Genomic DNA, 69,483 nt, shown 5'->3' on the forward strand with positions numbered 1-69,483 from the left:
GAACATTTACTGTTGGCCAACGGAGCCGCTGTGAAAAAGGCCCTATCTTCCTTGCAGGCTTTTAACCAGAGGTTGCGCGACCATCGGTCGAGGGGGCCAAGGTTGCGCGTCCTGGATGGCGGGGCTTGGGCTAGATGACGGTCGGAACCCCTTCCCACCCCCGGAAGGCGCAGGGGGGACCCGGGCTTCTCCTGCCTGCTCGCTCCGCGAAAAGTCCCCCTCCCCACCGGGAGCGGCTCGCTCCTGCTCCTGCTCGCCGCCGCTTTGTCCCGGAGCCCCTCCGTCCAACGCGGGCGGGGAGCACGAGGAGCCGCCCTCCTTCCGCCGCCCCCCGGACCCGCAAGGCGGGCGGGCAGGCAGGCAGGCGGGCGCCCTCCTTTGCCCCGGCCTCGCTCACCTCGCAGCTCCGCCATCCCCGCGATGCTGCTCTGCCTCGCTGTGCCCCGCCTCTTCCAGGCGCCGGCCGGCTGGCCGGGGACGCCGGGAAAAGTAGTCCGCCGCTCCGCATCAGGTGGCTGGGAAGGGAGAGCGAGAGCGCCTGCTGTCAGCCTCAGCCGTGGCCAGGCTGCTGCGTCCTGGAGCTGCAAGCAGGAATCGCACCGGTGCAGTGCAGCAGGTGTGCCCCGAGGCCGCCCCTGAAGCGCTCCGCACGCAGCGTCGCAAAAGGGGCCACTCAACTTTATTAAAGCGGTTAGATTCGAACCCGGATCCGAGTCTCCTCCCGCACTCTCAACTGATCCACGCCGAGGGGCGTGTTATAGATGAGGGGTTGGTGGTTTCCCCCCCTGGAGCGAGTGAAAAATAAATCTCTCTTGTGTTCCAGGAAACGTGGATGGTGCAGCCAGGCTAGGCGCTATATTACGCACGAGTTGCAGGAAATGTATTAATGCAATTAATTAATCAAGCTATTGCAACGTTTAGGTCTGGCAAGTATTGAGCCGTTCCGTTTGGTACGGCAGAAGACTCTTAATCTCAGGCTCATTTCGCAAAAGATTCCTGCATTGCCGGGGTTGGACTAGATGATCCTCATGGTCCCTTCCAGTTCTACAATTATATCATTTTATGCCTTGAGTGGGACTTTCTTCCAAGAGAGTGTGCATCACATCCAAAAATGCACCACAGGTGGGGCTGCCTTTGCACACAGGATTAGGAAAGGCAGAGGCCAGGTCCCAGGGGGGCCAACAGTTCCTGCAGGGCAGTTGCAGGCTATGCTTGTTGCACCCCCACTTCCTCTTGTTCTTCCACAGCTGAATCACTTCCTATGAAACATATCAAAGCAACATCACAATGCAAAGCATAGAGAACAATCATATAATGACTGTTCAAACGACGACATGTACAGAAACAATTTCAAATTCAATACAAATATTGACCAGGACAAAAATCTCAACTTAGAAGTTAGGCTTGTTGGAAGAAGGTGCTGATCAATCATTCAGTGGTTTCAGTTTCAAAGTACTGGTTTTGGCCAGTAAAACCCCAAATTGGGTGCGCAGAGTTCCAGCATCTGGGACTTGTTTTGCTTTTATGAGGATGCTGGAGTCCATCACTTGCATTCAGCTGCTGCAGAGTCAGGTACAAAATAGTGTATCTAGGAGGGGAGCCAATTACCTGCTGCAGGTATCTCACATGCAGTGCAATGGGATGGCCCCCACATATTCAAATGCAAATCTGTTATTCTTATTCTCTATATTTCCTATTTTTATATCCCACTTTTCCAGCAGGGAGCTTGAGACAATGTAAATGGATCCCCCCTTTTTTTCCTCCATAACAGCTCTGTGAGGTGCATCTACTACAACTAAGGCTAAACCTGCCATCCTAACCCTGGGAGTGCACCCCATGGAACTGCATAGGACTTCCTTCTGAATCGATATGGCTAAGACTGCCCTGCATGTTACTACAGATCAGAGATTCTAGCAGCCTATATTTTTAAAGTAGGTGGCTAGAATATTGCAGTATATATTTGCTGATTTCTGTGAGTTGCCTTGTGTGGTTTTTAAGAAAGGCTGCTAAAGCATTTGATGACGAGTATGACAACCCTAGGGAGTCTTCTCTTCTCTTCTTTCTAGGGAGTCTTCTCTTCTCATGAGGTGGCCAAAGTACTGGAGCCTCAACTTCAGGATCTGTCCTTCTAGTGCTCACTAGAAGGACAGATCCTGAAGTTGAGGCTCCAGTACTTTGGCCACCTCATGAGAAGAGAAGACTCCCTAGAAAAGACCCTGATGTTGGGAAAGATGGAGGGCACAAGGAGAAGGGGACGACAGAGGATGAGATGGTTGGACAGTGTTCTCGAAGCTACCAACATGAGTTTGGCCAAACTGAGAGAGGCAGTGAAGGATAGGCATGCCTGGCGTGCTGTGGTCCATGGGGTCACGAAGAGTCGGACACGACTGAACGACTGAACAACAACAAATGACAACCCTTGTTGTTGTTGCTATTGACAGGGAGGGTGAAGTCAAAAACACTTTTGAGCCTACTGCAAATTGTTCAGCAACCTGCAAACTGACCTTGGTTCCCCTTTTCTTGCTTACGATTCCCCCAAAAGGCCTTGGGCTGGGGGATCTGAAGGAGCGTCTCCTTGTGGGTGAGCCTGCCTGCCTGGAAGGTCCCTGGGCCACCTTTGGGGGTTCTGCATGTGATCACAGGGGACAGGGCCTTTTCTGTGGTGGTGCCCTGATTTTCATGTTCATCACTGTTATTACCGGTAATTAAAGTCCAAGGAATAGCCTCAAGCAAGCTTGCCTGGCCCCTTCTTTAATACATTTCAGGCATGAAGTAAAGAAGCTACTCAGAGGAAATGGGGGAGATATAAATGTAATTCAATTCATATACAGTAGTGTGTTGCTGTTAGTATTTTGGCTGCAATTCTACATTCACGCTTACCGAGTTAAACAGACTGCTGCGCACTACGCGGTACACTACGGTACCTTGAGCGCTCTCGCCGTTCAGTGCGCATGCGCAGAAGTCAACTTCCGCTTCATCTTGAGATCTTTCTATATCTTCTTCTCCATCTCCGGAGTGACAGAGCGAGAGCGCGAAAAAGTGCGCGTTCTGCATTTGCGCGTGCGCCCTGGTACCTCCACGAGCCCTTTCCTTTGTGGCTCGATGAGGTCACAAAGGAGAGAGAGAGAGAAAGAAGCGTCTTTGTCACGTGGCGAAGGAGTGCGCCTGCGTCTTGCGGGTCGCTCTGCGCAGGCGCGTAAGGGAAGAGGCGGGGGAGCGGGGAGGAGACCCCTGGTCCCGGAAGTGTGCCGTTTCCAGGGAGCGGACCGGGTTGAGAACCGGTGCGGCGGAGCTGAGTCTCGGAGAGCTGCGGCGGCGGCGGCGGCGGCAGCAGCCATGTCGGCCTTCGACACCAACCCCTTCGCCGACCCCGTCGACGTCAACCCCTTCCAGGTGAGCGGTGTGTGTGTGTGTGTGTGAAGGGAACACCTGTGGCCCCGGAGGGCGGGAGGCCACAGGCCACGCCCCGAAGGGAGGGAGACCCACGGCCCCCCCTCGACTCCGGCCCCCTGGAATGCAAAAGAGCCCCGGGGTGGGGGGTGGGGTCTCCGTGTGGGCTGGAGGGCGGCAAACCCCCTTCCCGCTCCTTGTGGCCTCTAGAGGTGGCAGGGCCTGAAGCGAGCCGGACTGAAGTAAGCACGCTCCGTGTAGTCTCCTAGCCACTTTGGGGGATCTTGGCCCTCGAACCAAGAAGCCCTTTTTTCTCAATCACCCCTTATGGCAGGCTTCCTCAAACTCGGCCCTCCAGCTGTTTCGGTACCACAACTCCCATCATCCTAGCTAACAAGACCAGTGGTCAGGGATGATGGGAATTGTATTCCCGAAACATCTGGAGGGCCAGGTTTGGCCGTGCCTGATCTAGGAGTTTTGGGATTTGAGCTCCTTGGTGGAAGACTGGAATGAAAATGCAATGAATGAGGGAATTGATAAATAAAATAAAAGAGGTCACGTGTCTCTTCATTGCCCAGTGAACATAACAAGCCCTCCAGAAGCAGGTGTTCTTTCACAATGAACTGCAGGAATGGGGAAGGGAAGTTATGGATTTAAGCCCAAGGTAAGTTACAGGGGGGATTTCCAGTCTGGCCTGAGACAAGATTTGGGGCTTCGTCAGTTATGAATGGATGTGGCTTGAAACCCTATTTCTAACAGAAAATCAAAGCCTATGCTTTCAAGATTATCCATCTCATAGACTGTTGTTTCTTAACACACGAGATCATCTGAGGATGGGGTGGGGGCATGTCCATCCTTAAAGACAAATTTTGTCTTGGCAAACAGGTTTTTCCTTTGAGAACCAAGTGGCAGGGAGGCAGAACTGTATCGTCATTGTTGAGGAAAAGGAGTTTTTGCTTACTGTCACTTTTGAGGAGCTGTAATTTTTGTACACTCTGGAGTTTGTAGCAATTTTCTTAATTCTTTGACTTGTACCAGGCAGAGCTTGCTGCTGCTCCATTTCTGCTCTCTGCTCCTTCTCATGACAGAATCATGAGCAATGCTCTGTAGTGGTGTTGCAGTTTCCTTTCCTGAGCTACTCTGTCAAAAATTAACACCAGGTTTTTGATGCTACACCGTATTATCTCTTGAAAGGGGCAGAGTTGCATGTGTGCAAAATGTTAACAGTTCTACAGTACTTGAAAAGTACACATTTTAAACTTTAGATTATAAGCCTGTAGGTAGGAATTTCTAGGTCTGAATTCATGCCCAGTGCCCAGTATCCTTTAGGCACTTTTACAGTTATTATATGACAACTTAAACATGCATCATGTACAGTGCATAGTGTGCTTTAGGCACTTAAGCAAATAATAAATGACAACTTACCAACACGTCTATTGCAAATGTCAGTTGCTTCTGTCAAGCAGGGGTGAAGGACCTGTTGCCCTCACTAAATTGTTGGACTCCCACCTCCCATCTGCCTCAGCCAGCATGGCCAGTGATCAGTATCAATGAAAGTTTCCCAGCAACATCTGGAGACTGCCAGCTTGGCTACCTGTTGCAGAGCTGTCTGGCTGCCAGGCATCCAGCTTCATTGATCTGAACACCTCTTTGTGTGATGGGGTGAAATTGAGTACTAATTCTACTGTTGCTGTGGGAAATCGTAATCCTTTTGGCTTGTTTATAACAGCTTCAACTCTTCTTCAACTTCTCCAGTATTGCTTTTTCTGTTAGCTCATCACTGCCATATTGCTACTTTGCTTTGACTCTGCCCTCCTACATCTGACACTTCTCAGGTGTACATGAGATGGGCGGAATGAGAACATTACTGCCCACTATGAAAGCTCATAATGTAGTTCTCATTCTTTTAGGACACTGAATTTGCAGTCCTAAACATATTTGCTAGGTAGTCAGCCCTACTGAATGCAGTTGGACTGACTTCTGATTGAACACACATAGGACTGCGCAGAGAAGCTGCACTGCTCTCCTCTCTGTATCTGGTCAATTCATTCTGATGTGCCTGGGTTTAAAGGAGCATAATTAATGGCTTAAGTTGGTTCTTCAGGATTAAGCCGCAAAACTTGCCTTTGATTACAGAGTTCCTTTTTTAAATCCATCTTTATCAACATTTATGACTTTAAGCATGTCTTAAGAATCATAAATTAAAATGCATACACATGCAGAACAGATTATATATTTTACAACCATGTCTTTTGGGTGTTTACTTGGAAATAAGGCCAACTAAATTCAGTGGTAATTTCAAAGAAATGTACCGGTGCATAGGATTGCACTCTTTCTCTAGCACAAGGGTGGTGAACCCGTAAACCTCCAGAGCTTAGATTCCCAGCCAGCATAGCCAATGGGAGTTGTAGTCCAGCAATAGAGTCCTGCAGGTTCCCTGCTCCTACTTCAGTATAGCCAGGTTGTGTAACTGGGAGATCTTGCGAGAGCCTGTGGTGAGGAAAAGGCACTATACCTGACACACTTTAAGCTCAGCCCTACAATGCGGTGAGGCAGCACATAGTAAATGCAGGTGGCATGACTTTTGTTTTTTGAAGGCCTGATCTTACATGCACAAATTGTATGAGCTGTAGTGAGAACCCCTGGAACCAAGGGTGTGTGGGTGTGCTTCTGACAAAGAGCTTGTTGTTTGGAGTAGCCCCTGTGTGGTCGTGTCTTCAAGAAGTTTCCGCACTGCTGAAGGCATGTATTAATCTGGCCTAACAAATGCCTCCAAGTTAGCAAGTCAGACATGCTTGCCAGGGAAGGGCTTATTCTTTCCCGGCCAGGATCCTCAGTTGTTGAAGGCCCCAGATAGGAAGGGCTGGGCCGCTGGGATGAAGCAGTTGTTGCAATTGTGTCAGGTGGCACTGGTGCAAAACAACCTTGTCTTGAATAAGCTGGTTTTATAGCCAGTGCAGCAAACCTGTGGTTCTCCAGGTGTTCTGGACTCCCAACTCCCACCAGTCACAGCCAGCATGGCCAAATGGTCAGGGATGATGGGAATTGTAGTCTAGCATGCTTGGACACCTGCAGGTCCCCCATTCCTGCTCAAGTGATGCATTCTCCCGCGGCACTACAGTGTTTTTAAATTTTCCTTGTCGAAACTTTGGGTTCAGAGGTAGATATATGAAACTCATGGGCATTGCCCTCTCTTTTCAGCTTTCATGGGAATGAATCTCCCTAGGAGCTTTTCTATTCCCAGAGCGTCACTCATATTTTACTAAACAACATTGGCAGTGCTGGCCATCTCTGAAACATGCCTTTGTTTATCAAGGGAGTTGGCAGGTGGCTCCCGATTCAGGGTTTTAATCTTGGAGACCTGGGTGTGGGTGTGCAGAGCAGTGTGCAGATCAAGCTATTCAGGAAGCTGCAGTTCTGAACTTCCATGTGGGAACCAAGCTTGCTTTGCGGCAATCAGCTGTTGAAGCCTTCCAGTTTAAAGGGCCGGCAAACTGCAACCAAGCTAACAATAGCATAGAGACCTTTCCTGTTGTTCTAGTTACTAAAAGGTGTTTTTCAACATTCTTTTCCTTGGACTGTGTATGGTGTTGAGCCTTTTATACTTAAGTTGTGTGTGTGTGTGTGCTTTCTAAGGCTGTAATTTTTAATTGATTAAAACCATTTCAATTTAGTAAAAAGGCAATTGATCAACATATTTTCAATAAATGTATTTAGTACTGCACTTTTGTTTAAAGTAAAAACCACAGATAGGTGGCAGGGTTTTGGAAGAGGCACTTCCCACTTCATTGCCTCTTCTAGGATGTACAGTACCTGCGTTCACCACGGAAAACAAAGACTGTATGTGATTCTCCTCTTCAAAATGTTTTAATAATATGGACAGTTGCACAGATTTTATCCAATTAAATTGCATAGATGCTGAGCTAGCACTGATCTAGTGAAACATGATTATTTGCCTTTCTCTCCTTTGATCAATACTCCCCCCCCCACCAAGTCCCCCCCTTTTTTCTTCTGGAGTTGTATCTGTTTTCATTATAAATACTTGTCATTTTAAAAAGAGGGGAAAAAATGAATGCTCATCATCACCATGTGACAACCCTGGGGTCTTTTCTTTTCTTTTTCTTGATTTACACATAAATCTGAGAACAAATGAAAATTATGCAAAAAATAAAATAAAATAAGATGGGGCAAGGGGATAAAATGCTATAGATATTACCGTATTTTCCGGCGTATAAGACGACTGGGCGTATAAGACGACCCCCAACTTTTCCAGTTAAAATAAAGAGTTTGAGATATACTCGACTGCAGATTCTCCACCCGGCGTATAAGACGACCCCCGACTTTTGAGAAGATTTTGCTGGATTAAAAAGTAGTCTTGTATGCCAGAATATACAGTAGTTCTATTTGTTTTATTGTAATTTAAGTTATATTATGCCATGTTATATCTGCAGTTTAGTGCGACTTATGTACTCTGCTGTTCGTATTCGGCATTGTTTGTTTTTGTTGGTTGGGTTTCTGCTATGGCTAAACGCTAATGCAATAAAGAATTTGACTCTGACTCTGATAAAAAATAAAAGAGCTGGGATGGTTTTTCCATAGTACCACCTATGATCTGAGCAGTCTGGAATTGGTGAGTGATGCCCCAGTTTAACTGTGTGTCTTTGTGAAGGCGGACCAGGTGTCCTGGTCTGGGTGCTGGTGTTTTACATAGCACTACTTTGTGTGTGAAAACAGCTGATAGGCTTTTCTACCCAGGAGTCGTCCCATGGTACTACTGCGCTTCCTTTTGATTCTACTTTTTGAGAACAAGTCCTTCTGCCATGAGGGCAACTCACAGGAAGCATTCAAGGGTCAGCATCTGCCTTCCCATGGTGGTGCTTAGGAGATTTTCCCAACCCTAAATTGCCAGAAAGGGGTCACCACTAGAAAGCTTCCTTTCGCTCTGTTTCTTGGTATTTCATTGGATCAGCTCTTCTTCCCTTCCTGTAATTGCTATCAACGAAGAATAAATCTGAACTCAAATGAAACCCATGTTTTCATGTTATCTTGGAATTAGATCCTTTTTAAAGTCTAGCAGTGAGTCTTGCACAGGCTTCCTCAACCTCGGCCCTCCAGATGTTTTTGGTCTACAACTCCCATGATCCCTAGCTAGCAGGACCAGTGGTCAGGGATGCTGGGAATTGTAGTCTCAAAACATCTGGAGGGCTGAGGAAGCCTGCTCTTGCATAACGAAATTGGAAGCTTCTGTAGTAACCCACTTACTGCTTTTAACAGAAGCACTGTTACCTCACTTTCCTGAAGGTGGTTATGTTAGCCTCTTGCAGGGAAGACAACAAAAGGTCTTGTGATGCCTTAAAGCAGGGGTAGGCAACCTAAGGCCCCGGGGCTGGATGCGGCCCAATTGCCTTCTCAATCTGGCTTGCGGACGGTCTGGGAATCAGTGTGTTTTTACATGAGTAGAATGAATGTGTGCTTTTATTTAAAATGCATCTCTGGGTTATTTGTGGGGCATAGGAATTTGTTCATTGTTTGTTTTTCCCCCAAAATATAGTCCGGCCCACCACATGGTCTGAGGGATGGTGGACCGGCCCACAAGTGAAAAAGGTTGCTGCTGACCCCTGCCTTAAAGGCTAACAATATCTACGCAGTGTTCCAGGGACATTGATTACCCTTTGCTTCTGCTTTGATGCCATTGTTTTTCTCCCCCTCCAAAAAGCAAATCATTTGTCATTTACCGGTAGCTTAGAGAAACACAATCAAAAGAATTTTTTTAACAAAAACCTGTTTTTGGATACTCTGTGGTAGCTAATTGACTGAATTGGTCTTAAATTGAGCTGTTTACTCCCCTGCTTTTTTTTACTCCCGTAGACTAGCCATCTGGAGTCAACTTTTTGAGCCCTGAGGATTCATCTCTACTTTCTAGCCAGCCTGCCTGTATCGCCTATTCTTGCATGTTGGCATCAAAGAGACTCACATTAAGCTAAAATCTGCTATGGCTTATGAGCTGTGATTGTGGGCTTCCCTACCTTGATTGTGATATTGTTGTTGTTGTTGTTGTTCAGTCGTTCAGGCGTGTCCGACTCTTCATGACTCCATGGACCAGAGCACGCCAGGCACACCTATCTTCCACTGCCTCTCGCAGTTTGGCCAAACTCATGCCAGTTGCTTCGAGAACACTGTCCAACCATCTCATCCTCTGTCATCCCCTTCTCCTTGTGCCCTCCATCTTTCCCAACATCAGGGTCTTTTCTAAGGAGTCTTCTCTTCTCATGAGGTGACCAAAGTACTGGAGCCTCAACACCTGTCCTTCCAGTGAGCACTCAGGACTGATTTCTTTAAGGACGGATAAGTTTGATCTTTTTGCAGTCCATAGGACTCTCAAGAGTCTCCTCCAGCACCATAATTCAAAAGCATCAATTCTTCGGCGATCAGTCTTCTTTATGGTCCAGCTCTCACTTCCTGATTGTGATATACCATGTGCAAATCATTTTAGTGAGCAGAAGGCAATGTGGTCTTTTCCTGATTTTGTTTCTGCAACCGGGGGGGATGGGGGACGGGTGTATGGTTTGCTTAAAGGTGAGAAAGATCAGTGTCTGTGCATGCCTACCTTCTTAAATCTGTCTTCTCACATCTCTTGTACTTCTTGCAAATTCTAAAGAATAATTTCTATCTAGCCTGAAAACCACTTCTATGATGACCCCTGCTCCTGATTTCCAGATATGTCTCTGCTCTGTGTCTATAATCTTTACACTGCCATAACTTCGCAGGGAGATCGTGTGACTTTTAAATGGATACTTACTTGTATTTTGCTTCACTTTTAATATCTAAAAGTCTAGATTAAGACAAGCAGTGAGCTCACAACTGCTTCACAAGAACACAGTTATCTAGAGGGAAGATATCACTAGAAGTAGGAAGAATTGGGGTGGGGAGATTTCTAAATGCAAGCAAGAGGCCGTATTTTTAGTGGTTGTGTGCATTATATATGGAAGATCCAGCTTAAATTCACTTGGTGTGGGTGGGAAAGTCCTCAGTCTGAGGCCTTCAGTGGCCCCTGTGAGTCAGGTTGGAGAAGACTGAGTTGGGGGAACCAGTGGCCTGAGTCTGAAAAAAAGCAGCTTCTTATGTTCCACACTAGGCAAGATTTGGAAAGCTAAACTGCTGGTGACACCAGTGACGCTGCAGCTTCCAAAGCAGAATAGACTTGAAGTTCTGCAACAGGAAATACTACCATCCATTTTGCATCACAGCCAGAGTTTTGAACGTCTGTCTTCGTCTTCTTTCCATCAAGCTCTGCAGCCAAAGTCTCCCCTCTGCCTGGTGTTGTGCTCTGGCATCGGTGCAGCTTGATCACTCAAAAATATTTGTAATGGCTGTAGCCCGCCTTGCTGCTCTCTCAGCTCCCATCAGTCTCAGGAGTGCCACCTAGCAACCAAGTTGATATTTCTAGTCAAGTGGTTTGCAAATCATATCTCAGCAGGAGAGCGGAGGGCAGCTTCTGTTCCCTTTCAGGAAGGCTTTTGATGTGCTGGGAAGAGGAAAACTTTCCATTGTTGTACAATTATCACGAGTAAGCAAACTGGGAAGAAGCTCTTTAACACAGTTGCAGGAGGGGAGATCTGGCTGATTTTACCCCCCCCCCCTTTCAGTCTTCTGCTAAGACATGCTGTGGTTTGCAAACAAGCAAGCAAGCTGCAAATACTTAATGGATTGCTTCTCTCTTTTGGAGGGGGGGAGCAGGAGGGCTGGCTGATTATTAAGAGATCTCTCTTGGTGATCTTGCTTCTCAAAAGTGAAATGGTTCTAGCAGTAAAGCAGTGCTTCCTTTCTTGCTTTGCCTTACATTTCTTCTCCTAATAATATTTTTGCTGGCTGGCTTGGAAGAATAAAGTTTACCCCCTTTATTTGGATTCTACTGCATTTTATTTCTAGGAATGTAGGTTGAGCATGGGGGTGGAGAGAGCACGCTGGAAATTATGACAAAAAGGAGTATTTTTGGGGGGCGGGGTGTCTCTTCCTGTGTACCTGGCCACTCTGAAGTTTGTTTTTGTGCATCTGATGGCATGTTTGGTATGGAGGGAGGAGTGTAAGTAGAATAAATATTATTATATCTTGAAATATATAAGAAAATCATTCTGATCTAGTTCTTGTTTCCAGTTCTGCATATTTGTCACCGCCTGTGAGATTTACTGGATGTGTGTTGTCTGCTTTTTTAACCTGTCTGCACCACAAGACAAGAGCATCTTTCTAGCCCTTCCTGGAGTTGAGTTAGCAAAGTTGGCTGATGACACCAGTTCTTCAGCGTAGTTTTTAACTACAAGTGGATGTGAGGTGCTCCAAAAGGATCTTTCTGAACTGGGTGAATGAGCATTAAAATGATAAATCTGATTCAGTGTGAGCAAGTTTAAATGATGCATGCTGGGGCAAAATATCCTAGCATTGCATATATGCTGTTGAGGTCTGAGATGGCAGGACTGAACAAGAACTGAGATCTTAGGGTCATAGTGGATAACTCAGTCAAGATGTTGACCCAGGTTGTGGCAGTGGTAAAAAGAGGGTAACTATATTTTAGGGATCATTAGGAAAAGGATTGAAAGTAGAGCTGGAAATATAATGGCCTTATACAAGTCTATGGTGCAGCTCCATCCATCACAGAAGCTGTGACTTTGCAAACTGAAAGAAAAAGGTTCCCCTTAGTGAGAGCCAGTGCAGTCTAGTGGTTAGAGTGTCAGTAGGACTAGAACCTGGGAGACCAGGGTTCAAATCCCCACTCAGCCATGAAGTTCACTAGGTGTTACTGTCCTATACATGCCTAAATTTAAGTCCTACTGTTCTCTCGGTATGACCTGTTTTGCTATACAGGTTACAATTCTCCAAATACCACAAATCGCAAAAAGAACCAAATAAATTCTCTACGGAAAAGTAAATGGAAAGTGCTGCTGCATTTGTGGGAGGGAGGGGGAGAATAGCAACTAGCCACTTGGTTTTTGTGCCCTTAACCCAGGTTCCAGGAGCCATGTGGCAAATAGCTTTTCTATTCCAGTTTCTAACACTGGCTCTGGTTCATCATTTTTCTGATGTGATGGCTACCTCCTTAAGTAAGTGCAAAAACCTTACTGGGTTCCTTAGTTTTTCCCTCTTGAGTCTGCACCTATTAGCACGCAAGGCAAAGGAATGTGCAACCCAGCCCTGTGGATGTTTACTTAGGAGTAGAGGGAGCTCCTTATACCATTGGTCCATCTAGCTCTGCACTGCCTACACTGACTGGCAGCATCTTGTCAGTGTTTCAGGCAAGGGACATTCCCAGTCCTACCTGGAGATGTGGGGGATTGAACCTGGCATATTCTGCTTGCAAAACAGATGCTCTGCTATGTGTAGGTCCCCTCTGGCCAACAGGAGCTTCCTCCCTAGTACAGTTGTATCAGACCACAGCCTTCGTCACTGGTTGGCTTGCACCTGTTTCTTCTTCCTGGAGTGATTCATGAGGTTGTGCAACAACATGCTTACGCAAGGAGTGTCAGGGCTCAGGCTGTTTGCCTGCAGTTATTCATTAAACGAGAGCTTGCAGTGTGCAGGTGAAAGCTGAGATGAGACTAGATTTTTGCCCAGCACCATAGGCCTCCTCTCTCTAGACTGAATTGCAGCACAAGCTCTCCTCTCCCTTTGTTGCTTACGGTCTGATTCTCACTGCTTGGTCACGTCTGAGCAGTTCAATCTGATTCATTATTTGTTTGGAGGGAAGGCCAGCCACTTCTATTTTTGCATGTTTGGATTTATATGGCAGTTTCCAAAATATGCTCTGCAGCTGTAAACAAAGCAGTTGGGAGTGAACTTTCTCCTGGGGACTCAAGGGATGCTTCATCCGGGCGTTTGTGTGGAACTTTGTCTCTCAGTCTGCCCAGCCCACAAGGTGGAAAAATTAGTTGTGATCCCATGGCAAAAGGGGTCCTGCACCACTAAATGGAAAGGGACACCACTTTACCATCTTAGTCCTCTTTGGGCAAAAACTCTGCTCCAGGAATCCTGCATTTCCTCCCTCTCCAGATCCCTTCATTGGCTTTCCATTCTCTCCTGTATCCAGCATAAACCACTTTCAGAGTGAGTCAGAGGGTTTCTGCAACTTATCATTTGACCCTTGTTTCTTGTTCCGTTCCCATTTGTGACCTCTGCCCCTCAGTTGATCATCTCCTGCTTCCTGAAACAATGCTTTGCAGCTATAACCCCATGTCAATTTCTTCCTCGAAACCTTGGTTTACCTTAAACTCCATTCTCTGCCCAGTTAAGCTTTAAATTGGTGTAATGACAGTCAGCCACATTCTCCTATCTCTATTCTGGACAGTAAGCCCTTTGGGAGCAGTGGCCTGTCTGTTGCTTGTATAACTCTTGTAAAACCCTATGCATTTTAAATAAATAATAATGAAGTATGGCCAAGAGGGCATGTGGATTTCATGTTTTTCTTTCACATTAAGAGTCAGTGAAGCCACTGTAGCTGGCTGGGGAGGAGGGCAAATCCCACTGTGTTTGGGTTAGGAGTGAGCAAGGACAAAGGAAGTTCACAGGCAATTTTTACAAATAAGGTGTAGCATGCATGCATGCCCTGTGAACACCCGACTGCACATACTTATCAGGAGTTGCCATGTGTTAAATAGCATTTCCCCCTCTTCTCTTCCAGGATCCTTCAGTCACGCAACTGGCACACGCTAACCAGGGTGGCCTGGATGAATTCAACCCCTTCTCTGAGAGCTCCCGGCTGGTAAGTGCAGCATAGAGTCAGGCCCTGAGCCAGCTAGCAACGCTGCCTTCATGGAGGGATCTATTTCGAACTGCCAAGGATCAGCATGCTTCACGTTCTTTTTTTTCCTTTTTTTTTTAATAAAAATTTATTAGATTTTCCAATTAAGAAACCAATTAAAACCAATACATTATAATACATGGTTAAACACTCCAGGCTCCCCCCTCTCCCACCGAGGGGAGCAATACACCCCAAACCCCCCTCTCACAGAGGTAGCAACAATCATTTTACATTTAACCACATACTTTCCAAAGCACAGCATGCTGACCCTCCTCCCGGGTCAGTCAATTAAATTCCAATCTTTATTCCTTTACAATGACTTCCTCAATCCTCCTCTTACTGATTTCTAAATTATTACATAGTTGCAGCTTTATTTACCTTTAAACTCTAATTTAAAATCCATCTCATCATTTTACCTATTGAACATTTCTCTACCTCCGCCTCACAATACTTCTGTAATTTCTCATTATCTTAACCAAAATTTTTCATATTGCTCATGCACCTCCCTCCCTTATGGTCCCAGAATTTATCTTTCAAAGCATTGTCCGTTATCGCAGTGTCCATATCCAATTGTCATAACCGTAATAAAATACCATTTCGTTTTTAAATTCTGATATTTTACCCTATACCCTCCCTTTCAAAGAACCCGGCCCATGAAACATAAAAAAGATCCTGTAACATGTATGTGTAGCATGCTTCACGTTCTGGACCTTCAAAGCACCTCTGCCTTTCACAACTCCCTCCTTTCAGTGCCTCTTGGCACTGGGAGAGGCTCAGTTCAGCACCTGTTTTATTATTTCACATTGGCCACGTGCTGTCACAGAGATGCAGAAAATACAGCACAATGTAGATTAATAATGTATATTTGGAATTTTGTATGAATTGGTTTCTAATAGTAAGTTAACCAATGTTTGCTGTCATCACAGCGGTCTTGGGGACAGTTCACAAAGATTTCATACAAGCAGCACAAAACGGAGATAACGCTAAGGTGTAAGTTGCAGGCTTGAGTCATAATCCTTGGCTTCTGTTTGCCAGTAAGTCAGTCTTGCTGATAAAAGGTCCCCTAAGTTGACAGTAGCTTGGGAAAAGATTTGTTTCTGGTTCTCTTTGAAAAGGTAATACGTAGCATCCCTGGATTTTCCTGGGCCATGGAAACTTAGATGGGCATCATATGGAAGTCAGACAAATCTCCTTTCCAAAACAACTGTTGGCATCAGATTAAACCCAGCTTTCATTCAACAGCAGTGCACCTGGTAGCCCCTTCAGGCTACCACATGCAGGTGACTGAATGGGCTGGCAGAGGGGAGGTGGATTGCCCCGTCCCTCCTGCATGGAAACTAAGAAGGTTGGCAGAAGGGGGACAGAACACACTTCCCTTCCTCCAGCAGTACATTTGACAGAAGACAATTCTTTAGCCTGTGTATCATGGCTGGCATCAGAGCCAAGGGCTTCCCAGGCAGCATGACTAGCAGGCTAGTAAAACAACAGAAACAGTATGTTCATGGTAGCATCTTTTGTGGTCTTAGCAATAAGGTTGGACTCAACTTTGGAGTAGGGTAAGTGCCTTTCTAGGGCACATTTGCACTATACAAGCAGTATCATCCTACTTTAAATGATCATGGCATCCCTCAAGTAATCCTGGGGTGCTGAGATTTGTTAGGGGACCCCCACATTTCCTTGGGAAGAGGAGTGGGCTGTCTGCCCAGTGCTTCCACAGCAGTAAAGCCAGAAGCCCTTCCAGCTCGTCCCTCACAGCCTTCTGATGTTTTCCTTTCTCTTGACTCAGACGAACGTGGCTCAGACAGTTCCAGCTGCTCAGCCCACTGGGCCTTCGCAACCTGCTGTGCTGCAGCCTTCGGTGGAACCCACCCCGCAGGTAAAGACCTCCCACCACACCTGGGTGGTGCCCTGAGGGCTGATTTATCACTAGGAAAGGTATCGCTTCAGCTCTCCTCTTATTGGGGTGCACCCATCTCCCTCTTGGCAAGAACTGGGGTGGAGTGTGCTTTACAAACATGTTCCCTGTGACCCAAGTTCCAAATTCAAGACTTCCAAATTTCTATCAGCCTGTGACACCCTCTTGACTAGAATGGCCTAGACTTTAATGCTCCCCTGCTGCCCCAAGCTTTTCTGCTAGTGGCGCACTGATCAGGGTTTATGGGAGTTGTAGTCCAGATGAGCGCTAGGAGAGCCACAGGGTCACTAGCCCTGGCCCTTGTGACTTTTTGTGTGTGTGTGTTTGTGTCTTCGTTTGTGCATGTGTGAGAGAGTGCACACACGCCTTTCCTTCTGCCCCCATCCCACCTGTCTTTCCATTTTGTGTGTCTCATAATCTAACCTGTTAAAGAGCCTTAGTGTCTTAGTTCCAGTGAGTGATCAGGCCAGACCCACCCAGTGAGTTTAGACCCAGCCTAGTTATGTGTTGCAGCTGCTGCTTAGACAGGCCAGCAAGTACCTGACTCCTAAGTTCATCTCGGCAAGCTCAGAAGGCTCAGAGAGGCAGAGGTTGCTCGGAGAAGACGGCAGCTCTCAGGGTAACCATCAGGTAAAAAGGGAGGGCAGGGAAAGCCACAGGAAGGTGAGATGTCTCCCCAATATATTGATCCTTTTCTGATCACAGAGTCCACATCCACACATTTAAAGCACTTTAAAAGTCATGGGTTTCCCCTAAAGAATCCCAGGAACTAGTATTCTTTGGGTGAAGCCGTGTGCTTTACATGTGCACAGTGAGTGTGGCCAAAATCATACAGAGTTGGAAGAGACCTCAGGTGTCATCTAGTCCACCCCTCTGTGGAAGAAGGGAATGGTGTTTGATGTTGCTTGGAATGGTCTTTAAAATGTAGGAGGTCCGTTGCATGGAGAAGACGGAGAAATGCTATTGGGTGACAGAGAGAAGCCGGAACTGCTCAACACCTATTTGCCTCTGACTTCACCCAGAAGGAAAGCAGTGCCCAACCTGGTGATAACAGAATAAATGATGCAAGGAGGGAGCCCAATATAGAAAGAGGTAGTAAGGGAAAACCCAGCTACTTGAAACGAATTCAAATCTCTAGGGCTGAGCTAGGGTACTAAAGGTGTTGCAGATGTAATCTCAGAGCCTCTGTGTAGAATCTTTGAGAATTCTTGGAGAACAGGTGAGGTCCCTGCAGTCTGGAGTCGGGCAAATGTCCCCATCTTCAAAGGGGGGGGGGAGAGAAAACCCAGGTAACTACTGACTTGGTGAGCTTGATGTTACCAGGAAAGGTCCTAAAACAGATAATTGAACAGTCAGTCTGTGAGCACTTAGAAAGGGTTGCTGTGATTACTAAGACATGGGTTTCTCAAGTTGTGTTAGACAAATCTCATTTCTTTTTTTGATAAAGTTACAAGCTTACTGGATCAGGGGAATGCTATGAATGTACTGTATCTTGATTTCAGACAGGCTTTTGACAAAGTGCCCTAGATTTCCTTGCGGAGAAGCTGGCAAAATATGGGCTGAACAAGCTAACTGTTAGGTGGCTTTGCAGCTGGTTGACTGACCAAACCCAAAGAGTGTTCACTAATGGTTCCTCACCCTCCTTGAAACAAGGGACAAGTGGGGTGCTACAGGGCTCTGTCCTGGGCCGGTTGTTACTCAACATCTTTATAAATGACTTGGGTGAAGGAATTGAGGGGATGCTCATCCATTTTGCAGATGACACCAAACTTGAGGGAGTAGCCAATGCTACAGAAGACAGAATTGTGATTCAAGATGACACCTGGGACACCTGGTTTGCCAGTAGTATGTGTGAAAAAGATCTAGGGGTCTTAGTAGACCACAAGCTGAAGATGAGTCAACAGGGCGATGCAGCAGGAAAAAAAGCTAATGCTGTTCTAGGCTGCATCAACAGCAGTCCAGTGTCCAGATGAAGAGAAGTAATAGTCGTGCTCTATTCTGCCTTAATTAGCCCATGCCTCTAATTCTGTGTCCAGTTCTGGACAGCACAATTTAAGAAGGATATTGACAAGCTAGAACATGTGCAGAGGACGGCAACCAAGATGATCAAGGGTTTGGAAACCAAGCCTTATGAGGAATGGTTGAGTGAGTTAGGTATGTTTAGCCTAGGAAAGAGGAGACTGAGAGGAGATATGAGAGCCATCTTCAGATATCTAAAGGGCTGTCACATGGATGATAGAGTAAACTTGATTTCTCCTGCTTTGGAGGGTGGGATTCAAACCAATGGCTTCAAGTTACAAGAAAGGAGATTCGGACTAAATATCAGGAAGAATTTTCTGACAGCAAGAGCTGTTCAACACCGGAACAGGCTCCCATGAGAGGGTGTGAACTCTCCTTCCTTGGAGGTTTTAAAGCAGAAGTTGGAGGGCCATCTGTCACGTATGTTTTAGTTATGATTCCTTTATCATGGGGTTAGCCTAGATGACCCTTGGGGTCCCTTCCAACTCTACAATTCTGTGAGTAAGCAGAAAAACATAATTAAGGGAGATATTTTGCAGGGCATGGGGAATGGCATGTTTTCCAACAGATGGTAAAATGTTGATGAAAGTTCCCATTTTTGCAGCTCTAATATGTTTTATTTTATCCATAAGCTGATGGTTCTTAGAAGGAACCTGGCTGCAGTGTCATCAAAAATCATGACATCCATCCTTGAATAAAACTCAGTGCACTCAGAGATAGTGAACTTTTCTCTTTAAGAGGAAAAAAACAGTTTCTAGACTTCATTGGTTTCTAGGAAAATTCAGAAAACCTATGATCAGAAAATTAAAAACCAGGAAGGGTTTAACTCTGCTACTTCAGAACACTCTGCAGAGTGAAAGTGCAGGATCTGCATAACCAGCCACTGTGCATGACTTTGGGGGGGGGGGCTGGTTTTTTTGGTCATAAAGTGAGACCTCCCAAGCATTGCTTACATTTCGTACGGCGCTCCCTCTCGATGTCAATGTATTTGGAGCCTCCGTTTTCTTTTTAGAGACTCTCACTGTCCTTGCTTTGAACCTTGTGTTCTTCATTTCCCCTGATGATTGTTACTATTCTTGTTTCCTTCCACACAGGCTGTGGCCTCAGCAGCTCAGGCTGGGCTCCTTCAGCAGCAGGAGGAGCTGGAGAGGAAAGCAGCAGAGTTGGACAGGAAGGAGCGTGAGCTGCAGAACAGTGCAGCAGGATTCAATCGTGAGTCTTCATTTAACATTTCCTTAAAACTTTTCTGTGCCTCCCTTCTGTTGTTGTTTCACCTGGAGTCAGAATTCTTCCAAGCAGTACATAGGTGCAAATCCAGCAGGCTGCCAAACAGCAGAGGCAGCTGCCTTATTCCAGGTCATAAGAACATAAGAGCTGGTTGGATCAGGTCTTTTCATGTCCACGTCTTGTTGTGTTTTGTAACCCACAGAGCTCATTGAAACAAGTCAAACATGTTGGAGTAACTGGACACCAGAAGGGGTTGATTTCCTTCATGAGTGTAAATTACTCTGTGGCTGAGCTAATCGTAGGTGCAGTGTCAGCCAAGCCAGTTGCTATGGCAATGGTCCAGTGCCCTGACTATATCTGTGATTAATGCATGTAGACTCCGTGGTGCATGTCTGTTAGTCTGCAGTTTGTCTGTCTGGTAGTCTGTTAACCAGTTGGTGTTACTTGTCCGGTCTTGAATTGCTGGACTTATTTAGAGTACCGGAGATACTTGGTATTTGTAGGTATCTGTATATATCTGTATTTGTAAAAGCCTCAAAGCTAATATATAGTACCTACGCCCAGAACTATTTTACCAAGCCTTATCTTCTGCAATAGTAAACTATCAGAACCTTTCTCTGCTTCCATGTGGTGACTGGTACTGGCAGCAAATTATACAGTGTGGGTATTTCACCTGAGATTCCCATCAAAATCTGAAATTCCTTTTTTAGAAATATTCCAAATAAGAAATAATCAATGCAAAATTAAGTTCGGTGTGTTTAGTGTTTGCTTTTCTTCTTTTCTTGGCAGCAGAATTAGCTCCCTGTAAAATCATATAATTGTGTTATTACAGGCGGCGACCATTTTGTGTGGGGGTTCCATTCCTTGGCAGAGTGCACATAAGCCCATTGCGCTCCCTCTTCCATGTCCGAAAGGACCCGTGCGTCAGCAGTTGCGCATCATTTGCACATGCTGTAAAATGGTTGCCTACATAATTTGAACCCTCCACTTCCCCATATCACCTCCCTCTGCCCTTGCAGCGAAACAGAACAACTGGCCTCCACTTCCCAAAAGCTGCCCGGTCAAGCCATGTTTCTACCAAGACTTCTCTGCAGATATCCCAGCCGACTACCAGCGGACTTGCAAGATGCTATATTACCTGTGGATGTGTGAGTAAAACTGGCGATGGCGGCTGGGAAGCTCTGCTCAGGAGAGTGGGTGATTGTCACAGCACAGCCTTTTGACTCTGGAAGTGCTACAGTAATTAGAATGGGTCCCAGTGCCCAGAATGGCACGTCCTTCTAAACTAGACATGATGTTGTTCCATGTCTTTAGTCATCTGTGGCTGTTGTGCTTTGTTTTTAAAACTGAAACAGTAACACTGTTTCCCAGTGTGGACGTAATGGAGAAACCTTGGTTATCTAAAGGTTTCCTGGCTTATCACAGCATGCAGAAGAGTGGAAAGGGGTTTTTGAAGGACAGAGCATGCCCAGAAGCGGTGGTGGGGATGGGAAACTGCATGTATGCGAAGCTAAGATTGGGTTGTCTGAACCAGACTCCAGGCTGTTGGAATGAGCAGTGCCAAGGAAGTGAATCAGTCTTGTTTGGCATAATGAGCGCCGAACTTGGAGGTTGGTGCAGTTGTTTTTGGTACAGGGTGAGCCCGCGCACACATACGCCATGTCCTGGATCTGCGTTCATAGACGCCCTCCTCTTTACAAAGGTCTCTTACTCACTGATCGACTTTGCTGTTGTTGTTTCATCCCGGACAGTCCACTCAGTTACACTGCTGCTGAACCTGCTGGCCTGCCTGGCGTGGTTCACAGACAGAAGCGAAAGAGGGGTAGACTTCGGCCTTTCCATCCTGTGGTTTGTCATATTCACCCCCTGCGCTTTCCTCTGTTGGTATCGGCCAGTCTACAAGGCTTTCAGGCAAGTACCACATCCCAGATTGGGAAATTGATCTTCAGTGTACATGGTTGATCATAATTTTCCTTGGGAGAATTTGCATGTTTGTAATTTTATTGATGAAAGTATTCCTATACTGCAGTATCAGGGTGGTGCATTCTGGAAGCTTAGGATCCGCTTCTGAATGTGTGTGTCAGACATGTTTCAATGCAAGTTGTCTTGAAAACTTTGGAATTATAAAACGTGTTGAACATTATATAGACTAAAGGTTGAGGAGAAATTTTAGTGGTCACATGCTTACCTGAGTTGTCTCTCACTCATTGGCCAAGGATTTCAGAGTATGGTCGTCCCTCAGCAGCAACAACCTTGTGAGGTTGGTTAGGGTAAGGCATCTTCCACAACCCGATTCCCTCCAGATGTTTTGGACTAGAACCAGAACTAGAACTGAGCCAAGCTGGCAAAGCCCTGGAGGCGGGTGTCCACCCCCTGCCTTAGTGGCACAGCTGGCCAGAGGCTTCTTCACTGGCACAGATAATGGGCAAGTTGCTTCCTTCCATCAATAAGCTTTGCGACACCATAAATCTATAGTCTTGATGAGTAAACTTGTATGTTGGGTGGGGCATGTCGAAAGGGAGGTGATGTTTGGCATGCATAAGAAGGGTTGGCCTCTTGCCCCAGTGTCTGGCTCTAGGTTGGCTGTGCTGGGACACTCACTCTCAATGCCAGCAGAAACAGCATCCTTCAGTGACAGGATCCCTGTGTCTCTTCCATTCACTATACAGGATCTGGAGGTTTGCAACAGCTCGGCTCAGCACCCTAGCAAGGAAACGCCCCATAGTTCCTCTTGTGCACCTCTGATGATATTTGGCTTGACATCGCCTGTTCTTTCTCTTTGCAGGTCTGACAGTTCCTTCAGTTTCTTTGTCTTCTTCTTCGTATTTTTTTGCCAGATTGCCATCTACATCATCCAGACCGTTGGCATTCCTAACTGGGGCGTCAGGTAGGTCTGAATTGCTGCCACCCTGGATGAGAGGCAGTCCTGGGCAGCAGATCCAGGCACACAGTTGCCTGTGAGGCCTCTGTAGCTGTGCTCTTCTAAAGCTTCTCTCTTCTATTCTGCGGCTTCCACAGATCCCAGCTGAAGCGCCTCTAACTCCAATGCTTCCTGCTCTTAAGTCCTTCGCCTGAAAGGCACGTATCTCCTCTAACCTTTCCTAACGCATCCTCGTCTTGCCGTCATTTCCCTTGCATGCTCTCCTGTGCCTGCCTGCCTTCAGCAGTCCTTTCCCCCTGTTTTCTTGCCTGGCAGAGACCTCTCTCCCCACCCTCCACCGCCTTGCCTGCTCTCACTTGTTCAGACCAGCACCACATTGGTGAGATGCAACAGCAGTATCAATCTCCTCAAGAGATGCAGAATCAAGAAGAACTCTGCTGGTGGGGAAGGAGAGAGAAAAGATGGGCATGTAGGCTCCGCAGGAGAGGAGGGGAACACACGTACCGTCCCAGATGTTGCCAAAGAGCAGCTCCCATCAGCCCCAGCCGCATGGCCTGGGACAGGGGTCTGCAACCTTTAAGACACAAAGAGCCACTTGGACCCGTTTCCAAAGGAAAAAAAAAAAACCTGGGAGCCGCAAAACCATTGCGACATTTAAAACAAATATAACGCTGCATATATTGTTTCTTACCTTAATGCAATAATAATAAATAACGTATAGGAGCCAATGCAAAGTATAATTAGTAAAAACAACAAGAATAAGTTCTTACTTTTTTGCATTGACTCAGGGGCGTACCCAGGATCAAAACTGGGGGGGGGGGGCAAGCCATGGTCCTTCAGGTTGTGACATTTCAGCACGGAAAGGCGAATGAAACCAAAATTTTAGGGAAATTATATATAATTATAGCAGTGCTTTATTACAGTAGTTATTACAATTATTTGCTTGGTTTTTTTAAATTTTTATTCTAGTTACATGTCTTATACCAGGGGTGGCCAACTCCCAAGAAACTGTGATCTACTTTCAGCAGTGATCTACCCCGGTTTTCTGGGGTTCAGCTCAAAGTTGTTTTGGGGGGGGGTGTGGTGGGTGGGAGAGAGGGCTTCCCCCTCTAAGATAGGTTGGCAAGCGAACTAAGAAAGAAAGAAAAAGGGGGGTGGGAATGGAAAAGTGGGGTGGAAAAATATAAATTGGGGGTGTGGTGGGTGGGAGAGAGGGCTTCCCCCTCTAAGATAGGTTGGCAAGCGAATTAATAAAGAAAGAAAAAGGGGGGTGGGAATGGAAAAGTGGGGTGGAAAAATATAAATTGGGGGTGTGGTGGGTGGGAGAGAGGGCTTCCCCCTCTAAGATAGGTTGGCAAGCGAACTAAGAAAGAAAGAAAAAGGGGGGTGGGAATGGAAAAGTGGGGTGGAAAAATATAAATTGGGGGTGGGGTGGGTGGGAGAGAGGGCTTCCCCCTCTAAGATAGGTTGGCAAGCGAATTAATAAAGAAAGAAAAAGGGGGGTGGGAATGGAAAAGTGGGGTGGAAAAATATAAATTGGGGGTGGGGTGGGGTGGGGAGAATATCTATTAAAAATATGTAGTAGTTTAAAAAATAAAAATAAAGGGGGGAAATCTTTTTCTTCTTTTTCCTTTTTTTGAAAACAAAAACAAAAGGGGAAGAGAAAAGAAAAAGGGGGGATAGAGGGAGAAAAGGGTAATAATAAAAATTCAAATAGAGTGGCTGCAGCAGCTGTGGGGGGTGTTTGTTTATTTTTCGTTTGTTTGTTTGTTTTAAAAATGGGATTTCTCCCCTTGGATTAAAAAAGGAGGGGAGGAAAAAAAAAGAGGGGGGGTGGGAGAGCAAGGCAAAAAGCAAAAAAGCAAAAAACAGGTTTTTTGGGGGGGGGAATCGCGCCAGGCTCTGCAGCGCGCCGGCCTCGGGGCTCCGGGCCCCCGAGCCGCCCTTGGGGCCATCGTTGAGCATGTACACCGCCCGCAGCGAGCGCTGGCGAAGCACCGGTTGGCGGAGGTTTCAGAAGCAGCCCGGACGTTTTCGCCGCCGCCGCCCGGCCTTCCTGTTGCACAGCGGCGCAGGAAGGCTCCGAGTCCCGGCCGGGCCCCCGGGCGCCCCCCGGATCCCGCTGCCAAAGAGGCGCCGGACGGCGAGGCGGAGCAGCAAAGCCAGGCGGAGGCGGCAGCAGCACCATCCGGCGACCGACGCCGGGAAGGTCCCCCGCCCGCCCGCCTCTCCGGGGAGCGGGGAAGGCGCAACGGAGCCAAGCCCCACAAGGACACCCCAGCCGCCCGCCGGGCCCGACACTCCAAGGAGGGAAGCGGGCAGGCGCGGCGGGTCAGGAGGATGGCGCGGCGGGCGCAGCCCAGGCGGGCCAGGAGCGCAGCACAGTGCCCCCACCACTCCGCGCCACCTCCGCGCCCCAGGCAGCCGCCCCGGAGCCGAAGGAGGAGCGCCTGTTGCGCGCTCACAGTGGCAGGCCACGGCGGGGACTGCCCCGCTCCGCTCCGCCAACTGCGCTGCCGCCGTCGCACCAGGCCCCGCCCCCCGTGCCTCCCCCCGGCTGCCCCCTCCCTCCCTCTCTCTCTCCCCCCTGCAAACCGCCCCTCCATCGCTGGCAGGGCTGGCGCGTCTTCCCTCCGGCCGAGGAGTTCTCAGGCGCAGTGCCCCCACCACTCCGCGCCACCTCCGCGCCCCAGGCAGCCGCCCCGGAGCCGCGGCAGGGCCGCGAAAGAGCCGCATGCGGCTCCAGAGCCGCAGGTTCCCTACCCCCGGCCTGGGAGGAGGGGGAGCTGCATCAGGAGGGCCACAGGTTCCCTACTTGCCAGTCTATGGGGTGTCTTTCTGGGCTCAAAGAAGGGACCCCATGCAAATGAAGGAAACTTTGTCCATATACCAGCATGGCTCCACCATTGCCTTCTGCTATTCCCAGATGTTGCTGGACTACAACACTCCCCTCATCCCTGACTACCGGCCATGCTGGCTGGGGCTTATGGGACTTGTAGTTTAGCAAGATCTGAAGGGTCACAGATGGAAAATAGGCCAGTGGGAGGTGACGAGGGACTTGCAGAGGTGGCAAGTGAAATACAATCGGCAGCTATTTTGCGCGGGGGTTCCCTGCAGGGGCGTCGCAGGGGGGGCGGAGGGGGCGGGGGGGCCCCGGGCAGCACCCCTGTTGGGGTGACACATGGGGGGCCAGCCCCGCCCACTGGGATTTTTTATTTTTTTAAAAAAAAATAGGTTATTTTCGGCACTGCGGGGGGGTGGGAGCCGCAGGGGAGCGCGCAAAGACTCCTGAATCCGCCGCCCGGCACCCCCGGGGGCGGGGCGTCGCATGCGTCATGACGTCATGACACACACACACCCCGCCCCCCCAGGGGTGTCTCTTGGCTTCCCGCCCCCGGCAGCCAAGGGGCTAAGAACGCCCCTGGTTCCCTGCCTGCCCCCCCCACACACATTGGTGGAGCCTGCCCCACTCTGCCCTTGTTCTGCCCTCTTTGGGTCCTAAAGGACCTGTGCGTCGGCAGTTGCACGTCAATTAGATGCGTGCAAAATGGTCCCCGCCTCTTCTTAAAAGAGGCGTTGTGACTTCAGCTCTTGTTGCTTAGAGCCCACTTCATCAAATGCTCAGGTATGTACAGCTCTGAAGAAAAGTGAGGTGGGGTCTCTTTCATTTCATGGTCTTCTTGTTTCCCACATGTGTGGGTGTGTTTGAATGGGAGAGAGTGATCTCAGCTGAATGCAACATTTCATGCATCTGATGACACGCGCTCTTTCCACGTGAGCTTCTGCCACAATAAACTGCACTTCATTAAGAGGCCACAGGACTCCATGTTGTTTCTGTTGCAACAGAATGACCCAGCTTCCCCTCTGAAAGTTGTCTTAAGGGGACATGCAGAGATGGGGCTCTTGTCCCTGGGATGGATTCCAGGGAATGGCCTGTGTCTTCCCAGACTCTGCTCGATGCTAACCTAGTTTCAAAAGGCAGAATCCCAGCAATCCATGTGCTACATATTTAAGCTCTGGTCAATGAAAGAGACAAAATAAGGCCCCAAAGTAATCCAGAAAGTTGCTTCAGAGTATAGTGTGTGTGTGTAAATAATTGACATATCTGTGAATAATCTTCAATATTGTATGTGGCAGTTTTAGCTTGAGGGGCCCTTTTAGGTCAGACGTGGTGTTTATTTTTCTATGTAGCCTGGAGAAAGTCCTCTGGGCTTTGCCATATTCCAGCCATCCCTGACTATCACATTTAGTCATGCTCAGAACTGTCTTTCTTTCTTTCTTTCTTTCTTTCTTTCTTTCTTTCTTTCTTTCTTTCTTTCTGCTTGACTTTAGAGAGTTGGTTGCTTTTATGATTTTAACCAAATCCGATCCTGAATAGCAAATAATTTTCCCTGTTGGCCTGTTCTCATGATTTCCTCAAAGGGGCAAAGAGAAGATAGCTAATGAAACAAGAGAAGGTCTTCATCTCCTTCAGTTGTAGCCCAAATTATGAAATTTGGATAAACTACTAAATGTTTGCGGTTGCTTGTAGGTTTTATCAGCTGGCTTGGGTTTCCAAAAGGCAGTGACAGGGTATTTGTATAAATAAAATATAATTTTGGCATTACATTTTAGTCTACAGTCTTATAGAGACATTTCTTTGCACATACATTCACACTTTCCTGGAAGTAAGTTAATTGGACACAATAGGATTCTTACTTCTGGGTAAACATGCACCAGCGCGCATCCATGTAAAGTGGTGGTTTCACATCTGTACAGGAGAGTATTTTTACTTTTTTATATTAAAAAGTCCTTGATGGACGGTGTGTATTCTAGCGAAGCTTGGTTAGTCTTGAACTCTGTATGATATTGGCATTGGGCACAATGGAAAGGCAAGATCTATGTGAATGTTTGTAGATAGCTGCTGCCTCAAAGAAGCTTGGATTCAGGGGACGGCCATATCTCAGTGGTAAGCGCATTGGGTTTGCGTGGAAAAGGTCCCGTGGTCAGTGCTCCAGTGTCGGCAGTGCTGAGCCAGATGGGCCCCACAGCCTGATTTTGTATAAAGCAGCTGCCTATGATATTTTCCCTTTCTCTTTGTCTTTGGTCATTGCAGACAATGATGGACATCCAGGACTTTCCAAAATTCAAGGTTCAGAGAAGCTAAAGCAAAATACATTGATGTGCAGAATATGGGCTCCCTCACATAATTTCCTTTCCTTAGAAAATAAATTTGTTTTATTTAAGACACAGTTTCTCGATTAAAATCAGTTCAATATATTTCTCGTATCTGGGTAAAGTAATGTACTTTTAAAGGACTGGACTGCAAACAGTATTTGTGGCTAAGGGTGAAAAATAATATTTATTAACTAAAGTGTGCAGCTGATTTTATAGAAGCATAAAGATCATGGAATTTGTGGGCCAGCAGAAAGTTACTAGCTGGGTCCCATCTTGAACTGTCCAGCCGTAATAGAAATTCCCTACTCAAGACACAGTATGTTCAAACATATGAGTTGCTGGGGGCAATGGCTGGAAAGGACCATTGTGCCCCTGCTTGCTCCTGGGTTTCCCATTACCTAGGTAAGCAGAATGGTGGACGAGGTGGGCCTTTAGGTCTGATTCAGAAGGGCTCTTTTCCAATTTACGCCCATAGAGTTTGTCCCCCTAACCACCACCCCCCGTCTTGCTCCTTTCCTTGCTCACCCGGGTTTTTATCTCGCTCTGTTCCAGCGGCTGGATTGCAGCTCTCTCGGAGACTGGGCATAACTTGGCAGTGGCAATCATCATGATGGTGGTGGCTATGTTCTTCACCGTCTGTTCCATTCTCTCTCTCATCCTCTTGAAGCAGGTGAGTTGGGGACCGGATGGAAATGCTGCTCGCTGAGTCCAGGGCTGCAACCCTTGCCATGCTGCTTTACAGAAGGGAACCAGGAGCAGGAGTTTTGTCCTCGCTCATGCATCCTGTCTCTCCTCAGCGCCTTCAGTGCCTACTGCTGATGGGCTGATCAGCAGCTTCCGCAGTGGATCAGTAACATATCATAACCTGACATTTGAGAATTGCTATTTGGAACCTCAGAGATTGCATGAACACCTTGAACTTGGTCTGGAGACAAATTGGTGGCCTGTGCAGATGTTTTAAAATATATGCTATGGGAGAGAGTGACTATTGAACAACTAAGCCTTCCTGACCTGGCTCTCTCCAGATGTTGTTAGATTCCAACCCTCAACAGCCCTAGCCAGCATAACCAGTGGTCAGGGGGTGGGAACTGTAGGGCTGTGAGTTCACCCCCTTCAGTGTCACCAGGAGGAGTGCTGCCTGGACCCTGTAGCGAGGGAAATGTGCTGCACTCAACACTGATATTGCTGGACCACAGCTGCCACATCCCTGACCATTGGTCATGCTGGCTGGGGCTGGTGGGATTTGGAGGACCACAGGTCCCTGCCCTAAACAAATTCCCATTGCTCCGCCAAGGCATCTATTTAATTGAGGCTTGAGACCCGCAGCCTAGAATACCTTCCCTGTAAATGCTGTGTGACACGCTGCAAGAGAGTCAGTTCGAAACATTCTGGAAACACATTTGATGCAGGAGAGCTGCTGTGAGGTGTGATTTGGGTGTTGGATCAGGAAACCCAGATTTAAATCCCTGCTCAAAGCTGACTAGAGGACCTTGGGTCTCACCAGCCTACCCCATGGGTGGTTCTAAGTATAAAGGGCTGGTGGTGACTCTATGCTGTGAGCTATTTTGAGGAAAGAGGGGGATAATCCCCCCAAGTTTAGTGTAAGCTCTCTTGGGAGTGTCCCACCTCAAATTTGGGGTGGCATATTCAAAAATTTTCCCAAGGAAACAGTGGCCTGCATAAGGAAAACTAGCATCCTGAGAGGTGGATAATTTTCTCACCTGGTCACCTCACTGAAATGCTAGTTTCTTACATGTGTTGTGCTGCTTTGCTTTTTGATTTGATTCAGACATGATCCTTCACCTGCCTTTCGTACACACACACACACACACACACACACGCACACACACACACACTTATACTGCACCTTTGGTGTTCCAAACAGGTAACAAGGTTATCCATGGACTGTGGCTCTCGCTGCTCCTGGCCTTTGGTCTCTAGGTGGCAGATTGGAGGTGCGGCAAGTAGTGCTGCACACCGGCTGCAGAAGCAGGGAAGTGGCCCTGCTGACGCCTTGTCTCTTCTGCTCCTCAGGTCCACTCTCAGTATCGCCGGACGGGCGCCAGCTTCCAGAGGGCCCAGGAGGAGTTCTCGCAAGGCATCCTCACCAACCGGACCGTCCAGAACGCTGCCGCCGGGGCCGCCTCAACTGCTGCCCAGAGCGCTTTCCGGGGGAACTGAAGTCCCCCAGACAGGGCCAGCGTCTTGTTCTCCTCCGCACCTGCTCTCACCACTCCCTGGTCTTCCACAGTTCAGGAGGCTCTCTCCATGGCACCAAGATACTTGCTGGAAGAGGCGTATCTTGACCTTTGTCCTGCCTGCATCTGTGTCTCTTTGGTGGGAAGGGCCAGGGCAGTGTATGGTGTTCTCTTCCCCACCCCCAATCTCGTAAATCAAATATATGTCCCCATTTAGACTTGGGTGTGTACATTTCCTTCACTCCTTTCTTCTATTGCAGGGGTTTGGGGGAAGCCAGTTGCACTTTTTAACTTTTCTTCCACTAGACGCCGCCATGAGGAATGAACTTTTTTCCCTTCCTAACATCAGCCCTTGGGGTGCTATCAGAAGTCGCTGCACTTCTTGCTTTTGGGTTTTAATTAGTTGCTGATCTTTCACCGCCATGCCATGGTAAGGGATGTTTGGGGCAAGTTTTGGTGTACACGTCTACTCTGTGATCCAGTGAAGAAATGACCTGCTTTCTTGCTTAACTCTGCCCAGTTAAATGTAACTTGACTGGTAGAGCATAAAATCCCTTCAGCCCCACCCTCAGCAAAAGGTGGCTTCCTGTGGATTCTTGTGGGTGCATCCTTCACCCTAGCCTTAATTTTTTGTGGATGTTGGGGACTCTTCACCCACTCCATGGCCACCCTGGAGGTTCCTTGCTTGCAACACTCTGGGCTTTTGGATCCAGGGATGGAATCTGAGTCGTCAAATCATCTTTGAGGGGAAGGAGCAATCACCTCTCAGCAGTCTTTTCAGTATTTGCTGTGATCCTGTCCTGATCTCGGTTGATATCCCAACTTCTGCCCCAAGGTGTTCTCCTCTTCTCCAGCCAGCCCAAAGCGGGAGAGAAAGGGCAAGATTAGCTGAAGAGCCTGTTTGCTTAAGGGGTGACTTAACATAACCATCACCTGGCTGGATGTGTGACATTGCTCCTAGTTGTGATCCATGCAAAGAGCCTTCATTGGCGGTGATTTTGGTATAGCAAATGAATTGCTATTTTCACCATACTTCCATGTTTTTCTGCCCCAGGGGAAGAACCCCATTATCCTGAGAAGCTTTGAAGCTTTGAAGTGGTGGGGTCTCTGCCCTTCTCCCCCCCCCCCTCTCTCTCTCTCACACACACACGGGATCCCTAGTTTTTGTTTGCTTGTCTCCTTGAGCACAAGTTATGAAGGATATTCATTCCCTTAAGCTTCACTTGAGTGAGTTGGAATTGCAGGTTATGCATTGGAGTCTGTTTGAATGGGTGGTGCAAACTGTGAACTGAAAGGGGCAGGATTGTGAGGGGGGGCAGTAACTTGACCAGGGCCAGGGGCAGAGAGAGGAGCACGTGTGAGAACCAGGAGCTGAACTTGGGCTTCAGAAATGCCTTGAGAGGACCCTGGTCAAACACTTCAGCTGACCAGCAGTTTCATGAGCAGCTGGGCACCCTGAGAGCAAGCACTATTTTAGCCTGTTTGAACAAAGGGGTGTAGAAGCAAGAACCAGCCACCCCTACCACCTCCTAAACTGCATGCTTGCTTGCTTTGACTCTTGTCTCCAGGAGGTGTGCTTTGTCTTGGGGAAATGTAGATGACCAGGAATATTGCTCTTAAGTCACTAAAAGATCTGTCACTCATGGCTATTTCTCTTAACACTTTGGCTTAGCTGATCTGAAATGCATATGGGGCTCCATAAGCTGAGCTGCCTGCAGGCTGCTTTCAGTGGAAGCACAAGGGAATGTTCAGAGGAGTAAGACATTGGAAGTCTTGCTGACGGTTTTTCTTTGCTTTTGCTTGTTTTCACGATCTTAGTGTCTTTTCCGAAATAGTTCCTTTGATTGTTTCCAAACCAATCTCCTGGAGGGTTAACATAGCCCATCACATCCCAGAAAAGTATCTGCTGGTGTCTGTCTCTCCCTCCCCACCTCCCCCTTTTGAGTAAAAGTAATGATGGCAGAAATGAGATTTTTAAAAATGTCTTCCCTTCCTGGGTGTATTTTCCAGCTCTCTGGTCTTTTCCATGTAAAAATGTATATGTCGAAACTTTTTGTGCTCAGATACAAAAATAAAAATGTCAAGACTGTTAGTACATGCTTGTGAATTCAGACTGCTTTTGAAAACCCATGTGTCTCCCATTTAAGCCAAAGGGTCGGCAGCCAGTGGGTATCCAGATGTTGGACCCCAGCCAACCCCATTTTATTTATTTCTCTCTCTCTCTTTTAGGGGCAAGGGCCACAGGTTGTGCATGTCTGCTGTAGGGGCTGACACTTGTCCGATTAAACAATATGGGGATAGATGCACCAATGACCTCAAGTTATGTTTAACGCAGGTCTAGCCAAGGAGCCTTTCAACATCTGGAAGAGACCACAGCTCCCATCAGTCCCAGTCAGCCTGGTGCACTGGTCAGGGGTAGGGAGAGGACCCTGGTGAAACACTTCAGCTGACCAGCAGTTTCATGAGCAGCTGGGCACCCTGAGAGCAAGTGAGAATACAGGGAATGGTCATAGCTCAGCCCCAGCAGCTTCTGCCTGAAGCTCCTGCCGGCCAGCAGTGGGTAGGATGGTCCAGGGGCTGGATGTGGCCCAAACAACACGATAGAAGATTTTTAAAAATTATTTTTAATTAAGTATTTACTGTATTTAATGCAACACAAGTTAGTTACGCAATTGAGCCTTTTGCAGAGAGCGAGGGCTAGGTGTCCCCAAAAGGGGGTTGGTGGTGGTGCGTTAAGTCTTCCTTGCTTTCAGCATTAAAAAAGTATTGCTTTCCAAATCAAATTTTTGTATTGTGATTATTGTAAGTTGCCTGGAAATGCATATGCAAAGCTAATGCACTGTTAATATTTGGGAATTTCAAAGGTTGAAGCGGGTTTTGGCGAATGCAATTTTATTGCAACAACTATGGCAAACCCTTCAGACAACTTCTAGAAGCCCAGCACTTTTCAACATTGACTGTATTTAAAAACGTGTTGAATTCAGTTACCCACAAGGACATGCTAAAAAAAACACCGATCAAGAGCCACTCTAAAATGTTTAGTACCAAAGACAACCGATCACAGCAGAGGACGGGAGCCTGAAGCCGCGTCGAGATCGAGGGGGACGGACTTTCTTGCCATCACGCGCGGGGTTGAGCTTGCGTCCAATCCTCTTCCATTTTTTTTTACTAAAGGGGCGCGCTTTCCAAAAGGGGAGTTCAGCTTTTCGCAGCGAGGCTTATTTGGGCCAGAGCTTCTCAGCTTCTGCTGATGCTTCTTTCCTCCGTCGACCAGATGCGAATCGGGGGACGATCCGAGGGTCGCTTCTCTTCCCCGCCCCCCTTTGCCCAACCAAAGCAGACGCGCGGAGGCGGAGTTCCCACGGGCACCGCCCCGCCTCGCCTCTCCCGCGGGTCGCCACGAGGGGGCGCCCGAAAGCGAGCTTCTGCCGGCGCCGCTCCGCCTCCCGAGCGGCCGTTCCGGGCTCCGCCGACCGGGAAGCCAGGCGCCCCCGCGGGGTCCCAGAGAGGGCCGGGTTCCGCTCGCCAGCCTCCGGGGGGCCGCATGGGGTGGTCGCCGGGATGGCCGGCTGGGCGCCGCCGCAGCTGGAGGACTTCATCCTGACCGAGAGGCTGGGCAGCGGCACCTACGCCACTGTCTTCAAAGCCTACAGGAAGGTAGGGAGGGGAAGGGCCTCGGTTGGGGGGCGGGCGCGAGGTCCGGGGTTGGGGGGCGCAAATGCACCAGGCGCAGGGAATCCGCGCGCGAGAGAGAAAGGCCTGCCTGACGCAAAGGCCGCGCGGCGCGGAGCCTCCACGCCCAGGAGCAGCCTACCTGCGAGCGCTTGCTGCTGCTGCCAGCAGCCATGGCGGCGGCTGGGTGGATCCTCCGTGTTCGGAGGCAGCCTACCTCGGAGCAGCCGCGGCAGGGAGAGGACTTTCCCGGAAGCAGTTTGGCTGTCCTCTGTTGGAGGCAGGGCGCAGGGAGGGGGATATTGGGGGGGTGTGAGGGTTGTGGGCGTAACACTAAAAGAAGACACCCTATAAGTCAGGGGTCGGGAGTGGCCCTTGGCCATGCTCACTGGGGCTGATGGGAGTTGGAGTCCAACAGCAGCAAGAGGGCCAAAGCTTCCCCCATCGCTGCCCTGCATGGTTTGGGTCCCAGGTGTCTCACCCTGGGGTGGGGATCCTCCGGCCAGAGGCCAGATGTGGCCCTTCAGGCCTCAGTACAGCCTGAAGGGCTTCCTCCAGCCCTCAGTGACCCTCCTTTGCACCCTCCTTGAATGTTTTCACTTGCCTGGTGGACTGTGCATCCTTGTGCCTCTTGCTCCCTTCGATGGAGGGTGAAGATCAAGGGGATGTAGAAACTGTCCTGTCGCACAAACCTGTGTTTGTTGCTCTGTCCGCTTTGGCCTCAGGCCTTGCCCATCAGTGGCCCATGGCCTCCGGAAGCCTCTTCAGAAGGGAAGGCGGCCCCTGGTGTGGAAAAGACATTCCCCCTCCTGATCTGAAGGAATGCCCATCTCCATAGCAACTTCCCTGGACCTCGCAAGACCTTCCCTGAGATTCCCACCGTCAGGACTGAAGGTGCTTGTGTTGCTGACGTTGGTTTGCGTGTTCTTTTCCTGCTCTAGAAGGACGTCCGGGAGGTCGTGGCCATCAAGTGCGTCAGCAAGAAGAGCTTGAACAAGGCGTCTGTGGAGAACCTCTTGACAGAAATTGAGATCCTCAAGACCATCCGCCATCCGCACATTGTGGAGTTGAAGGACTTCCAGGTGGGCAGGGGGGACAGGGCTGGGCTGAGGTTTAAGCCCTAGGAGGACTCTGGAGCCTCCAGCTGGAAAACTGGGGAGCTTTTATTCCTCCGGATGTGTGACTCATCCGATAAGGTGGGGAACCTTTGGCGCTCTGGATGTTGCTGAGATAGATCATACAGAAAACAATATCAAAGCAATTTACAATAATCTCACTATCTAAGAGAAACACATTAAAAACATGAAATCGGAGACTGTCAACTAACTATTATGGAAAGATGTATTCTGAATTTCATGCATGAGTCTGGCAGAATAGCAAAGATTTCATCAGGTGCTTAAAGGCCGGAACGAAAGGCAGTCCTTAATGTCGTTTAACAACTGACCTCTGGGAATTGTAGCTCCAAGAGAGGAATAGGGATCTCCTAGCAACAGTTAAAGGGTAAAGGGACCCCTGACCATTAGGTCCAGTCGTGTCCGACTCTGGGGTTGTACAGCTTCCGGGTCATGTGGCCAGCATGACAAAGCTGCTTCTGGTGAACCAGAGCAGCGCACGGAAACGCCGTTTACCTTCCCGCTGGATTGGTACCTATTTATCTACTTGCACTTTGACGTGCTTTCAAACTGCTAGGTGGGCAGGAGCAGGGACCGAGCAACGGGAGCTCACCCCGTCGCGGGGATTCGAACCGCCGACCTTCTGATCAGCAAGCCCTAGGCTCCGTGGTTTAACCCACAGCGCCACCCGCTTAACGCCCGTTAAACTGCAGTTCCCAGGAATGCCCGGGGGGGGGGGGAGAGGAGGGAAACCACGACTGTTTAAAGTGGTAGGATATTGCTTCAGATGCAGTGTGCAAAACCGCCACCGTTGAAACTAACTTAGCAAAATTTTAATACCACCTCCAAAAGTCAATTCCAATTATGATCCTCACCTGGAAAATAAAAATGCCTCTGTCCTTTGTTTGCATGTGTCTACTATGGGGGTAAACTGAATGTCTCCTGGTGGGGGAGTTCCATGAGCCACAAGAATGCCTGCTTTGTGTCGCCTCCCTCCTGAGGATTGCAGTAGACGAGACACGTAGCAAGGGTGATAGATGCTCTGCACAATTAAAGCCATTTATGTGTTAATACTGGTTTGAGACACCCGCTTTGCTGACTCTTGAGATTGACAGTGCAATTCTATTCATGCTTACTCAAAAGTAAATTCCAGAGTTTTCAATAGAGCATATTCCCAGGTTGCTGTGCATAGGATTGCACTCAATGGCATCAGCCAGCTGCTTCCACATTTGTGTTTGCCTTCACAAGGACTAGGAACTTGCAAACAGAGGAATGAACTTGATGGAGATAGGACAGGGTTTGTCTTTCTAGAAGCCTGATAGCGCCTGTCTGCCTTTTAGTGGAACAAGGACTACATCTACCTGATCATGGAATTTTGTGCGGGGGGTGACCTGTCTCGCTTTATCCATTCACGGAGGATCCTGCCGGAGAATGTGGCTCGCATTTTCCTACAGCAACTGGGTAAGGAGTTGGAGAGGAAAGGAAAGGAAAAGAAGTTGGGGGGTGGAGCTCATAGGTAGAGCGTACCATTTGTGCGCAGGAAGTCCCAAGGTTAATTCCTGGCATCTCCACTTAAAAAAATCTCAGCCATGGGGGTTTGGATTCAAACTGTGCTCACAAACAGACCCATTTCATCTGCAGAACGACAAAACCATTTGCAAAGAGAAAACATGCATTTGTGGGTGCGGCTCAAACTGTGCCTGCAAACTTTATTTGGTTGGAGAACCATATTGCAAAATGCCGAGAAGTGTGGATTTTCAAAGGATCGCTGTGCTTCCCTTTACATCTTGGCTCGAGATGCGTGAAAGGAGGGAGTTGCATTTTCTCCCCTGTCTCTATGCCATGGCGGGTGCCAGAGAAAGGAAAGGAAATCTTGGAGGCAGAGGAGTCTGTTTTTTTGGGAAGGAGACTGTTGGCTGGCCGAGGGATGCCTTGACAGTCTCCTGCCACCTGCAACATCAGTCCTCTCTCCTGTTTGTCCCAACAGCCTGTGCCTTAAAGTTCCTCCATGACAAGAATATTTCCCACTTGGATCTGAAGCCTCAGAACATCCTGCTGAGCTCCTTGGATAAACCTCACCTCAAACTGGCAGGTTGGTGAGGGGCGGGGCAGGGCTTGCCCACCAGGCTCGGGGGGGGGGCTTCTTTTGGGCTTTCAGGCCAGCAGGCTCAGCTGCTCCTCTCCCCCCACATTATTTTTCCCGTTCATGTGCCAATCTTTTATTTCAATCAGTCAATCCCAATGGCTAGTATTATAGCCACACAGAGGGTCAGAGGTTCCCCTTGCCTGCTTCAGCTATTTCTGTACACCTTTTGAAGATATTTTTAGTGTATAGAAATAGTTAGGATAAATCATAATGATAGAAAATTAAAAATACCACCAAGTAGAAAACTATAGCAATACAGTCACTGTAACGTACAATGGGCCTGAGTAGGGCTAGCTTTCCTTACTCTGCAGCCAGCAGAAAATCCTAAGGAGATCCACTTTCTTTCACCAGCCTGCTCAATCCCCAGTGTGGGATTTCTGGTTGCCTGTGGATACCAGGCCGGTTGATAAATGCAAGGTTACAATGTCATGCCCGATGACAATTTTTCTGGGTCATTTTCCCCCTACTCCCCCCCCATGCCAGATTTTGGATTTGCCCAGCACATGTCCCCAAGAGATGAGAAGCACGTGCTGAGGGGCTCTCCACTTTACATGGCCCCCGAGATGGTGTGCAGCCGGCAGTATGACGCCCGCGTGGATTTGTGGTCCGTGGGGGTGATTCTGTATGGTAAGTCCATCCTTTGGTTTTGAGGGGAGGTTGGGGCTCCTCCTTGACTTCCCAGGCGCTGGCTAAGATCCATGCTGGAGCTGAGAGGTTGTGCAAAATGAATTGGGAGGATTGAATAATAGAATCACAGGATTGTGGCGCTGGAAGGGCCCCGAGGGTCATCTAGCCCAACCCCCTTCAGGGCATCAATCACAGCTAGAGAATCCCTGACAGATGGCCATCCGACCTCTACTTTAAAACCTCCCAACGAAGGAGATTGAAATACCTATGCTAAAAAACACACACATCGCATATTCTTATGTTCTGGATAAAGGTGCAAAGGGAATAAAATGACAGAAATTGCTGCACGTAGCTGTGATCTCCGATGGGCTGGAATTTCAATTGCTCTTTGGAAGTCCAGAGTATACAAAGCCCTGCCTGTATCAGGGTTCTTTAGTCCCCCTTTGCCAGCATTGAGGGCTAGAAACTTGGCTCATTTTTAAAAGGGAGAGAAGCAAGCGTCTAGTTCTGCCTGGGGGAGTGCATGCTCTGCAGTTGCTCTTGCCTAATCCTACCTCCGCCTCCCTGGCCAGTTTCTGACTATGCCCCTTCCTGCCTTCACTGGACCCAAGCGCTTCCATTTTTGTGGATACTGGTGTCAGTAACTATAAAACTGACTCTGGTATCCGTAGCTACTTGCCACAATAGCCTTTTCTCTCTCTCCTCTATCGGAGGCTGTCTTGGGTTCTTGTGACAGTTGAGCACTGCTGAGCATTGACGCTGGGTGGGGATACTTCAGCCTAGCATGAGACAAACATGTGGCTCCCTGTCTTATTTGGGGATGGGGGCTTATTTCCCTTCTCAGAGGCTGTGTTTGGCCGGCCACCTTTTGCCTCCAAGTCCTTCACTGAGCTGGAGGAGAAGATCCGCAGCAACCAACCCATCGAGGTAACCTTGTGGCTCCTGGGGGTGCTGGTATTTGTTCAGTCCTGGGGAGGGACTGAAAGGAGGTTCCTTTCCCTGCCCTGCCACCCTGACCCCCAACTCCACCATCACCTGCCACCAGCTATTGTCGAAATAAATTTGAAGATTCCCATCACAGATCTTCCAACTTCCTGCCAAGATTGGTCCAACTTGGCACACCTGTAGGGTTCAGTTTGCAGGCAAAGGTGATTGTAACTTGGTCTGATCATCTCAAAAATGTCATTCAGTGGCTTGGCCTGGTTCAATCCAGACCCGGGGGGGGGGGGCTGCTGTCAGGCAGAGTGTGGGGGATTCTGCCTCCCCCTGCCCCTAATTGGTCCTCAACCCTCCTTGGTTCCATAGACTCACCCCCAGTGCCCCCGACCCCACCCTATAAAAAGCATTAGCATGTCCCAGTAAGGAACGTAATAAAACAAGAAAATTCAAAACAGCCATCATTAATTGCACATATATCTAAAATCCAATTAATACAGTTTAGTTTAATTAACTCAACATATCTGACAGTCATTTACACCACCAGGGTCCCCCTAGGGAACCCTACTGCCCACTTTAGGAACCCCTGGATTAGACTGTAAGCTCCTTGGGGCAAGCACCTTCCTTTTCTCCTTTTGAAAATGCATGTTACTCTCTCTCTCGAGAGAGAGAGAACCTCTTGGCTATGAAAGTACCACCGTGGGCCAGTGGGCCCACAATCCTTTGCGTGGCACTCCTGGTTCTAAGAAGGGATTGCTTCCCTCGTCCCGTTTCCAGCTCAGCGCTGCCGGTGCCCAGAGGTGAGGTGAGATTGGGAGCTGCTCTACCTGTGTCTCAGCCTTCTGCCTTTCCCCCCACAGCTCCCCAGTCGCCCCCGCATCTCGCTGGAGTGCCGGGACCTCCTCCAGCGCCTACTAAAGAGGGACCCCCAGCAGCGCCTCTCTTTCCAGGAGTTCTTTGCCCACCCCTTTGTGGACATGGAGCACATGCCCGGCCTGGAGAGCCTGGGTAAAGCGGTGAGTAGGAAGAGGGCTAAAGAGATCCTGTGGGGGGTGGGATTTGCTGGATGTGGGTCTGTAGCTTTTTTTTTACGGGGGCCACAAAATTCCCATTCTGTATTTGTAAGAAATTGATCTTTTTATGGTGGCAACTCCTACACTTTGGAACTCCCTGCCTCTTGACATCAGGCAGGCACCTTCAGCTGGTGAGGTGGGGGGCTGCCTCCTCCTTTGTAGGCCTGAGGGCAACCACCTGGTAACGTGGAGGGGAACCATCTTCTGAATGTGGGCATAGAAATGGGTCAGTTTCCCCATCACCCCAAACAGGGCTCCCTGTCTCTCTTTGGGGGCATTACAACAGTCAAGATCTTGCTGAGAATTCTGGTTCTCAGAGGCAAGAGTTCCTGAACACAGAGGGACGCGGCTGTACAATTCCCTCCTCCAGACACTTAACCCAGAGGAAGGGGGCCTTTGGTCAGCCCGAGGGCCACATTGCCTTCTGGGCAGCCTTCCAGGGGCCGTATGCTGGCAGTAGGCAGCAGGTGTGACCCTCAGCCTTGGCTCACACCTGAATTCAGCTGTTACTTAACACACCTCTCTATCCAGGCAAGCAAGAGGCATCCGCTCCATGTCCAAGGACGCAGAAGCATGGGGAGAGTGTGGGGCAGGGCCAGGTGGCGGGGTGGGTTGGAGAGGACCCTGAGGGCCTGATGGAGAGGCTTAGAGGGCCACATGTGTCCATCCTCCGCTTAGCCCGCCCCGGTCCTTGAACCAATTCCCCTCTTCCATTCCTCCTCTCCCGCTTTTCTCCATCCTGTTTCTCTTCCCTTTGCAGTCGTCTCTCGTGATGGAAGCGATAAAGAAGGACCAGGAAGGAGACGCTGCTGCTGCTCTTTCCCTCTACAGCAGGGCCCTGGAGTACTTCGTCCCTGCCTTGCGCTGTGAGTGGCCCAGAAGAATTTTTTGTTCCCCTCTTTGCGAAACTGCCTTGCCCCACAAGTGCCGCTCGGCTGCTTTGGTCGGCAGAAGCAGCTTTTTTACGGGGGGGGGGGCCAAAAAAATCCCATTCTGTATTTGTAAGAAATTGATCTTTTTATGGTGGCAACTCCTACACTTTGGAACTCCCTGCCTCTTGACATCAGGCAGGCACCTTCAGTGTACTCTTTTCGGCACCTGCTAAAAACATTCTTGTTTAGACAAGCCTCCCCAGGTGCTTAGAAAGGTGGTGCTAGTGAATCTGGGTTTAGTTTATTGTTGGTTTTAATTTTTGAAAGTTTTAAATTATTGTTGTTTAAATCTTCTTATTGGTCATTTTATCACCTTTTTTGTAAACTTTGAGTATGGTTTGTTTGTTTGTTTGTTTTTTTACACACAATCAAGCGGTATATACATACATTTTATGAAATAAATTAAATGAGAACAGCATATCTGTTTTCATATCCGGAGCTGCCTGTGTCCCCTGTCCCAAAGTCCACTTCTAAGAGGGGCATGTTCCTGCCCATAGCAGGTTGCATTCCTGGCCCTGCCTTGCTCCTCTTCTGTCCTTGGTAGGCAAGCAGGACACATCACAGACCTCCATCTGTCTTACCCCGTTAGGGCCTAAAATGAAATGATTTCAAAGGGGAAAGACAGGTGTGGCCTTATGCCCCACCCTTGACCATTTCCATGGGGCAGGACCCATGACATAGGATCGTGGCTCAATTGGCAGTGGGTCCATCACCTGGTGAGACTCAAGGCAGCTGCCCCACAGTGCAAGGGCTTCGTGGATCGCAGGGGAGATGGTGTATCTGTGCACCTTTGGCACATGCCCAAGGGCAAGGGGCTGGCCTGGCATTTCAGCTGGCACGGCTGGCTAGCCAGAAGTGGGCTTTCTCCAGGAATTCCCCTCCCCAGGACCTTTGCAAGGCCTCTGAAACATGGGGGAGTCTCTCCATCTCTGAACAAAATTGAAAATTCTTTTCAGTAGCACCTTAGAGACCAACTGAGCTTGTTCTTGGTATGAGCTTTCGTGTGCATGCACACTTCTTCAGATACATTGAAACAGAAGTCACCAGATCCTTAAATATAGTGAGGGAGTGGGGAGGGGTATTACTCAGAAGGGTGGTGGGAATGGGTGATCAGCTGATAGGTGTGGAAAACCTGTAACGGCTGCAATTAGTCTTGCAGGGAAAGACAAGGGGTGAGATGGCTAAAGGTAGCTTTGTTATGTATAATGAGATAAGAATCCAATGTCTTTGTTCAGACCAGGTTTCTCCATGGTTTTAAGTTTGGTGATTAGTTGCAATTCAGCCACTTCTCTTTCCAGTCTATTTCTGAAATTTCTTTGTATTAAGACAGCTACTTTGAGATCTTTTATAGAATGTCCTGGGAGATTGAAGTGTTCTCCTACTGGTTTCTCTGTCTTGTGATTCCTGATATCAGATTTATGTCCATTTATCCTTTGGCGTAGGGTTTGGCCTGCTTGTCCAATATAGAGAGCTGAAGGGCACTGTTGGCATTTGATTGCATACACAATGTTGGAAGATGAGCAATTAAATAGTCCTGAGATGGTATGTTTGATGTTGTTGGGACCAGTAATGGTGTTGTCCGGGTTTATGTGGCAGCAAAGTTGGCACCTGGGTTTATTGCAGACAGACATCTTCTCTCCATCTCTGAGTCTGGGAGGAGGGACTCTGCTCTGAGCAGGAGGCCGGGGGGGGGGGGGGCTTCTGCTTGCTCTGCCTACTCCAACCCCCTCCAGGTCCAAGCTGGTTAATGTCCCTCTGCCTCCCTGATACAGCTTGGAGCTGATGATGGGAGACAGGGGAGTTGCACTGGGATAGTTTCCCATTTTCATCGCTCACTCCATGGACTTCCCCCCTCTCCCTAACCTGCCTCTGTCTTGTCACCCTCAGACGAGGTCGATGTCCGCAGGAAGGAGGCGATCCGATCCAAGGTCAGTTGACCGTCCTCCTTTTCAACCAGTGGGAAAGCTGTGAATTGGGGCACCCTTGGGCCGAACTGCAAATATTGGTGGGTGCATGAGGTCATGGTCAGGGTTCAGCCAATGAGGGAGCAGTACAATGGCAGCTGGGCGGACAACGGCAGGAAGAGCCCATGACAGGCGGAGATTTGTTTTCGTTTCGATCGACTTAGCCCAAGCGCTGCTCAGAAGATCCGGAATTTAGTCTGAAGGCCCAGGCTTGCAGGCCTTCCTGAGATGTCACACCAACAGAACGTAAGCAGAGCCCTTATGCTGGATCCGGCCAGTGGCCCATCTAGTCCAGCATTTTCTCTTCTTGCTGTGTCCTGCCAGAAGCGCTGGACCTGACCACCAGCAGCACCTCTCCCTGCTTGTGGCTCCCAGCAACTGGCCAGTGAAGGTAGAAGATAGCCTTTGTGGCTGGGAGCCGCAGGGCTGGTGCCACAAGCAAGAAGGCCCTGGCGGTGCCTCCTTTTCTCTTGCACCTCTTGAGAATGAAATTTCAGGACGGTGTCTTGTTGTTTCCCTGTGCTTAGGTGAGCGAATACATTTCCCGCGCGGAGCAGCTCAAAGCGCTGGTTGCTTCCAACAACAAGGCCCTCCTTCAGCAGGGCTGCCCTGCCAGGGACATCTTGAAAGGTAATTTCCAGAGCAGAGGATCGAGTGGGGCACAGGGGGCGGGGGGGGGGTCTTGTTTTTGAGAACAGCAGCCAAGAGCACTCTGCACTTTGCAACATGTTCTTGTTAGGAAATAGGAGTCAAACCCAAAGGCCCTATAGCTCAATGGCAAGTCAGTGTCTGAAATCCTGGAGAGTCATTGCTGCTGGTCCAGTAGATAATACTGAACTGGATGGAGCAATGGTCAGACTCGGCATAAGGCAACTTCCTAAAATGTTGCACTACAGAGTGTTCCTGTTCCTGGTCCTCAGCCTTGTCCTCCATTCTGTTCCTCCTGCAGCCAAGTTTTCTCCCCCACCCCCACCCAAAGTCAATATTTTGTGTCGATATTCAGTCCCCACTGGGCTGTTAATGTGGTTTCCTTTTCCCAAAGGATTTTTTATATATACTCCTGCAGAAATCTGAGGATTCCCACCTGCTTGCCGGTTCCCCCTCCTTGGCACAGCTGCTGCTGTTTCGGCTGATAAGACCTGGCAGTGAAAAAATTGAAGTCGCTGTCGGTAGATATCAGGTGCAGGGAACCTTTGGCCCTGCAAATGTTGCTGAGCTGCAGTTCCCGTCAGCTGCAGCCAGGCACAGCCAACAGCCAGGGATGGTTAGAGTTATAGCTCAACAACATCTGGAAGGCCAAAGGTTCCCTCCCTCACTTGGTACATGTGACGATAATGCCACACGTGTGCATCACATGTAAAAAAGAAAAGAAAGAAAGAGCAAAGTCCCTTCCCCGCATGGAGCTTGCAGTTTAAAATTTGGCACGGGGAAGGCAACCAAAGGTGTGGGGAGCGAGATGGAGGCGAGGTTAAGTGGAAATGAGTAGTAAATTCAGCAGTAGGTAGCTGGGCTTCTTTTCAGTCAGGGATTGCGGCTAAGGCAAGGAAGAGGACTCTGTGGCTTCCAGATATGTTTCTAGACTCCAACTCCCATCATCCCTGATCATTGTTCATGCTGGTGGGGCTGATGGGAGTTGCGGTGGGCGTAGTTCTCCCATTCCTGTGCTTTCGTCTCTGAAAGTTTTATGGGCTACTAGGGAATGCTGTCCAAAGTCAGTCTGTGAATGCCTTTTGTCTTTACATATATGCTGTAGTAGCAGAGCCCCGCCCATGCTACAGCCATCAGCAATTTCCTTCCCAAGCAAAACCAGCATATTTTGCTGCTGTTTCTAACACCTAAGAAGCCTTCCCTTTCCAGTCTCTTAACTGCATGTGCTCATTGAGTTGTTTGCTTATCTCCTCTTGTTGCGCTCTCACTTGCCAGGCACTTCCAGCCCTGGTCTCATCCTTCCTGTAGGACGCACAGCTGCTGGTCTCATTTTACAGATGGGCAAGTTGAGGCAACCTGTGGCTTAACCGTGTTGCAAACTACTTAGAGATTTTCTTTGAAATATGAAGTGGTATAGTGAACCAGGACCACACCAGTGAGCAGGCACCTGGACTTGGAACCGCTTCCTGTTAGGTTTTTTTACCTGCAGGCAGGTGTGTTTGAGGGGCTGTTGTGACTTGCAGGAGTTTCGAAAGTGCCGCCCCCTCCTCTGCTCGCAGCCCGAAGTGGTACAGCCCGCTCGGTCCTCGCAGGACTCTACCACCTTGCTTTGTCGCATCTGGATCCCACTTGGCCTCGCATATGCTGGGTCACACTCCTTTTTAATTGAATTTTATTTTTTTCTGCAGAGATGTCCAGGGATAAGCCTCGCCTCTATGCTGCCCTGGAGGTGGCGTCGGCCGCTGTTGCTAAGGTCAGTCACCAGGGGGGAGCAGAGAGTTGCTGATTTGCCAACGGGAGACTCATTGACTCCCAACCTCTGTCCTGAAATGAAAGCTGGAGTCTAACTTTGCATTGCCTCCCCCGTCCCCGGAGGCAAGAGAGTATACCTGTCCTTGGGGAGGGGCGGCATAGGGAGGAGAGGGCTATTGATGGCTGCTAGCCACAGTGGTGTGCTAGCCACACAGTGATGTGCTAGCCACACATCAAGAAGGCTGATCGCCGAAGAATTGATGCTTTTGAATTATGGTGCTGGAGGAGACTCTTGAGAGTCCCATGGACTGCAAGAAGATCAAACCTATCCATTCTCAAGGAAATCGGCCCTGAGTGCTCACTAGAAGGACAGATCCTGAAGCTGAGGCTCCAGTACTTTGGCCACCTCATGAGAAGAGAAGACTCCCTGGAAAATACCCTGATGTTGGGAAAGATGGAGGGCACAAGGAGAAGGGGACGACAGAGGATGAGATGGTTGGAAGAAGGGGACGACAGAGGATGAGATGGTTGGACAGTGTTCTCGAAGCTACCAACATGAGTTTGGCCAAACTGCGGGAGGCAGTGAAGGATAGGCGTGCCTGGCGTGCTCTGGTCCATGGGGTCACGAAGAGTCGGACACAACTGAACGACTGAACAACAACAACAACAACAACAAGCCACAGTGGCTCTGCCTTCATGTTCAGAGGCAGCGATGCTTCTGAGTCTCAGTGGCTGGAACCCACAGGAGGGGAGACGGCTGCTCTTGTGCATGATTCCTGCTTCTGCGTTTCATGGCGAGAGCAGGGTGCTGGGATAGATGGGCCCCCACTGACCTGATCCAGCAGGCCCTTTATATGTTCTTGAGTTATGTTCGTTAGGGGGAAGGCAGCTGTTTGCTCCTTTTTGAGCACTGAGGCCTGACGGAGCTGCTCTGTCTCTCTCTTCCAGGAGGAGGAGGGCAAAGATGACGGCGAAACCCTTGATCTCTACCAGCAGAGCCTGGGGGAGCTGCTGCTCATGTTAGCTGGTAAGGGGGGGGGGCTTGTGGTGGTGGTGGTGGGGCTTATTGGGGGGGGGGGGTAATACAGGTGGCAAAAACAACCCTGCTCCAGTAAAAGCCGTTTCCTTTAAAAAAGGATCCCATTCCCCAAAGCCTGCAGGAATAAAACTATTTTCACCTGCTGGCGGGAGGACATCAAGGAGGGAGCCAGTCCGGCTCCTCTAGGGAGGGAGTTCCAACGTTGTCTGGGAGCAGCCACCACCAAGAAGGCCCTTTCCCACGTCCCCACCAAGCGTGCCTGGGGGGTGGCGAGAGAAGGGCCCCTCCCAGAGATCTCTGGGCGAGGCTACATGTGGGAGAAGACAGTCCTTTGGAGAGCCTGGGCCTAAGCCAGAGAGGGCTGTGTGAGGTCTCCTGTGTGTATGCAGTCTAACCCCCACCTTCCAGGATCGATCGATCGATTGCACTTCTCTGCCACTCTCCATTCAGTCAAATCCCAAAGTAGCTTATCGTGTACAACGTCAGTCATATTAAAGATTTAACAATTCATCAGCAAGGCAACTACAGTCCATAAAACACCATTAACAAAAAAAATGCTAAACATCACAGTTGCAGCGTAAATCATATTATATGGTTTTCTTTCCTTCCTGCCTCCAGCTGAGCCTGCGGGAAGGAGACGGGAGTTGCTGCATGCTGAGGTCTGTATACACCTGGTCCCTGGAGCTGTGCTCGGTCCCTTTGCTGCTGCTGTTATTTAGAGGCGGGGGGGGGGGCAGGGGAGCCCTACAGCAGTGTTTTTCAACCTTTTTTGGGCAAAGGCACTCTTGTTTCATGAAAAAAATCACGAGGCACACCACCATTAGAAAATGTTAAAAAATTTAACTCTGTGCCTATATTGACTATATATAAAGTAATTTTCCCACGGCACACCAGGCAACATCTCGCGGCACACTAGTGTGCCACGGAACAGTGGTTGAAAAACACTGCCCTACAGGATGCATTTGGGGAGCCAAGGTGCCCAGCAGGGGGCACTAAAGGGCACAGGCGGCAGAACTGACGTGGTTCAGCTGTTGTGGACCTGCAGCAAAATGTTGCAGTGTGGGACACTCCCGGTCCAAGATTCTAGCCACTCCATTCTACCCCCCGCAAACTTCAGTCAGCAACCTGTCACTTCTGAGCCCCCCCCCCGTTGAGCTTTTTTGGGGTTCCCCACCGCCAGGGCATTTTTTGCCCCACTTTTGTACTTCTGCAAGCCTTGGGGAAGCCTGCTGCCACAGCTCCTTACAATTAGTGCCAGTTTGGCTGTGTAAATGATTGGCACTCACAGCATGGACATTGGAAATAGAGGGAATTGTTCTATGTCTGGTGTGTCCCACCTTTCCTTCCGTGGGATTCCAGGTGCCATGCAGGAGGGTTTCCGTGTGGTCTGCCATCCAGCTGCTGCCGGACTCAGGCCTGCTAAGCCCCTGTGTGGTCACACAGCATGACCCTGCTTTGAACTGGGGCTCCTTGTCCTTTCCTCCTAACCTGACCGAGTGAATGACTGTTTGCAGATCCAGACGCTGATGGGCCGAGCGGAATACCTGAAAGAGCAGATCAAGGTACAGGAGGGCACTTTGCGTTCTGTGGGGGCTGCAATGAGGGCATGCCTGGGCATCACAGGGCTGGCAGAGGAGGCTTGGCTGGGGCAGGGCATGGAAAAATAGATTTGGGTGGTTTATTTATTATTCCATAAGATTTTTTTAAAAAACCCAGCCTCAAAGCAAAGAGAATATTTTCTGAAGATTGCTTGAGTCATTGTAGGCTCTTGAGTGCCATGGAGTTGGAAGGGCCCTCCCAGGCTCATCTAGCCCAGCCCCCTGCAAATGCCGGAATCTCAACTAAAGCATCCTTTGCGGAATCCGTGCCGTGGGAGCAAGGTGGCCTTTGGGGCTCCGTTCCTGCCTGCCATGTGCTTGGTCTCTGGGCTCGCTTCCCAGAGAAGCTCATTGCCTTTGGAAGAAGGGCCTGGCGCAGGGAGAGGGGGGCTGTGGGGCCCTCCAGGCACTGCCAGACTCCCACAACCCCATACATTCGCCTTGTTAGCTAGGGCTGATTGGGTGTCCCTAGAGGGCCACCTGCCCCCTACCTGTCCCCTTCTGGAGATAGAATTCCATTCATTTGCATGTTCAGAGGCAGCAGGCCATTGGCTGGCAGCTCTGGAAGGAGGAAGGAGGCAGGGATTAGGAGCACATCCTTCTTCAAGAATATGCAGGTCCTTCTGAAATACTTTAAATAAATAAAATCTTGCCGGCTTCCTGGCTCATTAGGCCGGCTGCTGCATGGGGCAGAATAGCGGCCCCCGTGGACTTTGTTTGGGGTCTCACCCAGCAGGATTCTTCCTCTAGCCCTGCTGTCTAAGTGGAGCTTCCATATGCAGAAGCAGCCTACCTCTGAATGCTAGTTGCTGTGTGTGTGTGTGTGTGTGTGTGGTACTCCAGTGGGGGAGGGCTGTTGCCTTCCTATTCTCCCCATGGGCATCCCAGAGGCCCCGATGGAAACATGATCCTGGTCTCAGGTGGGTTCGTGCTCTGATCCAGCCAGCTTCCTCTTGCGCCCTCGTGGAGATCAGAGGAGGTGACCCGCCTCCCTCCTCTCCCTCTCTTCTTTCTCCTTTTCCTCCAGATGAAGGAGTCGCAATGGGAAGCTGAAACCATTGGCAAGGAGGGGATGCTGGACTCTGTGAGAAGCTGTGAGTGCCCCGTTCTCTTCCTTACCAAGTCCTGGCTGGGTTCTGTTGGCCTTCTTTATTCATAGACTCACAGAACTGTGGGTCCCCCAAGGGGCATCTAGTTCAACGCCTGCAAGGCAGGAGTCTCAGCTAAACAATCCCTGGTGGGTCACTTACTGTACTTCATAGAATCCTAGAATGGTAGAGTTGGAAGGGAGCACAAGGGTCATCTAGCCCAACCCCCTGCAGTGCAGGAATCTTTCACTCCACGTGGGGCTCAAACCCATGACCCTGGGATTAGGAGTCTCGTGCTTTACTGACTGAGCCATTCCTCGGGGTTATCATAACATTATTGCCTCCCAAAGCATTTCTCAGCAGAGATTTATACTTTAAAAAGAGAAAGTGACCATCTATGGCTAATAACCCTGACGGATTTGTTCTGCCTCCTGCTGGCTACGTTTTACCTCCACGGCCAGAGGCAGGAAACGCTTCTGAATCCTAATTGTTGGAAACTGCAGGAGAGGAAAGTTGCCCTTGTGCTCAGATCCTGCCTGTGGCTGACCCCTGTGAGAACAGGATGCCGGTCACGATGATGGGACACTGGCCAGATCCAGCTGCAGCGCTCTTCTTGCATTCTTTTAATGCAGGGCAAATTTTCATTTTCGTATTGCTGTTCCCAAAAGCAAGCCAGAACGAAGGCTCAGTAAAGGCCAGGCATCATCTCGCCTCCCTGGGAGATTTGTGCAAGCAAATCGGGGCGAATGCTGGACTGAGCAGGCCTGGCGCCCGCTGGGACTTGCCGGACAAAAGGCAAGGAGGCCACCGGCAGGTGGAGCCAGAGTTCATGAAAGGTAAAAAAAGGTAAAGGGACCCCTGACCATTAGGTCCAGTCGTGTCCGACTCTGGGGTTGCGGCGCTCATCTCACGTTACTGGCCGAGGGAGCCGGCGTACAGCTTCCGGGTCATGTGGCCAGCATGACTAAGCCGCTTATCGTGAACCAGAGCAGTGCACAGAAACGCCGTTTACCTTCCTGCCAGAATGGTACTTATTTATCTACTTGCACCTTGACGTGCTTTCGAACTGCTAGGTGGGCAGGGGCTGGGACCAAGCAATGGGAGCTCACCCCGTCACGGGGATTCGAACCGCCAACCTTCTGATCAGCAAGACCTAGGCTCTGTGGTTTAACCCACAGCACCACCCGCGTCATGAGAGGTGGAGCTGGCTAATTCTAGCTTTTGAGTCTACAAGGGGCAGCACTCATAGAGTTGTAGCACTGGAAGCCCCCCCCCCCCAATGCAGGAATCACAAGTGAAACATCCTGGACGGTAGGTCACTGAGACTAAGGAGGAGGCTGACCAGGGCCAGTTGGAAAGTAAGAAAAGAGGCAGGTGTAGGCTGACGGAGAGGGGTGAGGCAGTGTGCCCTTCGCCCAAATGGCCTCCGCTGAGCAGGTAATCTGGGGGAGCCCAGAGAGACACAGAGCTGCAACCCTGTCTCCCCACTTTCGGGTTCTGGCTCTGCCTGCCGCCCTGTGCCTGCAACCACCGACGCCTGCCCTCCCCAAGCGAATCTGCAGGCCGGTTTTGAAAAATAAAAAGTTTCCCCATCCCTGCTGCAGGTCATCTGCGGTGAACGGCTTGCCCATGCGCACATGTGCTATTTTGAGTGGAAGGGAATGGGGTCAAGTGCCTCGTGCAGGTGTGCAAACGATGCTTCTGCTCTGCTTAAGTCTCAGCTGAGGGTTGAGTCTGCAGACATCATAAGATGAAAGCAAGGGTTGCCCCCCCCCACTGCCTGCCCCCAGTAAGCAGGACTAATTGTTCCACTGCAGGGGGGGCTGGGTGTGTGGATAGGGAGAGTAGGGTGGGCAGGTTGTGGGGGACCTGGGTTGATTGTTGGGGTGAGGGTTGTGTGGGGGGGTGTATGTTATTAGACAAAAACTGTAGGAATGGCAGAGCCCCCATTTCAGTGATCTGCTGTGCTAAGTGGAGTGGAACAAAATCCTCATTGGGTTGGGGGTCAGACACAGCAGGGCTGTCTGTGAGGTTTCTGGAGGGGGGGGAGAGGTGGCCACATAGTCCCTCCTTCCCAGGGAGGCAGGTGACCTTCGTGTGCATCTCCTTCCAGTTTGGCAGGGGTCTGCAAGTCGCCACTCCCCTCTCCCCCTTTTGAGCTTGGCTGGTTAATTGGAATTAACTGCCCTGATGGTCCTCTCTCCCCACACTTTTATTTCCCCGCAGCTGGGCCTCAGGAGCATTCGACTTCCCCAGGGGAGGAAGGGGCAAAGAGACATTTTCTTCTCCCTGCCAAATGGCCTGGAAACCATAAACCCTGGGAGCAGGGGCCGTGTCTGTGTCCACCCAGGCATTTGCACGTTAATGAATGGGGGGGGCTCACTCTGCTTTGCCCAGGGCAGCGGGGGTGGGGGGAGGCAGGCCGGTGTCCAGAAGGACCCAGAGAGACAATCCTTTGAGGGGGTGGGGAGGAGAGGGGAAATGCTTTCCCCAGGAGCAGCCACCATGCTAGGCAGGCGGCAATAGTGGGGATTTGCTTTTTTTATTATTTTTATTAAAGCAAAATGCATTTTAGTTTGGGGGGTGGGGGTAGAAACGCTCAGCCTCACATTTGACACGGAAATCTCCCCAGAGGCTCAGAGGGCACGTTTTATGATGGGGATGGGGATGGTTTATCGTTTTAATCCTTCATCTTTGCTTGCCGTAAGCTCCTGAGCCTGGGAGAAGTCAAATGAGGTGGATGGGGGGTCCCGGCAGGCGGCAGCACCTGCATCTGGCCAGAGTCCCGGCCTGAGCTTGTGAATGGGCTTCCTGGGCTTAGTTGCGTCCCCTCGCCAAGTGGCTGCGTCGCTGTTTCACAAACACACACACACACACACACCCAGGCTGACTCCTCTGGTTCATTCCCTAATCCAACAAGGCACAACAGTTTATCGCATAAAGACATTTGCATCCTGCATCGCGGGGGGTTGGACTAGATGCCTCTTGGTGTCCCTTCCACCTCTGCCATTGCTACTTTCCCCTTCCTCTACAGCAGCCTTCCCTGTCTATTTGTTTTCGGTTTGGTCACCATGGGCAGTATTCAGTGCCAGTCCTACCGAAGTTAATGAGCAGGGCTAACTTAGGACCATTGATTTCAGTGGGTCTACACTGAGCAGGGCTTACAGTCCCATTGCTTTCTTGGCCGGGGTGGTGGTAGGTAGGTAGGTAGCTAATACAGACTTACAACGGAAGCCTGCTTCGAAATATGGTTGTGTAAAGGCACACCTGCTCAAGGTGAGAGTCAGCAATGCCCTTGTGCATGACACTCTGTTCCGTACCCGTTCCCACCTTCTGTGAGTTGCAGCCAGGCTCCCCCAGGTGTGCTGTGCTTCAAGGAGGGAGCACGGGGAGGGGGAGGGGGAGAAAAACCCTCCTCCTTGCAGGAAAACAAGTATGTCAGGGAGATCCATTTGGCCCTGTGCAGAGGAGCTTTCCACATACAGAGCCGTTCTTGAAAATAATCATTAAACTAATGATTATAAAATAATAGTTTAAATGTTGCCTCAAATTATCCTGCCCACTTCTTGAGCAACAGCGGGGAGCCTCAGGCCAGGGAGTTGGATGTGGCCCTCCAAGCCTCCCCGTCTGGCCCTCAGGGACTCTCCCGAGCCACAGCTTCCCTGGCTCTGCTTTGCACCTGGCTAGAATGTGCCCCTGAACTCAGAGCCCCTTCCTTCCCTGGGGAAACTTGCATTAACTGCTGGGCCAGGCTCCACCCACCACTGACATGCGGCCTGTAAAAGGTTGCCCAGAACGGGAGTGTGGCCCTCGAGCTAAGGAAGAGTCCTCTGAGATTGCTGCGTCCGACTTGAAAGTAGGGATTTTCGTTTTCAAAGATGTGAATTTATTTTGATGCTAGTCAGCCCCTCTTGTGTTTTCTCTTCTGCAGCCTGTACCTTGCAGTAGTTGCCTGGATGGTGCCCAATGGATTCAGCCCTTGGACCCCCATGAACAACAGACAGTCCTCTTGCCTGGACACAGTTTATGCACTGAAGATCCCCGGTGGCTGTGGGCATGGAATTGGGTTTGGGCTTTCAAAACACACACACACACACACACACACACACACACACACACACACAGAGGGAGGGAGCATTCTTTCTTAAGTGTGAGGTTATTTAAACGGCCATTGCTTGTATAGTTGTAATTAATTTATATACTGCAAATTGTAATTTTGTTGAGCAGTGTTAAGTGTAAGCGGAGGCTCCTCTAAGCGTTTTAATGTACAGGAATTAAGCTCAGGGCAGCCACATGCAAAGCATGGAATCAAGAGGGGGGGGCTTTCGAGGGTCTGATCGTATGGGGAGGGTCTTTGCTATAATGATAGGGGTTTTAGGTTCTCTGGTAGGGGGAAGAGCAGGGCTCACTCCGAGCACTTTACTGTCCTCACCTATAAACTGCTTTCTACTTCATGCCCTCGAGAGACATGTGCTTATTCCACCAATTTTGTTAAGCACAGGTCATTGGGGGGGGGGAGGGAGTTCTGTTCAGTGAAAGAGCTTGATTAGACTTCCCCCCCCCCAAGAGGAAGGAAACTGCTGTGGTTACATTATCCACTAACTGGGACGCCCCACAGTGTTTTATTGCAGGTGGGGAGAAAGGGAGGGGGCTGGTAAAAGAAACTGAGCATAGGAAGCTGCCTTCATGTAGTCAGACAATGAGTCTGTCTAGCTCAGCATTGTCTGCACTGACCGGCAGCTGCCGCCCAATATTCCAGGTGGTGGGGTGCATCTCACCCCGCCAGGGCCGTCTTAAGTAAATCCAGCGCCCTGGCATGAAGAAGAAGAAGAAGAAGAGGAGGAGTTTGGATTTCATATCCCGCTTTATCACTACCCGAAGGAGTCTCAAAGCGGCTCACATTCTCCTTTCCCTTCCTCCCCCATAACAAACACTCTGTGAGGTGAGTGGGGCTGAGAGACTTCAGAGAAGTGTGACTAGCCCAAGGTCACCCAGCAGCTGCATGTGGAGGAGCGGAGACGCGAACCCGGTTCACCAGATTACGAGTCTACCGCTCTTAACCACTACACCACACTGGCTCTCACGAAGATCCCTCCAGCGACCCTTGCGCTCCTCCAGGCAGGGCCAGGCACAGCGGGCAGCCGGAGGGGCGGGTGGGGACGCTGCCGGTTGTGCTCCGCCTCCGCTTGCTTGGCCGAAGCGGCAACGTGGCGCTGCCGTCCAGGGAGCCCTGGTTGCAGTGCCGACGGGAGGCTCACCGACGGTCTCCCTGCGTCCGCAGCCCGAGAAGAGGTGGGCGAGAGCGGCACTGCCGGCAGGGCTGGAGGGCACAGTAGCCTCAATGGCTAAGACGTCCCTGCACCCTGCCCTCCCTGGAGCTGAACCCAGGACCTTCTACACGCAGAACGGCCTGCTCAGCTGTGAGGCCCTTTCCCCACACGGGGGCAGCAGGGAGAGACGGAAATGCCTTTGTTTTGCCTTGGCTGCGCCCACAAAGGCTGCTGTAGCAGAGAGGCAGCCAGGCCCATCTGCCTTCTGTGCTCCCAGGGCGGTTGCAGGAGGCTATTAATAGGAGCTCTGGGAGAACCTTGCCAAGACCCGGCTCGTCTTAGCCACAGATGATGGAGCCCCCCCACCCCACCCCCCACTGTCATGGTTTGGGTCGGAGAAGCTTTTGATTTGTCTCCCTTCAACTCTCCTCCTCCTCCTTTCCCCACCCCCCTTGAAGGCGAGGGTGGGCATTCCCCCTCCCCCTTAACATCTGGCTTGTGCTGCTTTCCAAGACCCTCGAGGTCTTTAGCGAGGCTGCGCTCTGGAGTCGCAGCGCTGCCAGATGAAGCAGAGCGACAGCAAAGATGATCCTGTGCGAAATGCTCCCTGCAAAAAAATCTCTCCCAGGGTTGCGGCCAGCGTGGAGGGGAGCTTGTCGAGGTGTCCCTACCTTAGTTCAACACCGTCGTAAAGCATCATTTCAGTGGCACTAACCGATGAGCACTTTACACCTTCCGCCCTGTGCAATTAGTCCCCTTGGCTGCTACTTTATTTTACACCATCGGCGACTTCTGCAGTTCCCTCTGAAGCTTCTGCAGCAGGGTTTGTGGCATCCTCCCATCTCCAAAACGCTTCTTTACCTGTCGCATAGCTTGCTCACTCCCTTTCTATCACCCAGCATATGGCCTTGTTCTCTTCCCACCCGGCACTTTCCCTTCAAGAACACTCTACGATTTAACCATTTCAGTCTTCAATTGTGCATGGGAATGTGCAGAACTGCACTTAGGGCAGCAGGAAGGCTGATCAGGATTCACAGATCCCTTCCCCTGTGCTAGTGCTCAGCTGCCCACTGCACCAAGCAGACTTGGTGACCAATGCCCATTGCAGGCCGGGAGGGGGGCAGACAAAAGAGGCAGTGGGTGGTCGAGCGAACACATTCTACTTTTGTCCCATTCTGCTCCCTCCTGAGCCTTACCAGGGTCAGTGCTGAGCCTAAGGAAGAGGAGAAAGCTGGCAGGCAGGGCCACCCCCCAGGCACCCTAAGGAGCCCACCATGGCTGGTGGCAGCACAGACACTCTTCTGGATTCCCACAATGCCCTGAGCTTGGTGCCTTTCCTAGCTTCCTGCCCCATGGGCACTTGTGGGACTTCAGCTCTCTTGATCCATGGCCATTGGTCATCTGGGGCTGATGGCAGTTTCTGATTTGATCCCAGAATGTCCCGCTTTCCCTTAGGATGTCCCTATTTTCATTGGTGCATAAATCTTACGAAAATAAAAGAACAGCGAGCACCAGAATCTTAAGTTTATTTTTAAGGGGAGGGCCACAGCGCACTGGATAGAGCAACTGCTTTGCCTGCAGGTCCTAGGTTCATAGAATCAGAATGGTAGAGCTGGAAGGGACCCCCCAGGGTCATCTAGTCCAACCCCCTGCAATAGGGGTTCAGTAACCTCTCATCCTATCTCTCCATGTCCTACATTAACTTTACAAACATGTCACCTTTTACTTGCCTTTTCTCCAAACTAAAAAGTCCCAAATGCTGCAGCCTTTCCTCATGGGGGGAGGCATTCCACCCCTTGGATTGTTTGGGTCTGCCCTTTTCTGAACTTTTCCCAACTCTACAGTATCCTTTTTGGGACGAGGCAATAACAAATCTATGTGCTTTGACTGTGTGAAGAACTCAAGCCCAGATGTTTCTGGTTTTTGTCTAAGACCAGCTTTTGGGGTTCCTGTTAAATCGTCCCTTTCTTTGCCACCATGAGAACTGAAATAGAGTAGACCTATTGAAATTAACATGCAATTTCAATGGATCTGCTCTGATTAAGACTAGCACCGAGTGCAGTCCTTTCTTTCTTCAAGTATGGAAAGCAGTACTAGGTCTCCCAAAGTGCAGGATAGCAAGGCTTTCTGTGTCTGGATCGCAACCGCAAGGTGCACTCTGCACAACCCACGATTTGCTGCCCCTGCTATTCAGGCAGGTGGAAGATCTTGGCAAAGCACATGCAGTCTCAGTTCTCAGGCTGCTCCCTGGATTCCAGTGCAGCAGAAACAGCCTGCAGATCCCACTGCAGGTGTCTGGCCTATAAAGGCTGTGAACAGGTGAGCAATGCCTGGAAGCGATTTCCTGCTCACTGGAGAAGTCACTGGATATTTTATGGTAGCTGCTACTCTTGAACTGCTAACCTGCTGAGTCTTAGCTGCGCTCCAAGAGCTGTGGGGTCCAGAAATGTCCTTGGTCTTAAGTGAAGTTTCTTGGCTTTAAATTCATTTATGGGTTGGCAAGTGAAGCCTCCCTGTTGCATCTGGGAGTTCTTTGGAAGGTCGTCAAGAGAAGATGTCAACCATCTCTTCATGAAGTCATCTGCCGCCACCGCAACTCTGGCCAGAATTTGGAATCTTGTCTTTCTAAATTTGCATCACTGCAGACCTCAGATGCATGTACAGAAAAGCATTTTAATATGCATATTTTTGTATATAGAATGACCTCAAAGGCACGAACATTTTGTTGCTGCTAAGAGTCAAGTAGTGATGTATGGAAGTGAGAGCTGGACCATAAAGAAGGCTGATCGCCAAAGAATTGATGCCTTTGAATTATGGTGCTGGAGGAGACTCTTAAGAATCCCATGGACCGCAAGATCGAACCTATCCATTCTGAAGGAAATCAGCCCTGAGTGCTCACTAGGAGGACAGATCCTGAAGCTGAGGCTCCAATACTTTGGCCACCTTATGAGAAGAGAAGACTCCCTGGAAAAGACCCTGATGTTGGGAAAGATGGAGGGCACAAGGAGAAGGGGATGACAGAGGACGAGATGGTTGGACAGTGTTCTCGAAGCTACCAACATGAGCCTGACCAAACTGCGGGAGGCAGTGGAAGACAGGAGTGCCTGGTGTGCTCTGGTCCATGGGGTCACGAAGAGTTGGACAGAACTAAACAACAACAAAAAGAGTCAAGTAGCATTAAGGACCAGGCTGCATGCAGATATCATTAAGGATATCATTTAACATTCCACGTGCCTTTGGAAAATTGTTTATGCATAGCAGCTATTTGCTCACATGATTACTAGGACATCGGGGTGGGAGGGATTTAGCCCTTTCCTCCCGTGCTACAGTCCCAACAGACATTCACACCCACCCACAGCTCAGAACTGCTGCTCATCCCAGGTGAGAAACTCCCATCAGCACTCCCTGCTCCTCCACAAGAACCGTGGCTGGGTGTGCAAGACCAACCTTCTCCCCGCAGTTGCCTTCAGGGTGAGCAATGTGTTCTCACTTCATCTTAGAGCTGTGGTAGGACATTGGAGATTTTTAAGCAGACGTTGGATGGCCATCTGTCATGCTTTAGTTACAGGTGGGTAGACGTGTTGGTCTGCCATAGTCAAAACAAAATAAATGGACATAAATCTGATATCAGGAATCACAAAACAGAGAAACCAGAAGGAGAACACTTCAATCTCCCAGGACATTCTATAAAAGATCGCAAAGTAGCTGTCTTAATACAAAGGAATTTCAGAAATAGACTGGAAAGAGAAGTGGCTGAATTGCAACTAATCACCAAACTTAAAACCATGGAGAAACCTGGTCTGAACAAAGACATTGCATTCTTATCTCATTATACAGGACAAAGCTATCTTTAGACATCTCACCCCTTGCCTTTCCCTGCAAGACTAATTGCAGCGTTAACAGTCCTCAACAGGTTTTCCACACCTATCAGCTGATCACCCATTCCCACCACCCTCTGAGTAATACCCCTCCCCACTCCCTCACTATATTTAAAGATCTGGTGACTTCTGTTTCAGTGTATCTGAAGAAGTGTGCATGCACACGAAAGCTCATACCAAGAACAAACTTAGTTGGTCTCTAAGGTGCTACTGGAAAGAAATTTTTATTTTGTTTTGTCATGCTTTAGTTGAGATTCCTGCATTGTAAGGGGTTGCACTAGACGACCCTCAGGATCCACAACCCTACAATTCTATGATTCTATGGCGGTTGAGGATATAAATGCAGATGCAAAGTCAAAGCACTCCGCATATGCACAGATACTCGGGGGCTCTCCTCTCTCGCCACAGCAGTTAATGTAGGGGCTTGGGTGGGTTGAGGAAAATACTGAATTGCACTTCGCAGCAAGAAAAGGTTGGTTGGAAATTGCTTTGGGTAAGACAAAAAGTGACTAACAATTTTTAAATAATAATAGTTATAATAATAATAATGGGCACATTTGCTTATCTTGCATTGTGTCATGCAAGGCGCTAGAGCTCTGCTGCTCCCTTTCCGCCCAGCCTTGTTCCACAGCTTCTGAAAGTTCACTGGGCATTTTCTCTACCCTTCAAGCCTCTTTTAACAATCACAGGGGCTAGGAGCTTGATTTCTAAGGATGCCAGTGTTTCTGCAGTCAGCACCAAATCCCAGAATGTCAGAATGTAAACTTTGCCCAAGACAGAGGTGGATGACATGGTGTTGGGCAGATGTATTTGACATCCCTGACCACTGGCCATACTGGTGGGAATGGTAGTACAACAATCTCCAGAGGACACCTTGTTGAATATCTCAGGTCTATGAACTTGCAGCATGTCAACAAGAGAAACACGGACAGCAGTTATGTCACTTTTGTCAAAAAATTTTTTGTAAAAGTTGCACCAAAACATTTCCCCTAAAATTCTGCATCTTCTCTCCTGCTGCACAGAGATGGAAAGTCAAAATGCATTAACATTATTTGGTTACCATTCAGTTCCTACAGGTCTCCTAACTTTCTACATACAACCTGTCCAAGTTTGTACATTGTACATACTGTATGCCCAAAAGGACAGCGGCTGATGCAGACTTCGGTCCACACCCATGACAACTGAGCAACATGTAGCCCAGCCAATTGTGCTCAAAACTGTCAAGGAAGAGCCCAGCCTGGCAAAACTCAGCCACTGGACATATGTACCACCTTGTATTGCCACCACCTCAGAGGTTGTTTGCAGACAGGGTGAAGGCAACACCATCTGCTGGCTTCTCCATTCCTTAAAGGTAAAGGGACCCCTGACCATTAGGTCCAGTCGTGTCTGACTCTGGGGTCGCTGCGCTCATCTCGCGTTACTGGCCGAGGGAGCCGCACAGGTAAAAAGCCTCCATCAGGAAGAAGGTGGCTCCATGCGCCTAAGGGATGTGTCTAAAAATACTGATGCAGCTTCTTAGTGGGAACCATCTGTGGGAGGTAACAAAAGGAAGTATTACTTTGCTGAAATGCTATGTAAATGAACTCTCTTGCAAGGCACTTAATTCTTCCTTTAGAAAACCGAAATTAGATTATTCTTATCGTTTACATTCATAACTGCGTTGAGGCCATTCACACGTTCACGGAGAAGCTGGGGGGGGGGGTTTCCATGGCCATCCAGATGGGGGAACGTTCTGGCCCTGGACCCGTGTCGCCAAGGAAAACACGCACCACCTTGCAACCGCCAGAAACTCGAGAGGCGGGTGGGTCCTGAGAAGCGCCCGCTGCCCTCGTCCCATTTTGAGCAGAGCCTGTCGGGATGAAGGGCAGCGGTGCAGAGGAAAGGCTCTTCGGGTCATAGACTCACAGGGCTGCAGAGGGACCCAAAGGTCATCTAGTCTAGTCCAACCCACACAATACAGGAACCAGAGCCCTTTCTAAAGGAGAAAGGAGCCCCAGAGCCCAGAACGCCAGCGCCAAGGCGCGCCACGCCGCCAAGGAGAGCCGCTCCCGCGCTCCACAGCTCCTCCCAGGGCCCCAACCGGGCGCCCGCCCGCGCTCCTCGTCCTCGTGCCCGTGCTGCTCTTGCTCCTCTCCTCCGAGGCCCGGGCCGGCCCACTTTGGCCTGGAGGACCTGGCAGAAGGATCGCTCGGCGCCGTCGCAGCCGCAGCCGCAGTACAGAGGCAGCCTGCACACGTTGCGCTCCAGGGCCAGCCAGCTCCGACTCAGGTTTAGCCGCGCCAGCGACGCGGTGCACCGGCTCGGGCAAGCCGGGCCGCCGCTCCCACCCAGGCCGGGCTCCTCCCCGGCTACGACTGGCTGGCTGGCCGCCTGGGACTAGCTGTAGGCGGAGCCGCAGGCCGGCTTGTTGTGCTCGGCAGCGCCTCCCAGCACGGCTCTCCGGCTGGCGAGGGGCTTCCCGCCGCCCTCTCGGGCCCCTTCGTCGGTTCCGGCGCGCCCGGAGGGAGCCCTGCTTGGCGTTCCCACGGAGCCACTCTCGCGGCGCCGTTCCCCTGTCTGGTGCAGCTGCTTGCGGATCCCCCAAGCGCGCTTTGCGCTGCCGCGGGGTCAGTCCGAGGAGTCGCCCAGCGTCGAACTCGCAGCAACCGTGGCAGCCGCTTTCTTGTAACACTCCTCGGGGCCTCCGCCCGGCCGGCTTATTTGGCCAGGGCAGGCTCCTTCACTAGCTGCAGTTCCGTTTAGTTCCGTCGGTCGGGGCTCGGAGCCGGTTGCGCGTCTCCGGGCGCGTTGCTGGGCGAAGCGGGGCCTGGGCGAGCGCTCCCCGCTCTCTCTCCCGGAGGCTTGGAGGAGCTCAGCAGAAGCGGCTTCTCCTTCCATGGACACCAGACGAGCCTGGGCTATTTCAACCGCAGCCTCAGTGTGGAAGTCACCCAAAATTGTTGCCCCAGATTCTTCCAACACCATGTTCGAGACTACCTGGGTCAGGGAGGCTGTTGGGTAGCTGTTGGGTGGTACACCAAGAGCATCTCTAACCTGTCTCCAAGGCCCAGTGTCAGATGCAGGCTGCCTAGCCCCGCTCCAAGGCAGCAACCTCGGCCCCCCAGCCTTGTAGCCTGGGTTGGTACTGCACTGAGCATTCCATGGGACAAAGGTGGATAAGATCCAGCCCACCCATCTCTTCCACCCATGACTTGGCAATAAGTGCCAGGTCAGAATCCTCACCCACAATTATATCATGAATGACTATGGTCTTCTTACATGCTGGCCTGGCATTTAGCCCCACCACCAAGGTATAGGGCACAGCAGTAGAGCACCTGAGGGACTGTGGGGAGTTGGATATAGGCACCAGATGCAAGCACCTGTTACCCTGTCTGTTGCTCCTCTGCCCTCCCCACCCGCAACCATCCCTACCTCTCCTGTCCATTACTGAGATACAGGATGCCACTGCCTCAGTATCCTGGCCATGTGCAATGGCCCACTCTTCTCAATGCATGTTGCAAAAGGCTCCCAACTATTCAGAAGAACAGATCAAGCCTGCCATGTAGTTTGAGCTATTAGAGAAGGCTAAGTTCAGAAGGGACGCGGGTGGCGCTGTGGTCTAAACCACAGAGCCTAGGGCTTGCCGATCACAAGGTTGGCGGTTCAAATCCCCTAGACGGGGCGAGCTCCCGTTGCTCGGACCCAGCTCCTGCCAACCTAGCAGTTCGAAAGCACGTCAAAGTGCAAGTAGATAAATAGGTACCACTCCAGCGGAAAGGAAAACGGCCACATGATTCAGAAGCTGTCCCTCGGCCAGTAAAGCGAGATAAGTGCCGCAACCCCAGAGCCTTACCCTTTAAATTCAGAAAGATGGTGCATGGGTATGTGTGCTTGCTTATAAATAAAATACCTGCCCTAAACTACTACATTAAATACAGAACTTCGTGTAGAAAACATCTTGGAGAGAAGCTGCTTTAAACCAATAGTGGGTCTCTTCCACTGTAAGAGAAACCCTTGCTCAGTTTGACAGATCAGGTGCACTTTAGCAGTGCCTTTTTCCTGCGTTGTGATGGACTCAAACTTTCCACCCACCCGTGGGTCTCCGATTCCATTCCTGAAGCCAATTGGAGAGCAGATTGTGCGTCCACATGACAAAAACACAGCTCCTTTTCACACTTACATGAGTGACAGTCTGGTTCATTTTGGAGGTGTTTTATCACGAAAGGAGAATGAACCAGCCAGCTAGTGGAACACTCCATCAGACTGGCTGGGTTCAAATTCTTTGGACGCAATCCTGCATTTCTTATTGTAGAGGGGTTTTTGGGGGGCGGGCGGGAAGATAATGGGATTATTCTCCTTAAGCTACATAAGATGATGCATCCTTACAATGCATAATCCCTTGAGATTATTTTTTGTTGTTCTTGTTACATAACCCTTTGATCTAAGAATAATAAAATAGATGATGAGAGATTAAGTCTTTGTGAAAGCTGTCCTCTCTTTAGGGTGGTTTTTTTTTTGGGATCGAGAGTGGGGGCTCCCAGTCTCTAGTGCCACCTTATTTCATTCCTCTAGTTACATTCAGCCAATAGATCTGACGCTTTGAGGGCAGCTCCCTGGCAAATCTGGCCATGGTGTGTACCCAGCCCAGTGGCGGAAAGGCTAACAGGAACTTCAACAGGCAGCCATTTCTGCAGTTGCAGTGCTCTGTCTGGCAGCTTGGTTGGAAGCTGATTCATGTGGTTCCTCGTCCATCTGGCCATGTATCGTGGGCTCATGCTGTGTGCCTCACGGCATGAGAGCCCTGCTGGGCCAGACCAAGAGCTCATGTAGTCCAGCTTCTTCTCCTCCAAGCAGATGACACGAGCGAAGCAGCAACTGTCCCCACTCACTTTCTCCAGCAACTGATATTTCAAGGAGCACCACCACTAGTGCTGCCATTGTAGTCAATGAGAGCGTTCCGATTAATTTCCCTGGACCCCTTTTAACAACATCACAGATGACAAGGCTTCGTCCATTTAAGCACCAGTTGCTGGGAACCACAAGTTGTTGCACTTGAGTCCTGCAAGTGAGCTTCCCCTTGAGGCATCTTCTTGGCAACTGTGAGGATAGGATGCAGAACCAGATGGGCCTTTAGACTGATCCAACAGGGCTTTTTGTACACTTTTATGTTCATGGCATTTTTATGTACGGAAGTGAGAGCTGGACCATAAAGAAGACTGATTGCCAAAGAATTGATGCTTTGGAATTATGGTGCTGGAGGAGACTCTTGAGAGTCCCACGGACTGCAAGAAGATCAAACCTATCCATTCTTAAAGAAATCAGCCCGGAGTGCTCACTAGAAGGACAGATCCTGAAGTTGAGACTCCAGTACTTTGGCCACCTCATGAGAAGAGAAGACTCCCTAGAAAAGACCCTGATGTTGGGAAAGATGGCGGGCACAAGGAGAAGGGGACGACAGAGGATGAGATAGTTGGACAGTGTTCTCGAAGCGACTAGCATGAGTTTGGCCAAACTGCGAGAGGCAGTGAAGGATAGGCGTGCCTGGCGTGCTCTGGTCCATGGGGTCACGAAGAGTCGGACACAACTGAACGACTGAACAACAACAACAATGTCCATGGCAAAAGTCTTGCAATCAGTCAGACCGCTACCTTCTGTGTGCACAAATTCTCCTCCCTTGTGGAGTTGATAGCTGGTCCCAAAGCATAAATCTGAACAGTACACTGGAGAGATGTTCCATAAACCACCCTCCAGTCCCATCTCATCCTAGGAGCTTTTTATTTCTTAACTCCAAAACGAATGCAGGTGGTATAATGCTACAGACCATCAGTGACAGGGAGATCTTCAACTCCCTCTTTGCTCCGACGGTGCCCTTTTGGGATTTTAAAATAAAAATACTCTCCTCCTTCTGACTCTCCTGGGCTCTGGCAAGTAGAAAAGTCAGCTCTGCCCCCTGTGCTGCGGGTGATGTGGCTGGCTTCTGTCCGAGTGAATCCTAGTCATTGTGCACTGGGGCCTGAATTTTTGTTTTTATTATTTTTTTAAAGCTTGCAAAATGTCACTGCGCATACTGAAGCGCATGACGTGCCTTTTGCAGCAGCTGAGTGAGCATTCCACATCCAGCACTTGCCCTGGCAGTGTGGAATCAGCCTGGGTAACAGGCAGGCACCCAGGCCCCACACAGGGAAGTGGCTAGTCAGTACAATGCCCCTACCAAAATAGACCAAGAGACCCAGGATTTCTTGTTATCCTTCATGGAGCTCAGAGCAGCAAGTGCATTTCTTCATTTCATCCTCCCAGAAACCCTGTGGGGTTGGCTAGGCTGCGACTTTATGGCCCTTCCTCCAAGTTCAATGGTAGAGCATCTGTTCTGCATGCAGAAAGTCCCAGTTTACAATCCCTGGCATTTCCAGATAGGAGACCCCTGCCTGCAATCCTGGAGAGCTGCTGCCAGCTGGTGTGGGAAATGCTGAGGTACCGGTACTACCAGTATTCATTCATTCATTCATTCATTCATTCATTCCTTGCCTGCTCTTCACCTTAAGGTCCCAGTTTGATGGTCTGATGGTCTGGTGCTGTATAGGCCACCTTCCTATATTCCTATGACTGACCTAAAATGTCACAGGGAGCTTTATGGCTAGATCAAGGTTTGAACCTGTTTGTTCCTGGGCAAAATTTGGCACTGCAACCATCAAGCACACGCAAACTCCAGGCTCTCTCACAACAATAGTAAGCCTCAACCCCAAAATTTTTCACAAAAGTAACTTAACTCAAATTGATCGCACCTAGGATCGCCGTTTGATTCAAGGATTCTTAGCAGATGAACCTGTACGGTTTTAACTGCTGAAAAGAAAGACTTGCAGAAACCCGGCAGGCAAACCAGGACATCATATACTGTAACTATCCTGCAAACAAACCAGGATCAATACAGACAGGACTGGTCATAAGGACAGGATAAGCTCTGTGGAAGCAAATGAGGATGGGTGCTGAATATTTTTGAAATATATAAATAAAAACATAACTATATATATATGTGTGTGTGTGTGTGTGTGTGTGTGTGTGTATGTATGGGTGCTGAATAAAAACAGGCTGCCTGGAGAAGCCCAAAGCATGGCCAAGTGTCAGAGGAAGACCAGAGAGATCCAGATTCAAATCCCTGCTCGGCCATGAAGCTCACTGGGTGACCTCTTGGGCCAGTTGCTTGACCTACCTTGCAGGTTTGTGGTGAGGATAAGCATAAACAACAACAACAACAACAACAACAACAACAACAACAACAACAACAAAACAGTCACAGCAGCCGAAAGCAAAAATCCTGAAAAGTTGGGGTTTTCCTTTTACACCCAAAGGCCCTCAATGAGACAGATGTATGGACCTCTCGGGGAAGGGTGACCCATGATCTATGTTGGGTGGGGAACCTCTGGCCAGTGGCCAGACTTGCCCCATCCCCCACCACAGCCTGCCAAATTTGGTTCATGGGTATATCACACCCACCTGCCCCTACATGTATAATATCAGTCGTGGAGCAGTCAAAAAGCGCTTGTCGTCCTGGAATTTGTCACTAGCTCTGAACAAGGTGCTTGGGGACATGAACAGAGCCCAGATTTGGAGCATGAGATACTCAGGTCTTTCTCTGCCATTTGAACTCATGGCCACAGCAGGTCAGGGAGCCAACTTGCAGCTGCCATCTTTTCAAGGAAGCCCAACTCATCTCACCTCAGCTCCAGCAATATTTGGCGTCTTACCGACATGGTTAATCCCAAATAATCCAAAAGGTTTTGTGGCATGTATGAGCAGAACAGCTGTGGAGACAGCGATGGCTCTGAGCCAACATACAGGACGTGAGACTTTTTCTCTCCTCTATCAAATCGGATGGGGGACCTAGCATGCAATGACAGAACTATGATTTCTCCCCTAGAGATTTGTAGGCCAAGACTATTTTTTTCATCTTTTTGCTGGGTGGTGAGTGAGATGGCTCAGCTGGGCTCGGCTGGGCAAGTCACAGAGCTGTGTAGAATAAGTGAGATTACATAGCTCACCTGGGAAATTCTGCTTGGGGTATCACACCCTACAGAATGCCACAGGGTGGCAACCCAAAAACTGGCACTTCCTGTGTTTGCCCCTGTGCTCTTCCCTACATGAAGCAGAAACCATCAGTAGATCTAGATGACTAGTAAAGATGTCATTTTCTGCCCAGGCTTTCCCTGGACCCTGATCCCTATGATTGGTCCCTGCAGGGCCGTCTTACCCATAGGCGCTAGGGGTGTGGGGCACTCGGGCATTGGGAACTCAGGGGCGCCAGGCCAAGAGTCCAGGGCCTGAGAGTTGAGTCCGGGAAAGAGCCCATCCATCTGTTGGAGCACCGCGGCGGGCTCTTCTGCAAGTTGGGGGCGACTGAGCCAGCGAGACGCTGAGGCGGCCAGCTGGCTCTGCCCTCCTGCGCACCTGGGACTGGGCAACCGGGGGGGGGGGGGCGTCAGGCAGATCTTTGCACCCCGGCCTGGCGTACTCTGGTCCAGTGTTTTTCAACCTTTTTTGGGCAAAGGCACACTTGTTTCATGAAAAAAATCACGAGGCACACCACCATTAGAAAATGTTAAAATTTTTAACTCTGTGCCTATATTGACTATATATAAAGTAATTTTTCAATTTTTCCCACGGCACACCAGGCAACATCTCGCGGCACACTAGTGTGCCGCGGAACAGTGGTTGAAAAACACTGCTCTGGTCCATGGGGTCACGAAGAGTCGGACACGACTGAATGACTGAACAACAAACCACATATACTTAAGGCAGCCCTGGGTCCCTGCTTTAATTTGTGTGAATGCCTTGGGTAACTGTTATTATTTGTTTTTTATATGTTTTCATGCTACTGTTCTAATGTTACTTTCTTGTTTTAACGACTTTGCTTACTGTTTTTATGTTGTGAATGACTTACGAGATTTCTAAACTATTTTGTTGTTGTTGTTGTTGTTCAGTCGTTCAGTCGTGTCCGACTCTTCGTGACCCCATGGACCAGAGCACGCCAGGCACGCCTATCCTTCACTGCCTCTCGCAGTTTGGCCAAACTCATGTTAGTAGCTTCGAGAACACTGTCCAACCATCTCATCCTCTGTCGTCCCCTTCTCCTTGTGCCCTCCATCTTTCCCAACATCAGGGTCTTTTCTAGGGAGTCTTCTCTTCTCATGAGGTGGCCAAAGTACTGGAGCCTCAACTTCAGGATCTGTCCTTCTAGTGAGCACTCAGGGCTGATTTCTTTGAGAATGGATAGGTTTGATCTTCTTGCAGTCCATGGGACTCTCAAGAGTCTCCTCCAGCACCATAATTCAAAAGCATCAATTCTTTGGCGATCAGCCTTCTTGATGGTCCAGCTCTCACTTCCGTACATTACTACTGGGAAGACCATAGCTTTAACTATACGGACCTTTGTCGGCAAGGTGATGTCTTTGCTTTTTAAGATGCTGTCTAGGTTTGTCATTGCTTTTCTCCCAAGAAGCAGGCGTCTTCTAATTTCGTGACTGCTGTCACCATCTGCAGTGATCATGGAACCCAAGAAAGTGAAATCTCTCACTGCCTCCATTTCTTCCCCTTCTATTTGCCAGGAGGTGATGGGACCAGTGGCCATGATCTTAGTTTTTTTGATGTTGAGCTTCAGACCATATCTTGCGCTTTCCTCTTTCACCCTCATTAAAAGGTTCTTTAATTCCTCCTCACTTTCTGCCATCAAGGTAGTATCATCAGCATATCTGAGGTTGTTGATATTTTTTCCGGCAATCTTAATTCCGGTTTGGGATTCATCCAGTCCAGCCTTTCGCATGATGAATTCTGCATATAAGTTAAATAAGCAGGGAGACAATATACAGCCTTGTCGTACTCCTTTCCCAATTTTGAACCAATCAGTTGTTCCATATCCAGTTCTAACTGTAGCTTCTTGTCCCCCATAGAGATTTCTCAGGAGACAAATGAGGTGATCCGGCACTCCCATTTCTTTAAGAACTTGCCATAGTTTGCTGTGGTCGACACAGTCAAATGCTTTTGCGTAGTCAATGAAGCAGAAGTAGATGTTTTTCTGGAACTCTCTAGCTTTCTCCATAATCCAGCGCATGTTTGCAATTTGGTCTCTGGTTCCTCTGCCCCTTCGAAATCCAGCTTGCACTTCTGGGAGTTCTCGGTCCACATACTGCTTAAGACTGCCTTGTAGAATTTTAAGCATAACCTTGCTAGCATGTGAAATGAGTGCAATTGTGCGGTAGTTGAAGCATTCTTTGGCACTGCCCTTCTTTGGGATTGGGATGTAGACTGATCTTCTCCAATCCTCTGGCCACTGCTGAGTTTTCCAAACTTGTTGGCATATTGAGTGTAGCACCTTAACAGCATCATCTTTTAAAATTTTAAATAGTTCAGCTGGAATATCATCACTTCCGCTGGCCTTGTTGTTAGCGAGGCTTTCTAAGGCCCATTTGACTTCACTCTCCAGGATGTCTGGCTCAAGGTCAGCAACCACATTACCTGGGGTGTATGAGATCTATTTAGCAGTTTGTAAATGTTTTAAATAAATAATTTGTGGGTTAACCAGCCTCATATAAACAACATACTTAAGTCAAATTAATGCATGAAGGGGTTAAGACCACAGTGTAAGTTGTCTTAACAGGCTTAGCACACCTTGGGAGGGAGGCTTTGTTTCTCTAGTCTACCTGAGAGGCTCAGTGTTTAATGAGGTCTGAGCTGGTTGCTCCAAACTCAGACCGCATGGCTCTTACAAGCCATTCTTTTGTTCCTTTGTCAAAAATTTGGGAACTGTCACCACTGTAACTAAGCTAAGCTTTTCTGCCCCAGTTTTCTGTCTGATGTATGAATCTGACCTTTGAAGAGTTTGTAAGTAAATCATTTTTAACTTACCGAACGTGTGGTATTTTCTATGCTAAGGGAAGGGGGAAGTTTTGGAACTCACAAGGACATATTTTAAAGGTCGAATAGCCTATGTCTTCATATATTTTGTGGTTTTAAATCTCTACTGGGATTCTCTCCCCAAAGGGTACTTGCACCAAACTTGGATCTTGGCATCTAGGGAATTCTCTCTTTAAGCAAAAATACAAAAATACAAAAAAACAACCAAACACCTACCGGCATTTTCCCTTGCCACCAATATAAATAAGGTGCTGCAGCACATCTAGCTTAGAGAAGGGAATTTCAGCAGGGGCAATTTAAGAAGAGCTATCCTGCAAAGTCACCTCAGTTCTTATCACTCTGGAACATGAAGACTTTGGGGCTGAAGCATTATTTAGGGTTTCTTGTTGCTGTTATTGATACTTGCTTTTGTGTCTTTACTTTAGATCTTATTATGATTTATGTGAAAATTGTTCAATTTGGTTGTGTATTCTTGCCGTTTTATTTCTTGTTTATGACTACTTTTGTTAAGTTGTAATTACCATATTCATGTGAATTTAATGCAACATCAAATCTAATGCGCACCCTGATTTTCGCGATGTAAGTTGACCCCACAATTTTTTTTTTATTTACATTCAAGTAAATACAGTATTCTCCACCCCCTTTTGTAAGGCATCTTGAGCATGGTTTGGGAAAGTGGTACATAAATAAAAGTAAGTAAGTATGCATCTATGTATGTATGTATGTAGCAGCAATCTGGAGTCTGTGTCAGCTCCCTTTTGTTTTTGAGGCTTAGTTCATGCTGGAGATGCTGATTTCCAAAGCCCTCAGCAACCGAGGCCTCCAGCACTTCTCTGCTACAGCTGTGTCACATTTGGCCCCTTAGAGACTGACCACTGGAGCTGCTCTCTCAGGGATGTGCACAGCTGAGTAAAAAAAAATCATAGAACTGTAGAGGTGGAAGGGACCCTGAGGGTCATCTAGTCCAACCCCCTGCAATGCAGGAATCTCAACAGGAGCATCCAAGACAGATGGCCATCCAACCTCTGATTAAAAACCTCCCATGAAGGAGAGCCTACCAGCTTCCAGGGGAGACCACTCCACTGTCAAATGGCTCTTACCCTCAAAAAGTTCTTCCTAATGTTTAGTTGGAATATTATTTCTTGTCATTTGAATCCATCAGTTTGTGTCGTCCCCTCTGGAGCAGCAGAAAACAAGCTTGCTACATCTTCCATGGGATACCCCTTTACCGGTAGATGTTTGAAGATGGCTATAATATTTCCTCTCGGTCTCCTCTTTTCCAAGGTAA

At 49.4% G+C, this 69,483-nt stretch overlaps 3 protein-coding genes across 5 annotated transcripts in view; 2 read left to right on the plus strand and 1 right to left on the minus strand.

Moving 5' to 3' along the window:
• MPI (mannose phosphate isomerase) overlaps window positions 1-484 on the minus strand; it is an 11,095-nt gene extending 10,611 nt beyond the window's left edge. Inside the window, exon 1 of the mRNA XM_033160430.1 lies at window positions 398-484. Coding sequence (XP_033016321.1) covers window positions 398-413 — 16 coding nt within the window. The 5' untranslated portion in view covers window positions 414-484. The remainder of the gene's footprint in view (window positions 1-397) is intronic.
• Window positions 485-3,193: 2,709 nt separating this feature from the next.
• On the plus strand, window positions 3,194-29,794 carry SCAMP2 (secretory carrier membrane protein 2). Of its 2 annotated transcripts, XM_033159764.1 has the most exons (10): window positions 3,194-3,393; window positions 14,060-14,140; window positions 15,966-16,055; window positions 16,608-16,724; window positions 19,208-19,325; window positions 20,360-20,488; window positions 21,092-21,251; window positions 22,126-22,227; window positions 27,931-28,048; window positions 29,413-29,794. In XM_033159764.1, the coding sequence occupies exons 1-10, from the start codon at window positions 3,337-3,339 to the stop codon at window positions 29,557-29,559; spliced, it is 1,119 nt and encodes a 372-aa protein (XP_033015655.1). In that variant the 5' UTR covers window positions 3,194-3,336; the 3' UTR covers window positions 29,560-29,794. The 2 variants fall into 2 exon arrangements, with proteins under 2 accessions (XP_033015655.1, XP_033015656.1); XM_033159765.1 differs by lacking the exon at window positions 16,608-16,724 and having other exon boundaries at window positions 3,196-3,393.
• A 3,240-nt stretch (window positions 29,795-33,034) lies between these two features.
• ULK3 (unc-51 like kinase 3) lies at window positions 33,035-52,617 on the plus strand. 2 transcript variants are annotated; one of them, XM_033160504.1, is made up of 16 exons: window positions 33,035-33,233; window positions 34,190-34,330; window positions 35,701-35,821; window positions 36,348-36,452; window positions 36,990-37,133; window positions 37,978-38,060; window positions 38,930-39,085; window positions 39,903-40,008; window positions 41,962-42,002; window positions 42,566-42,668; window positions 44,375-44,439; window positions 45,387-45,465; window positions 46,096-46,136; window positions 46,992-47,039; window positions 48,103-48,169; window positions 52,095-52,617. In XM_033160504.1, exons 1-16 carry the CDS (start codon window positions 33,138-33,140, stop codon window positions 52,109-52,111), a joined length of 1,413 nt encoding a protein of 470 aa, XP_033016395.1. In that variant the 5' UTR covers window positions 33,035-33,137; the 3' UTR covers window positions 52,112-52,617. The 2 variants fall into 2 exon arrangements, 1 of the variants encoding a protein (XP_033016395.1); XR_004427342.1 differs by lacking the exons at window positions 42,566-42,668; window positions 52,095-52,617 and having other exon boundaries at window positions 48,103-48,144.
• Window positions 52,618-69,483: the final 16,866 nt, after the last annotated feature.

This window comes from Lacerta agilis, chromosome 9 (assembly GCF_009819535.1).
Source record: "Lacerta agilis isolate rLacAgi1 chromosome 9, rLacAgi1.pri, whole genome shotgun sequence".
In the NCBI taxonomy this organism is placed as follows: domain Eukaryota; kingdom Metazoa; phylum Chordata; class Lepidosauria; order Squamata; family Lacertidae; genus Lacerta; species Lacerta agilis.

Bases quoted from the DNA above. Each gene is read 5' to 3' on its own strand.
- ULK3 (XM_033160504.1), top strand. From the start codon at position 33,138: ATGGCCGGCTGGGCGCCGCCGCAGCTGGAGGACTTCATCCTGACCGAG. The intron at 39,086-39,902 runs GTGAGTAGGAAG...TTCCCTTTGCAG, and splicing joins TGGAGAGCCTGGGTAAAGCG to TCGTCTCTCGTGATGGAAGC. The intron at 46,137-46,991 runs GTCTGTATACAC...GACTGTTTGCAG, and splicing joins GGGAGTTGCTGCATGCTGAG to ATCCAGACGCTGATGGGCCG.
- SCAMP2 (XM_033159764.1), top strand. From the start codon at position 3,337: ATGTCGGCCTTCGACACCAACCCCTTCGCCGACCCCGTCGACGTCAAC. The intron at 3,394-14,059 runs GTGAGCGGTGTG...CTTCTCTTCCAG, and splicing joins TCGACGTCAACCCCTTCCAG to GATCCTTCAGTCACGCAACT. The intron at 19,326-20,359 runs GTGAGTCTTCAT...CTGCCCTTGCAG, and splicing joins CAGTGCAGCAGGATTCAATC to CGAAACAGAACAACTGGCCT.